We start from the raw sequence: 72,089 nt of genomic DNA on the forward strand, positions 1-72,089 counted from the left end.
GAGCTTGCGGCGTGTGAAGAAACGATGCGCCGTGGCACATTGCGACAGCATGGACAGTGGCGTCGGTGTCAAGCTACACCGCTTCCCGCTGGACTTTCACAGGTGAGCTGTTGTCAGTGTCGTCTGCTACAAGGCGTCTGCTCTAGGTATGCTCCGAATGCTTTCGTTGGGCTGTTTCTTCTGTTTCTGTTTGTTTGGGCTTCTGTTTCTGTAACCAGTTCGTGCGCACGTGGCTTCATTTTTTTCGGTGATATTTATGTAATACACTACAGGGCACACACTTTAAGTGCTGAGCTGTGCGAAGGAGGCCCCCCAGGCCCACCATTTGTCTGATTTATGGTGAGTTTCATGCAACCGGCTATCACCAGCGTTAACTTGATACCGGGCTCTCAGGAGCAACCACGCGCATGCCACTGACCGGAAGGCCAATTTAAAACCAATTGTGCTGCCTGACAAGTCTGAGCACAACACTGTATAGTTTTCCAACACCGCGAAGCCAATTTGACCCTCGCAACTGGTAGTATCAAAATTCAGCCACGTGTATATGCGCGGCCTTGAGGGTGCTTTAACTGAATTCACTCAGGAGTTACTGCCTGTCTTCTTATTGCTATCCTGCATATGCATGACCGTTAGGGTAACTTTAAACGCACTTCATTCTCGTCAATCTTAACCATAGAAAAGTATAGCTACCCGCATGCCATGAGGACGAGCGTACGTAACCGCACTCTTAGGCGCTGAGAGCTTGGGGCGAGCATTTACTACCATAGTTCAGATATAATGGAAATATAATGTACTGCAGTTAGCATTGACAGGAATAATGACGCATTGGCGTTTGGAGTATGCAGTATTCCTTACGGTGCAATTGTGAATAACGTGCACGTTGCATCACGTCCAGGTGCCGAGCGTGAGCGTGGGTGCTACCACAACGTCAGCCTGGAGAAGAAGACACCATGGCAGCTGCGAGACTTGCGGGGTTTTTTTTCAAGCACTTCGAACCGTCTGCGTATCTGTCGTCAAAAAAGCTGCGACCCGTGTTGATGCGCCTACTTATGTCATGTCATGTTTGCCTCAATTGAAGCAGCACTGTCTTCTATGCTTTTCAATTTCCTACCTGGCAACGTTCGTGGAACTGCAGGGCTTTTTTCTATCCGCACTGTGACCATTAAGATGAATAGCCAGCTTAAAGAAACTACTGCTTGAGCTGCCTGTGACGTGTATTTTTTGTTGGTGTGCTTTATCACTGTATTTGTTTGGTTGCTGTAATAAAGCATGAATATGAAAACCATACTTGCCGTACACTGTATTGCAAACTGTGCACTTGAGCCTGTGCTTTGTGCATCATACCTTGTACTCAAAAGTAGTAGCACCAGTATTTCCACAAAGGTTTCCCCTACGAATCATGCATGATTGCATTCTTAGCCAGCCAAGATAAGCCAGCGTCTGAAAGTGTTGCTGCCTTTCTATGCTGCCTTCTTTGCCAGTAACTTTCATTGGGTTCCGAATTGCACATTACCAAGGCCATAACTAGCAGGAACTCGAGCACATTTGACTGGAAAAGGTTGGTGCGCACTGAAAGGCAACCTTCATGAGATACCGGCTTGAAAAGGCGGGTTCTTTAAAAAGACCACTTTAAAATTCGCGCTAAAAACATACGTATGCGTGACGTCATTCAACGTCACTCATACGTAGTTGCCCCCCAATATGGCGGTGCCCATGAGCCGCCATTTTTTGGACCAATGGGAGCCTATGGAACCTTCGCTACCATTGTACATATACCTTGCAATGACCACCAACGCTATCATTATTTCCACACCTCGTTCGTTTCTCGCGAAGGCATGGCTAGCATGGCGAAGGGAGCAGGCGCGGTGTAAAGTGTTTTTTGTGAGGTTTGATGCACCGCGTTATTCTCAGTCACAATGGGAGACATATTTTGTCTCATTATACTGGAAAGCGGCAGCAGACGGAAGCTCAGGCTTCATACTGGCACCTACGACGAACTGCTAGGTAGCCTAGCCGGCATCGTTGAAGTCTCCAATAACACCCTGGTAGGCTCACACCATTGCACCCCTTTTATTCGCAGTTCGAGTGGTGTTGACTCTGTTACAGAGCGTATTCGCCCGGCTCGGTGTTCTCTTGTCTAGTATTCCGCAAATGTTCACAAAGTCACTGTTCAGATGCCCCCGATTTGTGGATGTTAGCGTACCGCTGTGGCGGTGGGTCCAAACATGCCTTCAGTCAAATCGTGGCACCAATGCACGCCCGACCGCGCGCGCGTGCGCATGTGTTTGCGAGCTGTTTGTGGGCAAGCTGCTGCTCCTAAGAAATAACGCGAAGTGCAACATGGCTGCAGTGGAAAGCCCATGTGTTGGCTATGGTGATCTTTTTGGAAACTGTCATGCAAAATCTTTTTTTTTTTTTTTTTTGATGGGATTGCTGAAGTTACTCTAAGTCAAGCATCTAAACTCAAATTCGAGGCGAAGACAGAACAAGCAAGACGTCTTTTTCTTGCTGTTTGAATATGATTAACAAAGACCAGCTCACCCAGCTTTCAGTTCTTCTAATTGCTAAATGCCTCAGACATTCTCTAAGCGGCAAAATAAGAAGCCTAGCATTTGGGCAGCATGTGTTCCCTGCAGCTGCAGATTTTATACAGAAAACTCCAAAGGTTACTTTTCTATAGAGAAAACTTTTACAAGTTGTGAAAGAATAACTACAGATTGCAATCATTGGTGTCTGAATATATATATATATATATATATATATATATATATATATATATATATATATATATATATATATATATATATATATATATGCACTGCAGCGTACATACTATGTACTGCGTATATTCTATGTTTATATATTTTTTTTTTCTGTTAGGTGCAGATATTTGACACTGATTTAGATGACTTTGTGGACCTCCTGCCTGGTGACATAGTGCCAAATAAGGCAAAGCTACGTGTCATTCAGAAAGCTTCCTCAGCTTGGTGTGAGCAAGTTGGTAATGCTGTTCTGTCTAGTCCACAGCCTCAGCCTATGTAAGTAGTCATCTAGCATGGATCCCTTTTATGTATGTTAGTGTTGTGAAGGGTGTCTTATGAATGGATAAGGCACATGTACTTGTGTTGAGTTTTACCCCATTTTTTTGCCTTCCCTTTTAAATTCACTTCTTGTTTACAGCCCTTCAGTCAGAGAGAAATCAGCTTTTTGGATGTGATACTCGACCCCCTCACCACTTGTGCCTTTGTTTCAAGTTCTACATTCCATTTGTTACAAAAGTTTCGAGGTCAGAGTACCTGGTTGTTTGACTGTGAGGTTGAACTGTGAATGCTAATTTGGCTGCTGAAGTGTTGGGGAGAAATTCTGTTAATGCTGTAGAAACAGAATTGAAAGAAACCATTTTTCGAACAGACCACATGTTTTTCGGATGCAAACATGGTTTTTGAGCAAAGAAAAACAGTGCATGGTGAGAAATATTGGATGCTTTATTTAGTGCAGATTAGAGGAGTTATCTTTATGTGTGACAGAAAGTTTAGATTTTAAATCATAATCGGCCAATACTTTTTTTCTTCTACTTCTGTTTTCATCAGTTAAGTGTAGGGGTGTGGGTTTAAAGCTTAGTTTATACCACAGCTAGAGCATCCTTGGTTTCCTTTTTTTTATTTTTCAAGTATAGCTGGGGGCAAAGCAATAGTTAGTGCAGCTTAGCTCTAGAGCTACTGTAGTGTGCAGGGTATAAATGTAATGATGCATTTAGGATGCTTAGACCCAATCTTTAAATTGGCTGCTGTGGGCACCATTGATTTACTATAAGAAAGGCACATCTCAAATGGTGTACATTTGTATGTACGGCCTGCTTGTACATCTATGAGGTCCTGGCCTAGTGCAGAGCCATATAGGCTCATTTTAAGTAGAGGCCACTGTTCATGTTCTAAAGATTACTGGATAGCATGGGCATATCCATGTGCAAACATTAAAAAATAGCATCATGTGCTATGCTCTGACAACCATGCCTGAATGCCATTCTTTACTTTTAAATAGGCTGCTGTCATATCAGGATTATTTTAATCATAGTGTTCAGGCATTGCCATTATGGAACTATGTGAATGATTTTTCTGGCTACTTTCCAGGCTGCAAATTGTCAGTGCATCTTCTATGGCAGTCCCCCAGCTTGTCGAGCAAAAAAGACAGGAGCCTACGGTCTTTCCATCATGGTAAGCTTTTAGTAAATATAGTAAGGTATCTAACGAGACCTGTGCACTGAAACCTGTGTATGAGTTGTTTGCTTTGCCTGTTCATCTCTGTAATTAAGCTCATTTTTCTTTTTCTCGTTTATGGAGTAACATCAGAGGGCCCCTGGAATGTTTTCTCTCTAATCAGACTGAACATTTTGGGCATAGAGGCAATATCCAATGGACATTTTGTCACAAAAAAGTTGTTGTGTCTACTGTGCTAAGATTAGTGAAGTCCTTTTATACTGTGGCATTGCCCATCTCATGCACATTGACAGTTTTATGTTATGCTGCAACATAAGTGTTGTTCTCACATACATTCATCACTCACTTCCTCCAGACACCTAGCACCACGTAGAGGGAAAGAAGCGAGCTAACAGGAATAGAACAAGGAGAGGAAGATGACAATATCATGAGTTCTCTTGTCCATGGTTCTAAGAGGAGAAGAGCCTTTGGTTTCAGTGGCTGCGAGCTAGAAGAAAACACTGCTTCGTGTATTGTAGCTGATTATTACATGATGTAGTGTAATCTAATTATGCATTAAAAGGGTAGCTGTTGTTTATGTAGAGAATCCATGGCTTACTGTGCCCATCAAATTATTATGCAAATACAAATGTTGAGCCAGTTAATTCGCAAAGTGGGTCCGGCTGGCCATGTTCTGTCCTAGCTTGCTGAGTGCGGGCACACTTTATTCTTTTGAGCCTGTCATTTGTACCTCACTCTAAGCACAGAACTGTAACCACTATACTGTGTGTGAGCTTTCAACCAAACCTTCAGCTGATTTTTGTCTCCTCTGAGTTGCTTGCTCTACTTGCTCTGCTTAGGTTTTCTACTTATTCAAAAAAGGTTGAAGTGTCAGCTGCATAAGAAACAGATTGCTTTCTGTAAGAGCAGTGGCTACAAAAACTAATCGTAAAATTTCGCAAGGCCGCTTAAAATTTCAGTACATGTACTGTTGCAGCATTAGCAGGGGATAGTTGTTGAACTTTATGAATTCAAGGCATCAGTATGTGTGCACAAAATGAACATTGTTTGATTATCAGAAATTCTTCAGTTTGCAGGTTTTAACTCTCTCAACAGTTAGCATTAATGAATCAACACTTCCTTTCCATTTCTGCAATGTAGAGGCCACTCGTGATGGACTTCGGGAAGGTCACAACCTTTATCCAACTTCTTCATAGCCTGCAAGTTGTCTTGTTTAGTCAAATAATTAGAGTCATGAATGGAAGGTTCAAATTTGTTTGTGATACTATGTCCTTCTATGGTGGCACACTTTCATGTAGTCACTCCAATGCAGAGTTGGTAGGTGGAGTGCTACTTAATTATGAATGTGTAACTCATTTTGTCACTGTCACGAACTTGCAATGACGGTTATGCACACTTCGAGTTGCGTACAAAGAGCCTGGTTGTTATGGCATCAGGTTTATTGCAAATTCCATTAATCAATCATGAGTGGAATATTGGGTCTATACTGGAGAAAGTGAGTCTAGCCTGAAGCTACTTAGCCCTGATCAGACATCAAAAAACAGAAAACAAAACATGCTCGGATGCAAAGCTTGCACGCACAACCAGTTATAAAAACTTACTGTAATTTTGCCTGCCAAACCTTTCTCTTGGGGATGCGTCGAGATGAAAAAGAGAAGCTGTTTCTTCCTTAATATATTAAGTGCTTTGTATTTTATTGCACCAAAAATAAGACGCAATACTGGAAATGTGTATGCACAGCCCTTTATCCAAGCACCTGTGTGCTGCAGTGGAATTTTAGCTATTGATATATTGAGCCGCTTGTGAGGCAGTTTATTAGGGATTTTTATTTGGTTTGTTCGAGATCAGGAAACATTCTTTCAGAAAACGTCCTGTATGGGAGTTGGGCCTCAATATCATTGCTTTGTCTTGCTCTCTGAGGTACTTAAATCACTATCCGAACTGATTAGGGGCATGGCTGTTCACTTTGGTGGTGCCGCATCAGCAGTGTAAACAAATGCACGGATTTATTCGACAAAATTTCCGACCATTCTGAAAACCTGGCAGGCTTGGCATGGCTATTCCAAAAGTCGGAGGGCAATGTCTTTGATGTGGTATTGTATGGTGGTATGGCGGTAACACCCCACAGTAACATATTGTATGGTGGTAACACCCCACAGTGACTCAGGCTATGGGAGACGCCATAGTGGGGGGCTCTGGATTAATGTCTGTAAACTTAGTTGGTTCTCTTTAACATGCAGTGACATTACACAGTGCATGGATGCCTTGTGTTTTGCCTGTATAAAAATGTGGCTGCTGTTGATGGGATCAAACAGAGGTCCTGAGGCGCGCTGCGCGACTGAAACCACACAACAGTGACTGCACAACAATTGCTTTAAAACAAACATTGGAACACTCCAACGTGATGTAGATTCGTTGATAGAAACACATTTTCTGCTACAAAGCAACATATGATCGACCATTGCCATGTGCCTTGAGTTTCTATAGTGTGTGACAGGCTGAGATTCTCCGTTTGGAAAAACATATTTTTTTATCATCTCTATCTCTGCAGCACTTCAGGGTTGGACGTTTCAATGGACACATCAGCTGGCGAAGCTTTGTTGGACGCAGCTGATGCGGGAGACGACGAAACCATAGACTTTGACGGAGACACTTTAGACTGGATGACGTAAGTTATTGTGTTTAATACTGGCTTCAATGATTTGGTTTTTAGAGCTTTAATGGCGGTATATTGAGTTAGTATTTTGCTGCCAGCTTTTTTTTTATTTGTGAGGCTACTGTGGGATATCATAAGATACTGTTAGGAGCACGTTAATGGGAATGGCCAGGGCTTCTGGTGCTTCTTAAAGCATTTCCTTTGCTTGCACCGAGTACCTAAAGCTGCCATGGAAAACCATTTGTGATTTTTTTTTATATAATTGTGAGGGAGCTGTGCAATATTGTATGGTATTTTTGTGAACATACAGATAGCAGTGGTCTACGCTTTCGATGCATAGCAAAGTTTTTCTTCTGATGTTTGTACTGTGGTCACGAGTAATTAAAGCTGCCGTTGCAAACTGATAAGCTGCAATTTTGAAAATAATTAGTGAAAAACTAAAATCCTGCTCGTCAAGGATCTGCAAATACATTGATTGTTATGGGGCATTTATACAGTGTGTGAAAAAATTACGTTTGAAAGCTCTTTCCCAGAAATGTTCTGAAATTTCTAGTCCCACTTAAAGGGGAGTTTGTGCATTTGAAAAAGCCCCCAAAAATGAAAAAACAGTATTGCAACCAGCAGCTAGCTCTCTTCACTAGCATGTTGTGATCATGTTAATACTTCCTTTTTTGTTTTGTTTTTTCAGTTAGAGCTAACGGTTAGGTTAGGGTTAAGTTGCACTGCCATGCACTTGCAGCTTATGATGACGAAGTCCACATACAGCAGAATACAGATTCCACTAGGTCATGAAAGGTGGTGTTATGATTTTTGATTCATGTGTATATAATCCAAAAACGTGCATTAATACGTTCACACTAGAATGTATTCGGCTGATGGAATTGCTTTATAACCGCGCGTCACTGCTGAGAGTCTGTGCTGCAATCAGCAGGAGTAGCGTGCTGGGGAGAGCAGTCAGGATAGTGAAAACTCTGCCTATTGTACGCAATGTGCATTGGTCATAGAATATATTGTGCAGAAATTCACACCAACCGTGATCATGTTATTCAAGATTCCACTGTGCTGCCTTCGTTGGTGTCATAAGCTTGAATTGCACGGCAGAAAACTGAATGCGTCATGTTCGGTTCTGAAATTCTCACCCCAAAAACTTCTTTTGCTTGCAAAGCGCACCTCAGCCGAGTCACAGTAGGTTGAACAACAAAATTTCTCTAAGAACAAAAGTAGGATGGAGTTGTCTTCAGTGCTCCTGACAGTGAAACGTGCCGTTAAGACTATGTAGCCATGGAACGGAGCTTACACACTGATAAATAAGTTTAACTGAAACAAACCTCTGCGATTTTTTGCTAAAGTAGGTTTAGGTCCAATTCTAGACTTCTTGCCATCTCAAATGGCAGTCCTTGCAGTTACAAGAGCAGTTAAGGGTGGGCACCCTTGGTTGCCTTCTTCTGGCTTTGCGATACATATGGCAGGAAATACAATTTCATTATTCTTACTTACTTGCACCAAATGTAGTCATTTTAGCACATTTCCTTTTTGGGGCATTTGAAAGTAGACCTTAGCTTCATTGTGCAAGTGCAGATAAACAACGTGAATGCCGTGCAGAACAGTCCATGTGCACAAATATTTTGTATCTTTTAAAAAATCTCTATACCAACAAAAATGTGGCTCTTCCCATAAGGCTGTTCTTGTCTATAAAGCTATTTTTGTGCATGCATGCAGCAACTGGTGTCTGCCTTTGTGAGACCCGTCGCTTTTTCGTACTCCCGTGTACAAACAAAGTGCAGTGTTCGCGTTACACTCGATTCGTGGAAGCGGGCCATTCAGCCGCAGTTGCCTGGTACAGACAGGAGCAACGCTGGCGGGGCTTGCTCAAAGCAGCGTGCCTGCAATGGCGTCTGCCGTAATCAGCTTGCTGAATGTGTTGCTTGGATGTCATGTGGCCAAGCGCTTGCTCTTGAGGCAGCAAGGGAACTGTTTTTTGGAAAATCATTCATGTCACCATGGAAACGCAGGACAATAAAGTTCTATAAAATGGGGTATAGTGATCGTTGGTGCAGCACTAGTTTCACTACTGTGGGAAGGGGTGGTAAGGTCACTTCGTGATCTATCTCCTACGTTGTCACATGCACTGAACAGCTACCTTTCGGCTCCTGTCTCAGGTTCTGCCATTGCTGTTCTGCTGTTTTGTAAAGTTGATTCCTCCAATAAGGTATTCCCAGGCTTGGGCTCGTTTGTTTCTTGTGGCGGTTGTACTGAATTTACTAAACGAGGCCCTGGCTTTTTCACCGTTCCTTGGCGCCAGGTCGTCTTGAACGTTACGCCGGGCACATGTGACGTTCAAGAGCTAGGTTATGCATCTGTCTGGCGAAATACGAGCAGTGAATATTGCCCAGCAATTGAAAGCCATGAATGCCAGTTGTTGCACGTTCCTCATTACGTAATAAAGTTATCAAAATGTTCGGTAAGGCTGGAAAGCAGTTGAGCCTCATTTAAAGGTGACTGCAGCTTATAACAACAAAACAAATTATTTCTTGATGGATTTACATGAAATTCCTTCAGCATGTGTCAAATAACATTATAACAACTCTCATGAACTGCCAGGGTTCTATCTGAGCAGCATTGCTTTCTGCCATTTCACCATTTATTTTTCTCCTGACCCTTGGGAAAAGCTTGGAGGCCTAACAAAGTGTGGTCGAAGACTGTTTTGTTTCAACATTTAGTGTGTTCCTACAGACACGCTACAGGTCAAGAGGTGCTTCAAATTTTCTCTTGGCGAGACACAAAGTTCCGGTTTTGGATATTTCCGATGCACGGGAAGGAAATTTTATTCAAGAAATGTAAAATTTATAAATTTGAAAAAGAATGAATGCATTTACCTGCAAAACAGTTCTAGGAGCAAAAAAGAAAAGAAACGCAGATCAAAATACGTGGAACAGTCGTGAAGACATCTGTCGCAGAAGATGAGCATCCAGTCATAAAAACAGAACTGGGAAAAGGGTCATTCTGTCGAGCGTTTCCTGATGATCAGTGCCACCCATTTGTGAAACAATTTGCTTAGAGGTTTTCCCAGTGGATTTCAGCATTGAAGTTTTATGATAGCACATAGGAAACGGAGTTTACGAGAAAACAGAGTGACTTAAAAAAATTATATATATATATTACTGGCCAATATTTTTTTTTTTTTTTTTTTTGTAATTTCAAAGCCGCGTTGCTTCATGCAGATGCCTTATATCTGGAGAGAAGCCTAGCCTTGTTTTTTATATTTGGATGAGACCATGTTTGGAATAAATGCTGAGCTTAAAGCTTCGTATACGTGCAAGCAGGCCCAGGCGTTCTGTTATCAAAACCTTTAATTTTTTTCAATTTTGTACTAAGCTTTGCTCACCAATTTTGTTCAGCAATCAGAGGCAACACTTGCTGCTCAGTAACGCTCTTGCATGTGTAATGCACACTTTGTGAAGTAAACACGGCATTGCTCTTGCTTTGTAGTTGTGTCTACATTTTCTTTTTTTTCTTTTTCAGTGGAGACGAACAGCAAGAGAATGAAAGTGCCGGCGCAGTGGTCGAAGATGGCGGATCTGGAGACAGTGGGGATGCATTCAGGTATGTGCACCACTGTCACAATATGTGAAGCTTGTATGTAGCATATAATTAGGGCTGCTCTAGCTTCAGTCTCTGGTTTCATTTGATTGTTTCTAAATTTCTGTATTGAGAATTATGCTCTATTTGTTTCTAGCTTTCATTTGGGCAAAAATTGGGTGAAAACGACTGCAATCCAGGTTTCTTTTAGGTGATGCCTTGTTTTCATCAGAAATCACGCTTTGTTAACGCTGGACCTTTTGTTGAGCACCGGGTGCCATATTTCTTGCTGCTACTTTCATTCATGATGCTGAAATGGCAGGTTGCTTACCAAACCAAATATTTTTGTATTCTGGTTCGTTACGCTGAGTATCTAATTATTCAGCTGCGTCGCCATCCCCGTGTGCAGCACTTCTGCATCTCGTTACGCCTCTCTGCTCTTGCTTGTATACTCTCGGAAACATTCAATAATACAGCAACTGTTTCATATGCTCAACTGTAGCCTTGATAACGGATGTCACCGGCTTGCGGCCCAAAATGTGACCAGAGCAATGCCAGTCAGACGTTCAGTCAGGTCCTGTATTGTCTCGCCTCTATAACATACCGTATTTACTCACGTATAACCTGCCAATGCATATAGCCTGCACTCCTTACTTCGAACTCCGCGAAAAAAAACTCATCGCGTATAACCCGCACACTCATCTGAAAAAAAAAAAAAAGAGAGAGAGAGAGAGCACTAGAAAGATACAATTGCACACTCGGTGATCATTTCATATTCAGAACATTTATTCAAACAAACGTCACTGATTGTCAGATTCTCAACCGTCGCTGCTCTCACCGCTACCATCCGAGGCTTCATCGCCACTCTCAAACATGTAGTCGTCCTCGGAGTTCTCAGGACCATCCAAGCTGCTACTGACGGAAAATTTTTGAAGCACTTACGCACCAAGTAGGCCGGTATCGCTTTCCACGCGTTTGCGATCCACTGGCAGAGCAGTGGAGTATCGGGCCTTCGCACGCGTCCCGCCATTGTGAGGGCATAAAGGCCATCAGCTGGCTGACCAAAGCTTGACCAGTGGTGTGGAGAATAAACAGACTATGCTATTGATGCGGACTTGGCTATGCCCTTTTATTGGTTTTGTCGGCTTGACAAGCGTATGACGACGGGATGGCGGACTACCCGCGCATTGCCATGTAGCCATCGCCCTCCCACCCCCCCTCGGGAAAAATTTAGCAGATAGCCCGCACCCTCACTTTTTAAATACATTTTTTCAAATTTTGGTGAGGGTTATACGCGAGTAAATACAGTACTGTATGAACTTATCCCCTAATAATTAGGCCACACTCTGGGCATGAGGCATTTAAAAAGGTTCAAAGTCACCAATGTCCCGCTTTCCTCAAAGAGATGCACAAGAAGTCTGCCAGTTTCTGCGCTTTATGTTCTGGCTAAGTACATTTTCTTGAAGATAGGATTTTGGCTGTACTATATTTGGTTTAACCCTAATTTGTGAGAATATAGTAAAACTGTTTTTTCCTGTCATGTGCATAACTTATGGTTTTATACAGGGTTCATTACGTCAGCAATATAATACTATATCGTGAGAGACTTATTGCAATGGTTAGGTGGCTAAAGTTCCCAGCTGCTCAGTGGACACGAGGTCGTGGTATCATATCTCAGTTGTGATGGAGGTGTATTGCAAAATTCGCTGTGTGCCTGCGACTCAATAGTGTGCTTCGGTTGTGAGGAGAGAATTTAATGTGAAGCTGCCACAGAACAAAAAGATGTTCTCTTGTCTTCTCTTGTCTTTTGAACAGGAAAGGTCGCAACCATGCTGGTCTCATGTTTTTGTGGCAAAACGGCCTTGCAGGGCTTGGGCTTGATATGTATGGTAACCGGTCCATAGGAAAGACATGTCTACTGGACTTCTGATGGTAGTAATGATAGTAATAATAGCAGAGGGGGGACATCTTTGCAAAGTGTTTTTGCATAGTATGATGCAGCAACCGAAAATTTGTGCTGTAATTACAGGTTTCACCATAACGGGGATCAACATTTTAATGTTTCACTCTAACGGGTCAGCGGCATCAAAATTCTTGCACCTGCAATTTTGTACTTGGTCGGGCATCTCATACTATATGTCAGACCACGGCCGGTCTCGAGGGAGAGAGCGCGCGCTCTTTCTTACGGCCTTCTCAATCGCCGCGTGAACAATGGGAACTTTTCTCCTTGAGTCACGCTGTCCGCCGCCGCAAGGGGCGCGACCTGCTCACTGTTCGCTCCGCATCTGCTTCAGTGGCGGCGGGTGGCTTTTGCCTGGTTTCGCGCTGTCGCCCGCGGGTTTCGTGGTGAGTGCAGCCCCTGAATGAAAAATTACACAAGGTAGATGCTGCAGCGGCATCTCGTCAGCGTGCTACGCACGTGAATGGAGTCTTTATATTAAAAAACACTGTAGCTCAGCAAACGCTTGACAAGCATATATATGACATGTATTGCGGCATGGTATCTACTTTTGTTCATTTTAATCTTAATTTTTTCCCAAGCTTGTACAAGAAGATGAATAAAAAAAGTGAATGAGCAGTGATCACATCGAAGCTTCTTCAAGGCAAACATAACAGCAACAATGGCAAAACCGTCTTTCAGCGCTAGATGAGAAACGTAACACCGAAGATGAAAATAATTTTATAAAAATGTAATGTAAGTTGCACAATGCTTACATGACATAAAGTATTAGTATAACGTCAGAGTAAACGCTTTTAAGTTCTGTTTTCAATTTTGCTATAATTTATAGACCAGCAAACGTTTTATGTTGTATTATAAACATTATTTGAATTTTGCAAATAAACGTTGGTTTAATGAAATGTTTACATGATATCATGATTATTTCATGAAAACAACAGGAAATCTATTTCAAGCACTAATTCCTAGCAATATTTTCATTCTTTTTCTAGTATGTTTTTGAACTAATAGTTCCGTAACTATCTGTGCAGTAATGCCTGCCTTAGAGAGCAATCGCTGCCCCATTATTTTGGTAGAATGCTTTACTTATTACACATGCGCCACTGTTACTCAAGGGACACTCCTCAATAATGGATATAAAAGTTTTTCTCTGTGCTATTTATTCAGATGTGACTATAGGAGTTGTATGTCGCGCTGTATTGCGCGCCTAGGCACCTAGTGTCGACACCGACGAAATCATTTCAGCTCTGCCGCAATCAGTAACCGAGGAACTGAAAGAAGTGATGGTATCTCCTGTCATCCCATTACCCACTGTCACGTATTCTGGTTTAGCTTACGTCGCTGGGTACATTGTGAAGTTAATCAATGACTTCGGGTGTGACGCTTGTGCTATCCTTCTTGAAACCAGCGAAAGAAGCAGCCCCATGTACACTATTCTGCGAGGACAAGATTCTAGCGGACCGCATTATCCAAAACCAGAGTTTGTAGCCTTCTTGGACAAGGTTGTGTCTCTTTTTGAAAAAGCTGTCGTGCACCTACCATACACAAATGTCCTTGAAGTCCTACAAATCTTAATCCAGCCAGCACTTGAGGACTCACCTTGGCTGAGTTGTCCGGAAGGCATTGACAATAGCCATGCTATAAGGTCCGCTTCTTTAATATGTGAGAAATTTCTCAGAATATACTTCTTGTCAATTATGCTAAGAAGGTGACAGACAGGAACGAAAGGCCAGCTCCTTATGTGCACAAACCGTCCAGAAAGTTTTTGAGACTTTAATTTTCTAGCCGCATGTACCATTTTGATTAATGAGTGCAATGTGTTAACTTTGAAGGACATTTTTTTTATTGCTTGCTGCTCTTTTCAATTATGCATATCTGCTTACGCCCATTTCCTCGATTAAATGTCGTTTTTTTTTTATCACTGTAGTATTAAACTATGACTGTCTACGTGTGTGTCATTCGCGAGACTACGTATACATCTGCTGTCTTTCAACCTACTGATTTGTTTTAAATGAAGCTAGAACAGCCCACTTCACTAGACAACTGAAATTTTAACTGTATGCGTAAATGTTTGATCCTTACTCTGAATCTGAGACGTGCTATGAATTTTCGTCAGTGCCTCTTTTGCTTTATAAACGAAAACTGCAACGGTTGACAGAATATCCACCGAACAGTTTGCCATGCACTAGCGTCAGGTCGCGTTATACCAGCTTACAGCTTTCAAAGGCACACTGCATAAAATGGTACATATAGTTTTGTGAAAAATTTAGGGGCAAAAAGTGTTGATGTAGTGCACCCGAAACTTCATTCGACCGTGCGCGACAGCACTGACGAAGGCGCGTGCGCACGCGCATTATTGACTATTTTATTGCTCATACACGATAAATCAGACGCTGATTACGGCTTCTTCCTATAAGCCATAAGGGGTGAAATATCAGTACCTGCCGGTTGCAACCGATGCGGGCGGAGCGAAGAGCGAGCGCGCGTTTCCCTTGCGCGTGAACGGCTGTAGCGGAGGAGCAGCAGTGGGGCGGTGGCGACCCCACCGAGGCGCGGCGGGCGGTGGAAACAGACCCCATCGGAGAGGCCGCAAGAGAAGAGAAACGCGCTCTCCCTCGAGACCGGCCATGGTCAGACGTATTGATGCAGGTGTCTTGAGTTTTGAGATGCTCCCGTCTGTCCCACTGGTACCTGAGAACAGGAACTGATGTGGCACGCCAATCTTGAACAGCATATCACTGAATTCCATGATTTATGTGAGTTTCCCTGCCACCCCCTCCTTTTCGCACCAAACAATACAAGCTGACTACAAACTCTTCATGGTTCCTGCAGGAGGTTGTCGCAGATGCCTGAAGTGCTGCGTGCAATGCTGCCAAGGGCCGGCGCTGGCAACAGCTTGGGAGACGTGTCCGTGATGGACATTGTACCTGCACGGGAGGAGGATCCTAATGACTATCTCAAATTCGTCCTGCCTTCGTTCGGCACTTGGTGCGACATCATCCTGCGGAGGAACGGCCCAATAACAATGAGGATAAGGCGGCACATCATCAACACCCTTTTCAAGGCCTGCTTCAAGATTACTCTGTGAGTGGCATCAGTTTTTGCTCTCCCCTCCTCGTGAGAAGTGCTTTTTGGTTACGCGATGAGAAGCGAAGGTTTCTTCAGTATGTGCCGCTCGATGCATTCCTCAAGGGTCACTGAGGACAAATTGTAGTAGGCTGCCAACTTGGGCTTTTCCTTTGAGATGGAAATTGAACCCTCGGACTTGTGCCACATGTTCCAAGTTTTGCCTCTACTGTGTTAATTCTAAAGCCTGTTTAACTCGAATATTTTTTCATGTTCCTGGGACCTTGAAATAACGAGTTTTCAGAAATGCAATAGCAGTCATTTGATATATTTTTTTTTTGCATGCCTGTATGGCTGGGCCGCACTGCTATCCACTTACAGTAGGTGGTCACAAAACCAGTGCGGTGGCCTCATGCCAGAGCATCTGCCTCACGTTCAGTAGGCGCTAGTTAAATGTTGCGGTAAAGCTCTTCATTGCCTTGTGCTTTGTTGTCTCACTGCTTGTCCCAGGAGGCCTCCTAAACCTTAAAAGATTTTGTCAACACTGCTAAGAGGTTTTATTCTTAACCCATTCACTTCTGAAGATAACAGTGCTCTGTCCTCGTTTAATATTTAGTCAAATTTTGACATAATGAACCTGGATATAGCAAAATATTGGCCATGTCAAACTCTTCTGGAAATGTTTCTGACAAGCACTTTTTTTTTGTATGTCGAAACCGGTTGTTGCTAAAATAGATAATCGAACTTCCCAACGTGAAGCAGTGAAGACGAATATTCGAGAATGTCTGAGGAGTGACCACTGCATTTTAGAAGTTTCCATTGGACTCCGCATACATGGCCGCAAAAAGAAAGGCCTCTACAGTACAAAATAGCACCAGATTTGTAGGAGACTGAAATGGATATTCGGCAGCCGGGCATGTAGCAAGCCTGGCAAAGCATACAGAATTATTAGATAAGATGGTTTTAGACGAGCACAGTCGAAAACACCACCTGTGCATCACAAAGACGCCATATTTATTCGATTTTAAGCACACCCTTTTTTTTCACAATTGCGATGCCGAATGAGAGGGGGGGGTGCTTAGATTTAAAAAATCTCAAATATGCCCCCCCCCCCCCCTGGCATTTCCACGTCAATATCTTGACGAGTCGGGCACGAGAGCGAGCATTTTATTTGGCCAAAAAGCTTGCCAAACATCTTTTGGTAAATGGGATCACATTTCACTTGAAGTTCAAACTATGCCTGCCCTCTTCAAACTCATTCTGACTTCCATTATGGCTGTCAAACATCTGACAGCAAAAAGAGCAACTTGAGCCCACGATGCCTGCAAAACCTGCTGAGCTCTTTCGAATGGCCGTCGATTCCAGGCCAACGGGGCAACATGCTGAGTGTTATCAGTGTCGCTCTCGGTTGGCTGTTGGCGTTGTGTACCGCCAGCTGACGTATAATGTCAGAATGCAGCAACAACAGAAGCTGGAGATGGTGCCGTAGACTGCGCACCATCTCGGGACTTGGAGGGCTTCGGCTCGTTGACTGCTTGAGCAAGCACACTGGCAGCCTTATGTGCATGAGGGGGTGCTTAGAATCGTGTAAATAAGGTACTAGATGTAAAATAAGGTACTAGATGTGAAATAAGGTAGATGTGAAAATAAGGTAGATATGAATGTATGCAAAGCATTCTCACTATGGTCATGACTTGGCATCATCTTAGGCACCTTGGACCCAGACACAGCCAAAGCTGAGCATCATCACCAAATGATGCATGCTCTTTCATCAAAAGAGAGGACATCGATAAACTTCCAACAAGTGAACTTCAAAATCACTAAATAGGCTCCCAGGTTCCAGACACGACACCAGTAGAATACTAGGGCAAGCCCAGTTCTGATTTGGATGCTCCAGTCCTTGAAGTCGAGCAGCCATAGCAGCCACTTTCAAACTTCGCATCGTCGCGGCTGTAGTAGTGGATGGTGCCCATAATGAGACCTTCCGCAACCTGGACGATCAGTTTGACTAAATATGTGAACAGTTGCTGAGAAAGAAGTAAAGTTCCACAGCAATAAAAGAATGCCACATTGGACTTCATAGCAAATCCTAGAGAGCCCGTGAAGCTTGAAAAACCTTCATTCCACCTTCTTGACCTCATGCATAGGCAAACTCATGCAGCAGGTGGTGTAAGTTCTCAATGTCTGTATGATGGACCGATACCTATTCCCATCCTCCATGTTAGGTTTCCGCCCACATCTTTCCGCATAGGATATTCTTCTTCAGCTTAAATATAAAGTTTTCTTTCCACCTGGGTCAGTTTTCTCCAAGTACAGCAGCATATTGGGAATTGACCTCACGAAAGCATTGGTAATCTCAACCATTGGGATGTAGGAAAGTGAAGTTTCTAGTTCAGGAACATCAATCCTCACGCATCCCTCTGGGCAGGTGAGCGATCTTTTTCCCCTTTTTATTCAGCATGGCACTTTGTTGGCTCCTCAAGTAGCTCAACAAACTTCCTGGGTTCCGCCATGGTTTGTATGTGGGCGTCATCATATTGTGAGTGTTGACTATAGAAGCATGTCCCAGCTCAACATCAAGCAAGTGGACATCAAACTGTATTTGCATATGCCCCCCTCCCCCCTTTTTATAAATAAAAAGCTAGGGAAGGGAAGAAGCCTAGAAAGAACCACTCCTCCTACGCTCTCAATCTACCCATTGATATCGAACTGATTCCTGAGGTGGACTACACCAGAATAATGGGCCTCAATTTTCCAAAACAGACGTTCTGTGACGACCAATCAGACTGCCTGCCCCATAAAGAGGATTGCAGATAGGCACAGTGGCATGAAAGAACATGATCTGTTGAGTCTGATCCAAGCTTTTGTGCTCAGCTGCTTGGTATACATCGCCCTGGGCGTCAAGAAGCAACAGCTTGCAAAATAAAAGTGACGTTGAAATGTGGTGAGACTGCCTCTCAGAGGGCCGACAGCCAGGATAAAAGAAATATGCTGCAATACCTTACGAGCATAAGGTCAAGCATAATTTGAAGAATGTCGCACAGTGGTGTGGGCTGGATGTTGTGTATCTGCTTCCATAAAGATGGCCAGCTTGCGTGTACATTTCCGAAGAAAATTGAAAGCGTGACAATTTTCACGTAGCCCTTCACGTAACCGTAGAAGTCGTGATTTTTTTCTCTGTGTGCATGCCGAGGTTAACAAATTTCCGTTTTCCTTTATGCTTGTCGCAGAGACAGGAAGGTGTGTGAACATTTCAAAAGAACATTTTAACCGTCTGTCTTCTGACGAGTATTCCTACTTCTGAAAGCGAAAGCAGAATTGCGGGCATGTGGAAAAGATAAAATGCCTTCCGCTTCTACATAAGACCAATATTTATGCTAGCATATGGATCTTTGTATCCGACAGCTGTTCAGTGCGTATAAACAACAAAAAAGCATGTATGTGTTAGTGATTCTTCTGTCACGCTTCCTGATTGTGAGGTGTGCTTTCTGGACACGAAGCAGTGACAGTGATGAATTGACAGCCTTGAGCACGTGATCTTCTTCACTTAATGTATGTTATCTTTCACTTAGTAAAATTCTGTGCTCACATCCCGTTCACTTCTGTTTCGGTTGTCTATGTTTTCTAGCCCAGCTTGCTTCTTTACTACAGTATGTTCCTATAGCTTGAGTTGTGGTGTTCGGAAATTGGACAGTTTGCAAGGAAATATTCATCAGAGTAGTGCATTTGGCTGCTTTTCATAGCTGCATATTCTGCCATAAGCGACTGAACAGGAAAAAAAAGGAAACACAATGAAATATGTCAAGAGCGCAGCAAATGCTGCTTCGCACCTGACGCGCCTCTGACTGTTTGGGGATTTTTCACAAACAAGAAATATTTTTTCTTGCTCTAGGTTTGTGAATAGTCTCAAGAGCTAGATGAAATGAATTTCTCGCCTCCAGCTTTGCCAGTTGCAGTTAAAGCTGACTCTTTCCAGCAACTAAGGTTTGTGGACAAAACAGCGAAAATGAATCGGTTAAAGACAGTTTCCTCAGCGATAAATATTACGTGCCTCGTCACGTAACAAATGTCGACAGGGCACTAAAACTAAAGCCCCGTAAAATAATTTTAATAAGACGAAAATAATTACCCATTCTTGTGGTAATGCAAACGTCTGCAACAGCTGAGACAGTGCAAATTGCCAACACCAATCTGAATGTTTGTTAACCCTGGGTCAGGGTGCCGTTTACTGAGGGTGTTGGACTACACTGGTGCAGTAAGCAGTCAAAGCATATGGAGGCAGAGAGGGGTGTATGGGGTTAGGGAGTACGCATGGAGTCACAGGTTTGAGTGTTGCCACACCTTTGACAGGAAACATGGCGTTGACGTCTGTTGTAAAAGTCTTCAGTGTCCCTCTAACAGTCGCAGTGTTTTCGCGTCTTTTTCGTATGACATAGTTTTGAAGAAAGGCTTTTTTCCTACAAGGCCTTTACATGGAAGAACAAAATGAAAAATGGAAGCATTTGTTGGGCGAACACAGGCTGTTCTCACGGACATAAATGACTCTCAAAATTCATAGTAGTGCTGTTCACCCTTATCATATGCATCAAAGGAGTGCAAAGATTCACTTGAGTGTAATTTTTCAACTTGTACATTGCTGTGCAGGTACCCTACCCGGCGACTCTACAGGAATGCGATTGACTCACTAGTTTTCAAATACCCGCACCTGATCTCTGGGCCAAATGACTGGGTGAGGTGCTGCTTGGGCTTTACATTTCCAGCCTTTTGGTGGATGCGTTACGAGCATTTTCGAACTGTGAATAACACGGCACCCCTCAGGTTTTCGAGACTACCTTATTTACTTGCTTATTGAGCAAGCAAGTACAGCAGCCCATGAATGTTTTTTCTCTCCCTCTCTCTTTTCTTTTTTTTAACGAGGTAGCATTAGCGTTCCTGTCGCATCGAAACTCTGCCACTGTCAGAAATGAAATTTCTGATTGGTCGAGATAGAGGTAAATGATAGAGGTAAAGATAGAGGTAAAGAGAAGTCACCGTATGCCGCATTGTTAGCTGATTGCCACACTGAAACAACATATTGCCGTATGCGCTTGCTTGGGGTTTGATTTTTGGTAAAGGTTTTCAGTTAGCTGGGGGACTAGGTTAGGGGTGGCATGAGCTGAAAGGCTGCAGGATAAAACGTTATGCAGCAGTTTTAGGTTCGATTCTGTGGCCAAGTTTCTCAATTAGTTTTATGGCATAACACAGTTCATAAAGAGGTACCGTAAAAACCCGTGTATAACAGTATGGACCGAAATAAAATATGAGGTGAAATTTTATAGAGGCGAAGTGGAAAAAAAAAGTTTTACCTGCGTATAATACGAGTGACGAAAGCTCAACGAAGACATTTATTCAAATCGCATCCCGTATTTCACTTCAATCATTTTCATCTTCAGCAGCGCTTTCTTCGGACATTTCTTTGTCAGACAAATCATCCCAAAGGTACTCACCTTTTGTGCCATTGAGGGCGTTCGAGATGCCGCACTTCTTAAAAGAACGATGCTAAAGATCTTCTGGGACGGTCGCCCACACGTCCACGATCCATTTGCACAGCTGCCCGGTCGGCGTCACTGCAGACTCACCTGAATGCGTCCACTCTGCATAGCACCACTTGGCTGCATCCTTAAAAAGTTTGTTTGCACAAACATCAAGGGGCTGTAGCTTTGATGTTATTCGACCCAGAATCACGAGTTCAGTGCCGCAGTCGCATAGCAGCCTCTTCACTAAGTCGGCCAAATGGCAACAAAACACATCCAGCACAAGGATGGACAGCAGAGACAACCGTGCATCAGGTAGCCTACACCACACGGACTTTCATTCATCCACCCTTTCTCACAACATCTCACGATGATATTTTTTGACAGCTCCTCACCTTTCGGCATTATTTTCCTCTTGAAGATCACGTAAGGCGGGAGCTTGCGGCCATCTGCGGTGCACAAAAACATGACTGTAACCCGCGTCTTCTCATTGCCGATGGACCGGACGCTAACTTTAGACCCCTTCTCGTGCACGGTGAGGGGCAATGGCATGTCCAGGTAAACCGGCGTCTCATCGGCATTGCCTATTTGGCCCAACAGAAAGTTCTTTGACTTGCGCAAAGAAATAACATGGTGCTGAAAACCTGCAAGCAGGTCTTCGAATGCTTCAGGCAGCTTCTATGCGATCGAGGTGCGCTGGCGTAGTGAAAAGCCAGCGCGGCACATGTAGCGATGGATCCAGTGTTTGCTCACTTTGAAGGCAGAGTGCGGTACCCATTTCTCTTTTGAAAACTCCCTAGCTTTTGCCTGCATAAGCTCCACACTCACAGGTAGATGCATGGTTTGCTGTTACCGTACGAACTTCGTCAAGCCAACTTCAACTTCTGGGAATGCGCCATTCTTCAGGCAATGAAAGCTTCGTCGCGTTTCGCTCCACGCGAAAAGGGCTTCTTTTTGTTGTTGCCATTCACAAATGCTTCCCTCGACGGCACCAAACTGCCTCCCGGCCACACTGTTGCCGATATTCTCCGCAGTTAAAATCACTTTTTGCTTGAAAGCAGCCGAGTACTGTTTCTGAGACCCTGACATCTTGCTCCCTAAAAAATATTCACTTCACGAAACATGGCTTACATGCGAGCACTTGTGTTGTCAACAGGCACATGGCACATTTAACGGATCAACAAAGAAACAACATCGTGACGTCGTTTTTGTTGAGAGTAACTAAGCTAAGCCGTAGCCACACTGCAGTAACGAAACCAAAAGTTCGAGCAATTTTAAAATTTTTGTTTGAATCCGCAAATACTATGAAGTGGAAATTTCGGACGCTAATTATGGGGAAAGAAACCTCATATTATACGCGGGTTTTTACGGTACTCCACCTAAAGTTAAGTTTGTCACTGTCGATCTTTGTATTGCACATCCTGTCGCATGTGGGTGATAGCCTTTAACACCCTTTTGCAAAGGTGCTTTTCTTTGAGGAAAACATGTTTCACATACATGAAGAGCAATATGTACAGTACACACAGCTGATGGCACAAAGGGGTCCGCCCCACTTCATTTTGTGGAAGCAAACTAAGAGTACATGAATTTCTTCTTGGTGTTTCTTTTCAATGAATGCTTGCAGCAACGCTGGTGCTTTGCCCTGAGGAGCAAGTTCAAGAACACACGGAGAAGGTTTCCAGAGACTGCAGTCAAGCGGGTTGATGCAGAGACCAGAGAGAGCCCAAAGGGAGGTCGAAAAGAGGGCCGGAAGCGGACACTTGATGACGTCAAGCATGCCCTAGCAACTAAGCGGCTTGCGGTGAGTACAGAGCTGCAAATTTACCGGTGCGGACAAAAGTAAACGGAGCATGCTATTTCCTTCAAAAATTTTTCGCGCGTTGCATAATTGAAACTTGCAGTCGTGGTATCTGTGAACCAGTAGTAGATGCCAGTGTGCTTCGACTTGGACAAATAATGTTTTCTTATCTAGAAAAACGGCAGGCGGGATTGTAATTTGAACAGAAAAGTGTGCTCTGTTTATTTATGTCTGCACCTGTACATCCTGTTTCAAAAGAGTGTCAACATCAGACTTCGGTTGCATGTTGTTTTTTTTTGTTAACAATGCATAAGGTATATTACTCTATATGGTTGAGCTAAATGACCTATAATTGAATTTTTTTTCCCGAGTTTTACAGCCAAGCGATGTCATAGCTATCGCTTGGCTGTAAAAGGATGTTATGTCCTGTCATTTCCTAGATCAGCTGAGTCTCAGACACCAGTCAGCGTATTTTGTGGGAAAGTGTATGCTCAAATGACACTCATATAAACATTCCGCAGATTCTTCGAATAAACATGTTGTCTATTTTCTGCATGAAATCCTAAAATGCATCAAGTCCCAAGCATGACAACAGGACAAGGGGTGGGGTGGGTGGGGGAGTATAGGGGCCCTCTAAATGTTTTTTGAACAGGACCCTCGTCGGTGGTAATCTGGCCTCTGTCCTACACTTGAGTTGGTTATGGTGGTAATGGTGAAGTCAGAGCTTTTTTTCCTTCTCTATGTAGCTTTCCGACATTGACGAGCGACTGAACACGGACGGCACGCCCGAATGTAGTGACGGGCCGGCCGAGCCTGGCAACTTGGAAGCCGCGCCATTCCAAGCAAAGTCTGAAAGGGTGGACGAAGAGGAGGAGCAGTACAGTTGTCCTGACATCTCTGACGCCGTCTCGGATGTTGAAGACGAAGACAATCATGCCACTGTTGCTGGCTTGCTTAGCATGTGCACTGGCGAGGCTGCAGCAAAGGCGCTCGCCGAGTCGCCACCAAGCAGACAGAAGAGTGCTGGGAAACCACATGAGGAAGCGAAAGAGAGGTAGTTCACCTCATTACACAATGGTTGAACTATTGGGCATAGAATTTTTCTTTTTCGATTTTTGCTAGTCTGTCGTGCTTATTTCATTCTGCACTAGGAGCACTGGTACTCAGTGAGTGCTTATTTTGCCCTAAAAGGAAAAATGTTGAAGAGGAGCAAGAAAAAATGAATACTATTTGTACTCAGAAAGCTATGTGGGTTTTGTGGATGTGTATCACGGTAATGTTGGGGTTCTCCTGTTGGGCTGCTTAGATAGAGTGGAGAGAACATTTTGTTCATTGGGCCGATTCTTTATGTCCCCTGAGCACCTCCATTTTTTTTCATCGAATTTTAGATTACACTGTAAGTTTGATCATGAATGTTTCAAAATAATGGCTATATTGAATGCGCAGGTTATCCCTGTGAAAAATCTTGTGTAAAAGTGCCGAAAATTCTAATAGTATATCGAGCTGAAATTTTGTTCATCTTTCGACACATCGAGCTGTATGCTGTACTCCTGCAACTATACTGCATTTCCTAATAGTTTGTGATGGGTACCACAGTTGAACCCGGATATGTCGAACTCGAAGGGGATCATGAAATAGTTTGATATAATGATAATGCAATATACAGAAATCGGCTTGAGACGCCACTTGCGATCGGGAAAATTGATACCATATTTGTTGCGTAATCGACCCACTCGCATAATGAACCAACCCTCCACTTTTGCTGGCAAGAATTTGAAAAAACAAAAACAAAAAAAAGCTAGTCAGGGCGCGTCCCTCTGTTTCGGCCATCACATCAACAGCTCAATTATTGGCAGCATTTCAAGATGCTACGCAGCGATAATGTCACGGCGTGTTTATATTTTGACTATACTTTTGATGTTAGCTCTTGTGGCGGTGAGCGAACTTGGCAGAGTGTCCGTGATGGCTTGCTTGCACAAGCCTGGTTCGATTTATTATGCCTGCTTGGGACGGGCGGAGTCCACTGCCACAAAATTGTTGGAAAGCGTGGCAGCTGTAAATGTCATTTGAAGCGAACAATGCACAATGCTAAAAGCCAGTTTCATGATTGCAGCTGACCGCGTGCTTTCGTTGATTCATAGATCCAAGGATGGATGGAAAAAATTCTGCCGCTTCTTAACATCCGCAGCCGCCATAGCTTACGCTACGCCTCACGTTCAGCACGACGACAGAAGACACGCATCGCACATCATCCGGTGTGCACAGAGGGCTCACAACACACACTACAGAAAGTGTCCAACATTCTGTCAGTGTCTACGGGCTGAGCTGGCTTGTCGGCGCATGCGTAGTGCATGCTGCTTCGAACGAAGACAAGGAAAGAAAGAGGAAGGGAGAACGAAAGCTCGGCAGAATGAGAACACCCTTGCACTTCGCTCTATTGTGTTGTTTCCCCTCTCCTGAACACCACGACTGCATTGACTGCGTCTGCTCTGTGCTGGGTCTGCCAAGGTATGGTCCTTCGGTCTGCTCCGTACCGGCCGTTGTCAAACCGGTTCCCTTTCATTCCTTCACGCACATGGCTTGCAAACGTCACGTGCTGGCGTACGGCAAACAATCACCATAGTGTGCCTCGATGGCCAGCGCCACTTTATAGGCACCCTAGATCACCGAAAATGGGCGCACTTTTAGGGAAAGGGCGTGGCATTGCTCTAGATCGCCATCACCGAACCCGTGGCTTGAAAGCGTCGCCCGACTGTGGCCGAGGGTGATGCGGTCGTCTTTGGGGAAGACACACCTTCTAGTGCGTGGTGCAGAGTTTGATGTATCAAATGACCAGTGAAATTGGAGTTCGATATACGATGCAGCTGTTCTATACTTTTGCATGACATATACTTCAATGTAACCAAAATTCGAATTATCCGGGTTCGATATATTTGGGTTCGACTTTATAGCTCGAAACAAAATTAAAAGGGCACTTTGCTCTGCCCGATATGACATGATAGTGGCCTGTTGTCCTATCTGATTACGCACACGCTAGCACTCATTAACACACAGTCGTAAAGTTTCACTTTACATGAGACTACATAACATATGCATCAATACCGCTTGTTGCCAAGGTATGCAAACGTGCCTTGTCTTACCAATGGCATGTCTGCCTCACACACTAAAGGTCGTGGGTTCAAATCCAGTTTAAAACATCAAATATTTCTTCAGGCAAAATCAATTACATTATTATTTGTCAAGTTGAATTGTGTAGGTAGCGTTTGTTTAATCACTTTCATTTCGCACGCGGTGTTGTACATTGTGTGTGTGTTGAGGGTTTGATATTCCCGTATGCGAGGTCATGTAGCCATGACGTCATGACCTTACCGGCCAGTCAGGACTTTAGCGTGACAGTGTCACCGATGATGGCTTTTCTGTGACACGTGCTCCTTAACCATATCGCGTTAAAGGAACAACACATGCTAGGAAGGCACAGTCAATTAATAGGCACTTAGTCTCCAAGCTACATTAACTAATCACGCATAGCAGTATATTATCAGTATATTCGCTTTTCATTGGAGGCAAAAAGCTGTGCGACGTCGGTGCACCGTATAGAACCCCAGGTGGTCGAAATTTGCGGAGTCCGGGGCCGCCTGAGTCGCTTTGGGGCGTTAAACCCCGCAAACCAAACCAAACCATTATCAGTATATTGAACAATTTTGCTGTACTCTTCTACTACGATATGTCAGAGTTCAACTGCAACAGTATTGCTTATAGCAGGCTGTTTCACTGAACAGTAAGTCATTGGTTGATTTTGGTCATTTTTTTGTAGGGCTTGATTCTGCAGTGCTGTCCTTTTGCATGCACAGAAGGAAGGCAATGCCCATGGTGTTCATCTGTACCTTTCAAAGCCCATTGTGGTTCCTGAAGAGGCTGATAAGAATGAGAATCCCTGGTTTAGTTGGTGCATTCCACATTGAGGGCTGATTTTCATTATCTGTATCATCACTGTCACTCCTCATCACTAGCACGCACCGGAAGGCTCCTTTTGTTGCTACAGGCAACGTCATCACGACTCTCAGAATGGACGTCCATTACTTTTCTCTAGAGCAACTGAATATGTACTTGCTCCTTGCATGCCTTTTATTTGGAGAAAGTGGCCAGATGAGATTGCGACAGATTGAAACTATAATACTATTTTGAAGAATTGGAACTACTGCTGCAATTCATCATTAGGGTAAAAAAAAAAATATATAGTGAAAATTTTCAATAGTATGGTCCTACTTCCTGCGCGCATCAGCCTTGCAGTTCTGGAAGCAGGATTAAACCTGCTTGGCATGATGCACGAGGAAGGAAATTATAAGCCGCCTGTTAAACAGGAAACTAAACATAAACGAAACAGGCCTGCCAAACAGGAAACTCGACACTGATAAATGTGAATAGCAAAGCTAGTGATTGCCAGACCAAATATGACTTTGGCTAATGATTAGCCCCTTTTGATATGGGTCTTTGACTCTCTTGTTCAAATGGTGGCTGCGTGTCAGTATAACACCATGTCCCCTTCTCTGTCTTGTCATTCTGAGGTATGTTGTCATTCTATACACCATATTTTCCGGTTTATAAGACACCTTTGTATGAGACGCACCCCTCATGTTTAGAGGCTTTCAACAAAAAATTGGTATATAAAACGCACCCTTGTGTAAGACTCACCTCAATTTATTCAGGTGAGGGCAATAGGATTTGACTACAGTAGAACCCCGCTGATTCGTTTTTCATGGTACCGTAAAAAAAAGAATGGAAGAGCCGGGAATTGTAAGAACCTGGAAGTAGGACAAATTGGAAGAGAACAGTAGTGGGCAACTGAATGCATGTTTATTAAAGTCCTAGTGTTTTAAAAAATTGTGCAGCCAGGCGAGCACAACTTGCTTTTCCAGCACTTGCAGTGCCGTGTGGCTCTCGCGATCGTCGCGAACATACCTCCCGAGAAGATCTAAGGCTGCTACAGCCGACGTAAAGGTTGGCTCCGGCAGTGGCTCACCCATTTCCTCTTCTTCGTCACTGTTGTCCGCATCGACCACCTCGGCCACGATCGGGTCAATGGTCAAAACCTCGGAGGTGGCAACGGCATCATCCAGAGAAACATAATCGCCGTACGCGATCCCGTTCGTGCCAACCTTTTCCGTGGCCGCATTAGGTTCTTCACTGTCCTCCATGGATGCGTCCTCTTTGGTTTCAGACTCTGCTACGCAGTCTGTGTCACTGAAACACTTTGCAAACCAGTTTTTAACCATTGCGGCAGTGACAGCAATCCATGCTGCGGCCAAATAGTGTGGCATGGAACGAGGCAGGTGCTAATCCACAGCGGTTCACGTTACGACGTGGAAGGGTTGGCACGGCACCAGGTGGGCGATTGAGCATGCTAGACACATGTGCACACTACCATGGCACGCGACGAATTCACTCCTTGCGTCTTCCACGATGCGCGCACAGCAAGAAAACAAACACAAAATGATTCCTAAGCGAAGTCGTGAATCGATGTGACGATACTTGCCAAGATGAAGTCAGCCGCACTAGCACCAACCACACAAAGAAATAAGGATGGGTAAAGAAAAAAATGCGCAGCCCCTGCTGCTGGTGATAGGAAGCCCCTGGTGATGACTGCGCAGCCTGCTCGAGAGCCCTTTGCTTAACGCAGCTAGAGTATACTAGAAGTTCTAGTACACTCTAACGCAGCGACACTAGACATACCAGGCCGAGCCAGTCCAAGTCAAGCTTCAAGTCAAGTAAACATGGCTGGCTTGGGTTGCCATGTTCACGACGTATCATGCGGGAACATGCCCAGGTTACGACGTATCAGCGAGATTCGAATGCGTGGAACCCTATGGGAGCCATGCCGGCACTCTCTCACAACAACGTGGCAGGCAGGAAAATGCAGCACCCAGGAATGCAACAGCGTGGTTCTACTGTATAAGCCGGATTAAACCTGCTTGGCATGATGCATGAGGAAGGAAACTATAAGCCACCTGTTTGTAAGGCATGCCTGCACCTGCTAAACAGGAAACTCGATCACTGATAAAAGTGAACAGTGAAGTTGGTGACTGCCAGACCAAATGACTCCCCTTTTGATATAAGTCGTTTGACTTGGTTGTTCAAATGGTGGCTGCATGCCAGTATAAAACACCATGTCGCTTCGAAATAGAAAAGTTGGTTTGTTGGTACCCATTCATGTTGCCACAGTAAAGAAAACAGCATAAAAACGGGCCCTATGACACCAGTGCTCACATTGCTGGTTGTCCCCCTTCTCTGTCTTGTCATTCTGAGTTGTCTTGCCATTCTATATAATATATATATATATATATATATATATATATATATATACATACATATACATTTTTTCATTTTAGATGAAGATACTATTAAGAAAGGGTGCAAGGTAAACAGCTGGCATTAGGAATTAGTGAACCGTTAGAAAATGCAAAAGGTAAAATACCTAGAAGCAAATGACTGTGAAGAGGCTATTGTAATATAAATCGATGTCTACATTTGGTAGTAAACACTGAAAATTTCGTGCTTAATCATGCTTCTTTACAAGGCTTCCTTAGGTAGTAATTTGCCATCTCTGTACATTTTTTGGAAGCATGCAATGCTGAAAGAAGGAAACACTAATATTATACTGGTCTCCATAAGAAAGCCACCCACCATACAGGGTCTTGAATATTTGGGGGCTGGGATTTAAAAAATTCCTATGCAAAATCTACTACCCCATTCGAGCTGAAATAACGTTCACAAAGTAGCAAAATATAGTCTATGTTATCTGATAAGTGATTCAACATCAGCACTTGCCTAGATTTCCCGAAATCGAGAAAAAACTGCTCTCGGTGGCGTGCACAATTTTCGCAGAAGAGAGTCGAAAAGATATTTTGACATGATACGTCATCTGTCGAGCAGTGAGACAAGCTCCATCCCGTCCGTTGGCGCTCTTGCCTCGCTGCCCGACAGATGACGCACCATGTCAAAATAGCTTTTCGACTCTCTCCTGCGAAAATTGTGCACGCCTCCGAGAGCAGTTTTTCTTGATTTCGGAAAATCTAGGCAAGTGCCGATGTTGAATCACTTATCAGATAACGTAGACTATATTTTGCTACTTTGTGAACGTTATTTCAGCTCGAATGGGGTAGTAGATTTTGCATAGGAATTTTTTAAATCCCAGCTCCCAAATATTCAAGACCCTGTAGTTTGCCACACAGTGCACAAATTGCTCTTGCATTTCCCAACATCTCGAGTTACGGGACGCTTACTGCTGAAACCACAGTCAGCAGTCTAGTTTATTCTCACCAGCTTTCTTAATAATACTGCTGACCAGAGGCTATTAAATTAGGTTCTATGGTTCCTTGGAGTACTTTCTTGGTTCCCCAAGTACCCAAATCAATGCACACCATAGCTACCATGCTCTGTTTGCTTTGGTGTAATTAAATAGTGTAATTGCTCATTGCAGACTGTTTCACTATACAGCCAGCTCATGTATTAATTCAATTTGAACATCTTTTGAGGAGTCTTGGTTCTTCCAAGAGCAGCTGTACTTAACAAGGCGTAAATTTGAACAGATTGGAGCTTTTGGGTGAGCTGATGATGCATTTCACGGAAGGAATCTGTACAGAAACGTTTTCCTCACCTTGTGTTTTTCCCGAAATCCTGTTGTCCAAGTGCATGGTGAGGTAAACAGTGGTCTGATTTTTGTTTCCGTGCCTTTTCTCAGCAGTGAGGAAGAAGCGTTTGATTCAAGCCCAGAACAACTACCCAGGTCTTCAAGAGCAACTAAGGATTACCTGAAGTTCAAACTGCCACCCTTCACTGCCCTTCAAGATGAGCTGAATGGCAAGGAACCCCTCACCGGGAGTGTGTGTCGCCGCATCATCAACAGCCTGTACGATGTGTGCAGCAGAATATCTCTGTAAGTGTGCTACTCTGAAGTTCTAGCGCAGCTTTATCCTCCGTGTTTCCGGCTGTTCAAATGAGAAGTGGCTGGGAATGTCCTGCTCATATTTAAAATGTGGTGCACATATGATGTGGTGCTGTCAAAGGAGGTCTCCGGGACATTTTGAGAGGTAGGTTAGGTGCATGAATGTCTTGTCCGCATATAGTCGGCCATTTCAGGCTACGACACACAGTGACAGGCAAGTCCAGCTTTATAGAAAGACTTAACAGGAGGCTCCCTATGATGCAAACATTTAAGGCCTTTGAATTGAAGGCACCAGTAAACTTGTCTTATCAGAAGTTCGTCTGAAAAGAAGTGCGCCTAAAAAGAATATGTGATGTGAGCGTACTAGGTATGTCCAGTACAGTCGAACCTCGCTATAACGAACACGGATATGGCGAATTATTGGATAAAATGAACTAGAAATAAAGTTTGGTTGGTCTATGGTTTATTTCTATGGGAACTCTTTCTGTATAACGGAAAAAAAAGTTCCGAATTTGACACCAGATTGGTGGTAACAAAGCAGTTTTTTGCATTAAAACGGCAAAAAATGCGTAAAGGAGCCGGAAAAAACATCAAGGAACAAAATTTTTCAGTTAACTGAATCATCCGCCGCAGAAGTGTTCTAAATTGCCCGCGCATTCACGTGCCGTGTCATTTAGCAGCGGCAACAAAAACTACCGCCAAAGGCTTATGGCCTCCGAGATCACACCCCCGCGCGCGGTGATCTCGGAGGTTATGAACGGCCTTACACGGCCGGGCTCAAGCGCCACCGCCACTGCTCGTGTCCGGCCATGCAACGGCTGGCAGGTATGTGGCTGGCATGTCATCACCAGTGCCTCACCATGGCGTGAGCCCCTGCCGTGCCTCTGCCACTGCGACTGACCCGTGCGCGCGCGCTCCACTCCCCGAGCTTGTTGGCTCCGTCGTGCAAATTGTGAGCGGAGGCAACATCTCTTCCTAGTACTCATTTTTGCTCTCCAACACGTAACGAAAAGCAAAATTTCATGCTTTTACCATGCTCTTATTTTAAAAAATGGAGTGTTTTCGCACCTTTGTGTTGTCCATATTGGTGCACATTTTGTTTCGTTTTATTAGCAGACTTATTTACAGGAATTTGGGCACGCACTTTTATAACGAATATCGGATATAACAAACAAATTTTCACACCCCGTACTACTTCGTTATAACGATGTTTGACTGTATATGCTACTTGATGGCAACCCATAAAATAGCTTTCCAGAGAGAGGATAATTTCTAATACTAGAGTATTTATTGTTTCATGCATGAAATGACTCGAAGGCTGAGACCATGAAACCAGCTTGCATTGTCCTACATGAAAATGAAGTTGGTCCACATTTTCTTTTTTGGTTGTCTCGTCTTTCTTGCTTTATACCGCAGTGAATGTTTTTAATGTTTCTTATAAAAAAAAATGGAACTGATTTTATTTCCTGGCATCTCTCTGCAGTTACCCATCGGCATGCCTCTACAGGACTGCTGTAGACAGCCTGTTGAGGAAGTACCCACACCTACGGGGCTCTGACGAAGAAACATCACGGGTAAGACTGGCACAACTCAAATGGGTTTCAATATTAGGGTTCCATCGTTGCCGATGAAGAGGAGTTTAAAAATTATCTAAAACATTGTCATAATTTTAGAGTATGTCAGCATTATTGGTGTCACGAGCAATATTCCCAGCCGGCCACACAACCCCCTACTATGCTGTTACCCTCAAACATGGCGGAAACGTACGCAATAGTTGCCAGATGGCAGCAGTTTTGCATAAGGTCTATAGGTGGCATTTTAACTTGATCATCTGCCCTATCGGTGACCCACAACACAATATGCTGGACTAGTTGGTTTTGAACTTCCATGTTTAATAACGGCATAGTAGACAGCACAAAGGAGAAGAGGGCACCACAGTACTGTTGTGTCTCCTTTGTGCGCCTGTCAGTGATAACTTGGCCCGGCATGCCTTTAGAAGCCTGGTGCAGAAGTCTTGTTAGTGGGCTTTCCCCGTGCCTCATTGTTGTCCAAAAAACAGTGGGGCAGAGTTCACGCTGGAAGAGTTGTGAAGGCAACAGGACATGCTGTACCTTCATTGGCATCAAGTAGGCTACATATTGTGCCAGGATCAAAAAAAAAAAGTTTGATATCGGCAACAACTAGTCAAGCTGAATTTTCAGCTTTTTTTTTTCCCTGCACTCCCTTACTTCATGAATGAAATAAAGTATATATTATATTATGATAAAGCCTCATTTATCCAGATCTCGTTAACTTGGAAATTCTGCTAACTCGGACTCGCTGCGCGGTTCCGGCAAGACTGCGTATAGTTCAGTAGTGGCAAACGCTCATTAACTCGGAGACATTTACCGGAATGTTGGTTAACTCGGAAAACTTTGCCGTGGGCTACTGACCTTCCCGCATTACCGTGCGATACAGCACGGACATGCATCCACGGCGAGCGGGCAACGAAGAACCTGCACTGCCTACGCGAGGCGAATCGGTCTGCACGCTGCTCGGCAAAAACGAAAAACAGCAACAATAACAAAAAAAAAAAAAAAGAAAAGACTAGAAATATGATGATGATGATAGCTGATCATGTGAGCAGTAGCTAGGTGGCGCCAGCTATCACACCACCTGAACATTCCAAGCATTCTAGGACGGCATGACGGTTCGCACTGCTGTCACGTGGTTGCACTGGCTGCACTGGCTGCACGCGTGATTTCTTTGTCCTGATTTTTTGCGGCGCTAACAGCGTGAGAATCGTGCAAATATGCACTCGTTGCTTTGTTCGACTCTGCTTGAGGCCCGTTGCCGCTTCCTTCGTGCTTCGCAGTGATGGCAGCTGCCACTCCAGTGAAGCAACCACAGCAGCCAGCAAACAGTTTAGAAACAAAGGTGAAGATACTAAAGGAACTGAATGAAGGCTTCCCTTGGCAGGAGATCATGAATAAGTATGGCATCAAGAGGGGTACATTAGGTGACTACGTGAAGAATCAGGCAAAAGTCTTCAACACGTTTGACAGTGGCAAATTCACGGGAAAAAGAAAATGCCTGAGGACAGCTGCTAACCGAAGCTGTAGGAGGCTCTGTTACGGTGGATAATAGATATGGGCAGTAGACAACTTCCTTTCAGCGGGCCGCTTATCTGTCAACAAGCGGAAAGATATGCGCGAAAAATGCAGATCGACTTGTTCATTGCATCTGAAGGATGGTTCGCTCACTTCGAGGAAAGGTACGAATTGATTTTTTGGAGCGTCTGTGGCGAAAAAGCAGTGGTGGATGAACTTCGCATTGCTTACTGGAAGGAAGCCGAGCATTCCCAGTGCCTGGCTTGTTATGAACCTGCTGACATGGTCACAATGCAGATGAGACTGCGCTTTTTTTAAAGCCTTGACGGACAAAACCATCACATTTAAGGGTGACCCGTGTGTTGGAGGCAGGAGGAGCAAGGAGCATGTGACCGTGCTTCTCGCTTCAAACATGTTGGGCACCAAGCACCTTCTACTCCTTGTCATCGGGAAGGAAAACCACCCAAGATGTTTCAAGAACATTCTCCGGTTGCCTGTAGAGTACAAAATAATCAAAAGGCCTGGATGACCTTCCGATATCTTCCAAACTTGGCTGCGGCAGCTCGACCGCTACTTTTCCGCTAAAGAGCGGAAGGTTTTGATTGCAGTTGACAACTGCAGCGCTCACACCAATGTGACGGGGTTGGAGTGCATCAAGCTGGTATTTCTGCCTCCAAACACGAAGGCGGCTCTGCAACCGCTGGATCAAGGAATAATCTAGCACATGAAAAGGAGATACCGAAAGCATGAGCTGGGGCGGATGCTGCTGTTCAAGGAGGGAAGTTGAGATTATGACCTAAACCTTCTCAGCACTATTCACATTTTTGCCACATGTCTGGAGCAGTATGCCGGCAGACGTGGTAGCGAATTCTTTCAGGCACAATGGATTTGTCCACCCCAGCGACTGTGACTGTCCTGATGAAGTAGTTTCACAGATGATTGACGAAGAGGTCAGGCAGTTGGAGTTTCTTGTTTCTAGTGGTGTTCAGCTTGATAAGTACATCGTAATAGATGATGATATTGCCGTTGCAGGCATGCTGACCGACGATGGTATATTATCGGAAGTTCTAAATGAAGACAGAAATTCTTCCGGCGATGAAAGTCATGAGCAGCAGCTGCCGCAATGTCACACTCTGCAAGAGGCCGCCGAGGCTCTCGCTGTACTGGGGGAACTTTTCGTTGGATCACGCGACAGTGAGCGTGCGCACCACCACTTGATGTTGCTGAAGAAAATTATTGTCATGGAAATTTCGATGAAGAAACAAACAAAAATAGCGCAGTTTTTTATGAAATTAAGGTATGTGTATGCCAAGTATATTTTTGTTTTTGTTTTCATGGTAAATTCGATAATCCGGAGTTTGGCTAACTTGGACAGTTTTGCCGGTTCCTTGAGATCCAGATTAACGAGGTTTTACTGTACAAGACTGCTTAGGTTGAGTAATGCGAAAGCATGAACACGACTGTTGCACTCACCGGCACTAGCACGACCACCACTCCTATGCTTATGCAAGTACTCGCATACTAGAATCCACTCACAGTGCTCTTTTGTCTGCACACTCAGGTTACGTGATGGGTCTTTCAATTAACGCGGATGATAACGGTATTGCTTTAATACTAATGGCTCCTTTTTGCCAACTCCCCTTGTGGATCTTCATTTTTATCTGCTCCCTGTGCTACTTGCTTGGTTATTCAGTAGCCTTTTGTCCGTGCCTCTGTTATCTCACACATACTCATAAGCATACAGTCGCAAGATACAGATCATATGAAAGACCACCCAATAGATATAAATCCCTGATTTAACCATGCTGCATGAACGTCTGCTTAAATGGCACTCACAACCATTGACACTCATGTCCACTCACTCTCGCAATCACTCACTCGCACTGGTGTCCACTCACACACATGGTCGCTTGCACTCACGACCACTCAAGACTACTCACACAACTCTCTCGCACTGTGTGTGTGATTGTTTGAGATGCACGAGATTGCGCATGAAGGGAAAGAGAAAAAAAGAAACGTGGAGGAACGTGACTGAGATTTTTTTTTTTTCAAGTATATGCTGATGTCTTTGCCCCAGCCATCCGGGCTACCAGACCAGGGCAGTCCGTTGCCGACGGCCTGTTGATGTAGCAGCGATTTATACCAGCTGGAGTCGGAAAGTCTGATAAGGGTAACAATTGTCAGGCTAGTCACCCTCTTACCCAGCCATGGCCTAATCAAGTAGTGGGTGGTGATTATAGACAAAGGTATCCCAGTGAACTTGTGGGTAGCAAAACCGCTGCTACCTGCCATGGGGAGGTCTTCACCTTCAAGTTGTGCTAGATCATGGGTTCTCAAAACCGTGTTCCACTGAATCCGGGGGTTCCTTCAAATACTTTCTCTTGGGGTTTGCCGATCACCTAAAGTCATGCGTGTCACAGCCACCACATTTCATTCTTCCTTGACTGTTTTGGGATTAATGACATTTTAACTGTTATTGAAGGACATTTTACTGCAGAGCCAGTCATTATTTTAGTTCTAGCATTTCTTGAGCTGCCACAAGACACGCGCAAATATCCAGCCTCTTTTAAAGCTGCTGGGGTTTCCCAAAGCTAAAATGATTGTGAGAGCTCCTCTGTTAGATTGTTACGCAGGTGGTAACAAATTTCAAGTCGTCTCTCTTGAGGCATTCCCCTTTCCGCATTAAACAAAAAGTTCAAATTGTGCACAATTCGAACGCATCTTTTGTTTCTTTTTGATTTCTAGTTGTTAAGAAGAAGAAGTGCTCATGTCTTTCTTGTGAAGTCGTGTGTGCTTGCTTCAGTTTGTCTTTTGTTATGAATGTGCAGCAATTATGGGTCACCAGACTGAGGTCGAAGTTCAAGAATTTTCGGCGCAGCCTTCCAGATGAGGTATTGCACATGCACAACTATGGGGGCAAGTGGTCCTCCGTCGCCGCCCGCCGCCTGGGGCGCAAAAATGCTGTCGATGACAAGATAGATGCAGATGCCGTTCGGCGTGCTTCTCGTGCTGTGGTGAGTGTTGAACACAAGTGGCCTGGGGCGTCAATTGTTGTAGTGGAAGAGGTGGCTAAGGCAAAGGTTCCTGTACTGTGTGGCATGCTACAGTACAGCACAGCATAAGTACAGTATGATATTTATGACATGCGGGTTTTGGCACCTTGGTGCTGCATGTGGGCTATGAAAGGTGTTGTAGACAGGAGCTCTGGATAGAATTTGGCCATCTGGGCCTCTTTAACGTACCCAACATCGTATGGTACGAATTTTGATATTGTCAAAATTTTACTACGTGTCCAAGAGTGCATGCTACTGTAAGCATCATGTTTCATTTATGGGCATAACCCATACATGTCTAGGACTCATTTAGTTGTTTATGGAAGGACTGGAACATACCCGCATAGTACTTACATCCAGCTTTGCAATTTGAGGCAGGTTTAAAAGAAATAAAGAAACTGTCTTGACTTGTGATAATTCAGATTTGGATGATTCAAACTATTGGTTCATTCTAACAAATTTCGAAATTTTGATTCATTTAAGTTCTATGTGCAATTTAAAGCCACTTACTAATTCGTTGGTTGGTTGGATTGTGGGGTTTAACGTCCCAAAGCAACTCAGGCTAAGGCTATGAGAGACGCCGTAGTGGAGAACTCCGGAAATTTTGACCACCTGGCGTTCTTTAACGTGCATTGAAATTCGTGTAATTATTTAGGACAAGGTTGGATGCGTGAGGTTCAGAGTGCCCTGTGTGAATAAAGTTCAGCCTCTCCAACTGGTTAACTCTTTTGGGGTAGCCCCATAGGTTGTTGTTCATACAGGGTGATTTTTTAACCATTTGCAAACTTTTAGTAATTATGAGAGATACATCTGTGCGGTCCGTGCAGGTCGGTTTTATCGCAAGGTGGACAACATGTACTTGATGCTTGGACAAATAATTAGTCAGGATTAACTGATCGACTTTTTATTCAGTATTATAGGGGCAATAATATATTGTGAAATTGAACCCCGTGAACATCAGAAGTGAGTTTCGTTTCTAAATTTTCCTAGCTGGCAATGTGGTCCGAAGTAATGATGGTTTTGGTTTGTTGTGTTTAACGTCCCGAAGCGACTGAGGCTATTAGAGACGTCCTAGTTGAGGACTCTGGAAATTTCGACCACCTGGGGTTCTTTAACGTGCACTGACATTGCACAGCACATGGGCGCCTTGCTTTTCGCCTCCATCGAAAAGCAGCCGCAGAGGCCGGGATTCGATCCCGCGTCCTTGGGCACAGTAGTCGAGCGCCGTAACCACTGCGCCACCCCGCGCGGGGGTCGAAGTTATGAGCATCAAGAAAACGCAATGGAAATCTCATTGAGTTGGCTTTTTGGCATTGCACATTAAAAAAAATTGTGCCTATCACACACAGTTCTTATGCATTAGACATAGATGCCATTTGTATATTTGTTGTTGTAGAAGACTATAGCAACGTTTTTACGATGTCAACATGCTTAACGATGTCAGTATGTATAATTATGCAGTGTAGGAAAGCCAACTTTCAAATGCGCACTTTTTGACATTCGACATTTTGAATCCCATTGCCACTTGGGAAAATTTAAAAACAAAGCTCGCATTTGATGCTGATGACCTTCAATTTCACAATGTAGTAGTATTGCTCCTCAATATCAGGGATTAAAAAGTTGATTAGGTAATTTTAGTTAATCATTTGTTCACCAAGCTGTATCACATAAGTAATCTTCACTCTTGCTCTGAAGCACGCCTGCATAGATTGCACTGACGTATGTCCTGTAGCTTGTCAAATACAAGTTTGTAAATGGCTAAAAAGTTTGAATATATGGGCGATAATTTTCAACGCACTGCCGAATGCAGATTTCCATCTGTTGGAACTGAAATAAGTTGGGGCAAAAATGGCATCGCACTCACATCAGGAAATTTCGGTGCAGTTGAAGGGATCCCGCTGCCTCTACTTCGTTTTATTTTTTATACCTGCGCAAAGACTCCAAAGGTAACTTCGTAAGCTCTCACTCCAGCTTGAAGGCCTCTCCCATATTACTGCAACTAAACTGGTCTTTTGCTAGCAGCATGCACTTAACCTCTGCGAGTTTCTTAATTTCATCCACTCACCGAATTTTCTCGGAAATGAATTTGTCAAACACCAGCTTGGAGGAGCTTCAACTAGTGGGTTCAAGGAAAGCATGCTTTCAACTTCAGCTTGCTGTTAAGCAATTGCATGCGCTCAAGTGCAAATGTGTGCTCCCTACAATTTGGAAATGCACACTTATCGAACACTTATGTGGACACTTCCTTACAGTGTAGTTGGTCTCGTGTTACAAAGTTGCAGGATTTCCCGAAGCTTCCTTGGACCGCTGTCACACTCAAGTGTTCAGTTGTCAAAGGATTCTGCCTTGCCATACCATCATCTTGCCATTCAACCTGCTTCCCCAAGATTGTACAGTTCCTGTCTAAAGTGAAATTTCTGCTTAAATGGATGCAATCCTGGATTGCTGCTCTTGGATGGTGCCAATGAAATAGATTGTTTCATTTGCTCTTTCAGCACTTCGACCAGAAGCTTCTAGCAGCCAAGCTCAAGACCTCGCAGCGTGCCGCCAGCTCGGAGTCTTCTGCCGCGACTGTGGACAATGCAAATTCGGAAATCGGCCAGCTTCTAGAGTCGAAGAAGAGACACGACCTTGTCAAGGAGATGTCCGTCGAACAGGCCATTACCATCTTTCCCTGCTACCGGCAGGAGTCCTCTGTAAGTCCACTGCATTTGGTGCTGCTCATATTGCCCATACAAATGGCTAGCTACAACATAGATAGCTAGCAAGAGAAGTCACTTCACGCACAGCAATAAACTCTTACTTTGCTTCTACACCCGAGTTGTAACTAAGAAATTGTAAGATGTAAGGTTTAACATATTGAAGCGAAACATGGGCTATGAGAGCTGCAGCCGAGGAGGGCGTCAGATTAATTTTGACCACCTGGCAGTCCCTTGCATAGCGGATGGGTGTTCTTGTATTTTCATCCCCATTGAAATGTGGCTGCCGCAGCCAGGATTCAATTCTGTGACCTTGAGGTTGGCAGCCAGACGTCAAAACCATTGAGTTACCTTGGCTTGTATTTAAAGTTGTTTCGAGGCGTCATTCTTCTGGAAGGAACTCTTTATGTAGAACAATGAAAGGACTTTCTTTGTCCTTTGCGCTTAACCGTTGATCATTGTTTGAATGGCGTCTACGCTCTCCCATTAATATTGGAGCAACCCGTCACGGTGGTGCAGTGGTCAGGGCTCTAAATTCTGTGCCCAAGGATGCGGAATCGAATGCCGGCACGCAGGCTGCTTTTTGATGGAGGCGGAAAGCAAGGTGCTTGTGTACTGTGCGATGTGAGTGCACTTTGGAGGTGTTCGAAATTTCCGGAGCCCTCCACTACAGCGTCTCTCATAGCCTGAGTTGCTTTGGAACATGAACACTATAAACCAAACCAATCCAAACTATTAATATCAGAGATACCTCCAAAGGTGGCAGTAGTATGAAAGAATTTATTATTTTTTTTTTCATGGCACTTTACGCAGCAAAATAATAATCAGGGGGAAAAAAATAGAGACCAGTGCTGTTTTCACGTGGGATGTTATCAGCATGTTTCATGCTCTTGCTTTATGTATACAGCAAATAAGCATTCTTTCTTTGCAGTTTTCTCACTGTAAGGCAACTTGTTCATTGTTTTTCATGTAACATGCACCTGGACACCCACGGATGATCCTCTATGGGCATGCTTGTGAGATGGTGAATGAACTTTCGTAGCCTATTCAAGTCCTTTGTTGTGTATCATATTACATTCATTGTAGGAAGCAGTGCACAGCAGACACGGGCACAACACTGTTCATTCATGTGCAGTGGGGAGCAGAAGCGTATTCACTGTGCATGTTCCTCTGTCTGATCAAAAAAGAGGGCACAGGTTAACCACCATGTGTGGATGTGGTGACAGAAAGAAAAATAAGCTCCTTAAGCCTATGCGTTCTTGCTGTTTATTACTGAAAGGGTTTGACATGTGCAACTTAGCACATTCATCGATTCCTGTGCCCAAATAAAATTTCTGTGTGTTTAAACTTTGGCACCCACCTGCCAGTACAGTACGGTACTGCAGCAGCAAAAGAATGTTTCGGGCTCACAGCGATGCATATTGTAGCTCTGTCTATTTACGCTTTACCGTAACTCATTGCATCAGTACAGACTGCATATACGATGCAAGGGATATTGCAGGTACGGTAAAACCCTAATCATTCAAACTTCAAATCATTGGAAATGCCGAATGATTAAAAGATTTTCTGCGATCCTCTGTTTTCTAACGTAAACTGCATGCAGAAAGGACCTATTTACGGGGTTAGAAGGCAAGGGGCTCCATGCGTCAAAAAAACAATATATATATATTTTACTTCGGGTGCAGGTAGATTTCAGGGAAAAAAGTTTGAATTGCATACTATTTACCTGGTTTGTTCACACCAGTGGTCATTGCTTCTGACGAGTGTTAGCTAGCGCTGGAGAAAACTGTAATGATCTCGCTTCTGATCTCCATTGGCTTCCAACTGCTTTCCTTGTGATCACATCATTGCGCATTTATTGCTTTTTGGTTGCGCGGTTGCAGTGCCTTTTGATCAGGAACAGTTCTTTCTGGAGCTATCGGCTCCATGTACATGGCTACATGTACTTTCAAGTAATGGTAACACTTTAAAAAGTGCCACCATCACAGCCTTGTAGCATCACAAGTGTGTTGTACGACGACACAAACACATACTAATAGCGTGTCACGTAGTCGAAAAGGAGGAAGCAAGCAAACTTCAATGGCTGTGGTGAAAGTGTGCGGGAATTCAATCATTAGGTCAGTTACCTATACACTGCGCCACTTTTTTTTGTCAGCTCCTTGCTGAGTTCAAGGCACTGTGGAAGGTCGACATCGCCGAATGCTTTGAGAAAGGCATCACGCGACTCTTCCGCGTGCTCATGGACACCGGGACACCACAGGAAATCATGGTCATCTCGGAAGCTGACGGGGGTGAGTGTGGGAGTGCTGTTTAATGCTCAGAAATGTCTGGGCGTTGAGATTCCTGCGTATTTTGAAGCCCTTCGGGGCTTAGGGGCGTCTCTATCAGCTAAGCTTTTCTCGCTCTAATATTTTGGCTTTGGTTAGCTGTAGGTCATAACACCACATGTGACATAATATGCTTGGGCCATCCAGCCAGTGAACCTTGCCTCTTTGTCACTATTCCACTTTCTTTACGCTAAAAGTGTCTCTCTCTCTGCGCCTGCATGCATAATCGCAAAAATGTTACATTGCACCATCTTGCAGGTTGTCTTACTCCAGTGCTGCACTGGGGTTCTAGCACTGGTCTTGATTTTTGTGTCAGTGCCCTTCACTTCTTTCACACTTTCGTGGAAATGTGCCTTGCATAGTTCCTTTGTGTTACATTTGATATAGGCACGTTTGTCCCTTAAAGATAGAAAGTGGATGCTCTATCCCCTGCTGTCGCTCGTAATATCTGGAACAACTTATTCTGCACAGCAAGGTGGACAGTGTCTCCACTTGCATTTTGCGACATTCGAATGATTTCTGGGGTTTTCTATTTCTCACTGATTAGATTAGCTTAGGCTTGAATAGATTTTGCACCATGGCCTATGTCAAAGCGTAGCGATCTATTAGTCAACCTTTGGCAAGCTTCTAAGCTTCTTTTCAAGGTCCTTTGTTGCAGTCACTTTGGTTTTCCTGGCAGTTTTAATGCTGTTCTTTGCAGCTCTCATTTTATGGTCAGAGTGATTACTGGGAGTAGTTGTGTGTAACTGAAGCCATTTGTAGTTGTAGGAACCCACACGTCTGGAGCCTAGACAAGAGAGAGAACAAAAGGAAAAGAAGGATGAAAAGAAATGGCAAAAAAACAACAAAAAAACAGGCACATCAAGGCTTTAACTAAATGTTATAACTAAGCTAGTTTAGCTAGTAACTCACTTAGTCAGTAATCCTAGTTTAGTAATTTTTTAATGAGAGTTTTTGGGATATGAGTGTGATGTAAAAGATACAGCAGACATTTTGATTTTCCCCTCTGTGAAAATATCTAATTGGTTGCATTTCAAGTTAGAGGCTGTAGCGCTAACGACCTGAAGCATCTAGTACAGCCTTTTCTGCAGCATTTTCCCACCTAGCGAAGCTAAAGCCTGATGCCAATATTGGCCTATATCAGCAAAAAGTTCTATGCTGCTTGCATATGCATACTAACAAAACGTCCGCAGCATTCCCGGTAGCCAAGATATTATAAATCATATTCTTTTTGTAACTTAAAGCAGAAAATTTATGGAAGTTTACCATGCAATACAAAACAACTGCAAATACTAATTTTTCGATAGAACGAAATATCTCTGAGGGCTTTGGCCAGCGTCCATACAGTTCAATGCATTTGGTTTCTCTCAATTGAAAATGCTGTCAGACTTTAATCCTACAACAACAAAGTTTTCTGAAGTACCAGCAGTTTGTGAATTTCCTTCATGCATGAGCCTAGTTCCTAAATAATAAAGCACTGGCATGTGTCTTGTATCTTCAACAGGTAAGGCGCTTCCATGCTGCCAAGAGGCAACGTTTATGGGCATAGCCATCCTTGTTTACGGGTTGTTTTCAAACATGTTGTTTGAAAAGATATGTATATTTTTTGGTGAATTTTGATTTCTTGGCAGCCAATGCAAATGGGTACAGCCTTAGCGCCATTAATCCTTTAACCGCCAACCCCGAGCTGTACTCGTCATGGCAGATCGTACCAAAATTGCCAATGATGAGTTACACTCGTCCGGCCCGATATTGCGGTGCTGCCATCTTGAAAGACGAGTTACAGTCAATTGCGTTGGTTGCGATTTTTAACACTAGAGGTAGTTAGTCGACTATGAAAAATGCATTTTGCGCCTTTTGCGCCTAATTGAAGGCTCTAAAGAGTCATTTTACAATGCGCATGCACTGTGGGAAAGCCACCCTTGGGAAAAGTTTAACCACAAACCATCAAAGTAATATATTTTCAGAACCATAATTACATGGAGAAAATTATAGTCACTTAAAAAAAATTATGAAATAAATACGCCGTAGTTCAGTGTGTTCTACTCATTACTGTGGCATGCACTGTGGGAAAGCCACCCTTGTGAACAGTTTTTTAAAACTTTTAGTGTTAACTTTAACCACAAACCATCGAAGTAATATATATTCAGAACCATAATTACATGGAGAAAATTACGGTCACTGAAAAAAAATTTACGAATTTGGTACGTTTTTTAGAAAATAAATCGGTGGTTAAAAGGTTAAACCTGCCTATGTTGCTGCCAGGGGTGGCAGGCAACGCATGCATTGTTTGGCAAGCTGGCCTGTTGAATTTGGATGACTTTCTGTTTGTTAATAAACATTTACAATTGTCGTGAGAGATGAATGCCGCCATAGTCTGGAATCTGGGCAACATGACGGAAGAGAGTGATGATGAGGATGGTGACGAGCATCCTGAAAAGATGTGCTTAGTGCACTTGACACCATCGTCATCCCTTGGCTCTGACAGTTACATTATGGTCATAAAAAACCTGCTTAGCTATGAGAGCAGAACATTGAAGCTGCTGTAAAGAAGATAAGGGTACAGCAATGGCAGACGTTTTCAAATAGATTTTTGTTTCAGCAGAGTCAGGTTCATACCTAATGTACAGTACTGGTCTTGAAAAAGCAAAAAAAGAAAAAAGGTTTCTCGCGATTTCATTATAGCGGGAGTCGATTGTAATGTGTAAGCAGTCAGTGCAATGCCTTTGTTGTGACTAAGAACATTTATTTGCTTTAGCTTTCTGAGGCCATTATATATGTTTGTACCGAGACCTTTGGCACTGGTGGCTCTGACAGAAGAGGTTGATCATGCCTTTTTTCTTCTCTGTTTTTGTTTAATGTCCTTTTTTTGTCTTTCTGCCTGTGAGCAGCTCGTTATTTCATGAATTTTTCTCCATTCCCACTTTTTTCTCCCTCACAGACATTTTGCTGGTGGTGCTGGAAACCATTGCAAAAAGATGCAGAGAGAAAATCACCGCTCTCCTGGCAGAGGTGAGTAGTTTTAATACAACCCCATGGTTCACCCATTAGTAGCAAGTGTGAAAAAGTGAAGATGTAAAAAACGAAAGCACGATCTCAAGATAATGACTTGGTAGCTCTTATATCTAGGGTTAATTTAACTATCTATAGGAGGTATTCACTGAGGCCGTACTACGAGATGGTGGGAGCGTCGTCATGCCTCGTCAGCCTTGTCTGAGGTCACTGGTGGCATTGGCGAGCGTCGACTCATGCAGTATCAGGTTCGTTGTCAGGTGCCCGCTTTACATTGGAAGTGATTCGTAAAGATTTATTAATTTGTAAATACAGTCTAGTCTGTTTATAACGAAGTCGGTGGGAGTTGGAAACCACTTCTATATCCGCTATTTTGTTGTGACCGGACTATGAAAAAGGAGACAAATTTGAGTAAATTGTTTTATCGTCACTGGACGAAGTGGTTCAGCATTCCCTGAATACACTTTTCAGGCGTAGTCATCAGGATCGCGGCCTCCATACCGTCCAAATGCGAACCGAAGTTCTGCTCTGAACTCCCGAGGTACATCCTTATCGTGTCAACAACTGCAATGGCCACTGCAGAGGTCACCGGTTTTGGGGCACAACCAGTGTCGTCGCAGTCACTCTCGGAGGCACTATACATTCCTTCCATGACGTTCCCGGCAACTTCGTCAGTCGTGAAGTCCTCCGTGGCAACAAGTTCGTGGTCGGTGAAAATGAAGTCCATGTGGGACAGACCTGGAGGCACAAGGTTCAGCTCGTTAGCAGACTTCCATCTGGTGCAGCAATGTCAACCGCGGCAGCTTCGTCCTCGGCAGGTGCCGTGTCCGCACTGCTGCTCCGGGAGAAGCCAGCTTTCTTAAAGCAGTGAGTTATAGTCAGGTGCTTCACGTCCTTTCAGGCTCTGCATGCAAAATAGATGGCCTTCATCAAAAGGACCTTCACCTAGGCCACGTTGTCGGCAGAGTTAACATCGATTAGAAGGCGCTCGATCACTCGGCACCGGTAGTGGACCTTGAAGTTCGCGATAACCCCTTGGTTCATAGCTTGGCAACTTGGCTAAGCCCAAGTCCTTAGTGTTCCCTAGCACGACGGGTCCACTGAGCGGGCTGTTCTTTGATCGGGCATCCAAGAACCACCTGTAAAGTGCGGCTTCTAGGTCGGCGTATGTGGCGCACCGGATCCTCTTTCGGTCCCTGCTGCCAATGGCGCCGATCTTGCTTCGTTCTTGATTTTCATTGATAGTGTGGACTGTGCAATTTCGTACTTCCGTGCAATATCACTATTCACGTTTCGGCACACTTCGTCTAGAACAGTGTACTTCGTCTTCGATGACAACACTTTTCTCGTGCCCGCTGAGGTGCTGGGGCTCGCGAGACTTGACATTGTGGAGAAATCGAAGGGTCGGGTATGAGAAAGGAGGTAACTGAGTAGGTTCATTGTCTAAAAATTGTCCAGGCGAGGTCAGGGATCACAAGATGTCAAAGATAAGAAGCAAAACAAGGCAGGAAGGCATAATGGCATCAGCGAGAGCAGCACATACAAAGATCCACGAAAGCGGAGGAAACGCTCTCGCTTCTGTCGCCCTCTCACTCATACGATAATTTTTCCCTGACTCTCTCTCCCGCGCCCAGAACCGAGTGGAGAGAAATTTAAGAACTGCAATTCGCCAAGTCGACCGTTGCTCTGTGATGTCATCGAAAATTGCCTTTTATTTTCTTATTCTTTTTTACCTCCCGCTCAACCTGCTTGATGGAAAACCACATCACAAAGATGACATGCCAAGCGATGCAGTGAAGCAACCTTTCGCTTCGCGCGTGTGCAGAAGACTGCGAATGCGGCCGTCTGCCAAATTTTTTCCTTATTTTCGCACAAAAGATTGCCTGAAGGCGTAAAAATCTCCTGATTGATACATTATTTTTCATTTGGTACAAAATCACTTCGCTATATCCCCTGACTTGCGCTTATTTACTTCATTAAAGCTGGGCCCAAATTGTATTGAAAATGCAAGAATAGGAAATTGAACTTCCTTTGTTCTGCTATTTCACTATAAATGGCTTCGCTATAACCGGTCTAAAATGTACTTCCACATCCACTTTTTGTTGTGGAGCCCTTTATGCACATGGAGTCTGCAGCGGCTTTCATGGATTTGTACATTTTAATTTCTTCACCTGTCGCAAAACTTAAGAGCGCACTTCACAAGCAGGCCCCGATGACAAGGAATTCAACGCAAAGCAGTCATCTTGTAGTACGGCACACACCACGACGAAGTTACCACATTCATATGACGCGATGTTTTCACAAGTCGAACCGACGGTTTTCTTGTTCCGTAGGTCTACGAGTGTAAGTACTTATCCTCTCACTCGCACGGTTTTCGCTGGCGCACAGAGAAATTTTGACAAGATGCGAAATGTGCACCCCGAATCACGATTTGAGTATTGTGGCTGGTTGTGGCACCCGCACACACAAACATGCCTATGGCGAATGGCGCACCGGCTGCTTGTGCCTTGCGGATGATGTCACGTGCATACCCTCTATAGCATCTTTCAAGCAGCGCCGAAATTTCGCACCATTAGACCACATCTCAAAAAGAAAAATTTTAAGCAAAAATGAATTTGCTATATTCAGTATACAGTGGAAGTTTGTTATTCAGTAATACAAATTTTCAGATAATTCAAGAGGTACTACTTGTTCTAGCCGAGCTCTTAGATGTCAATGTATAAAAAACCCATTGATTCAAACTCAAGTCGCTTTTATTATGGAAATTTGAACTACGCACTGCCGCGTCTGGCTGCCCTGGCGCCTGATATAAAGTCAGAGATCAGGAGGCCGTGTTTCCTTCAAAATGGACAGACAAGATAAAACCAAATAAAACGGCACCAGCGCTTTTGTCTGAGGCACCGAGGGGTTCTGTAGAAGGTGTCGGTGGTTACCTTCCTTCTTCTCGACATGATCTTTGAGGCTTGCAAAGGAAAGAAAAAGCGCGTTAATTTTACCCCCGTTAATATGGAAAAGCGGATAACTTAACTGTCGGCATGTTCCTGGCCGGTGCATGAGTATGACATTGTCACTGGGGTGGTGCTTTCACAGTAAGCGACAGACAGCAACAATGGTCATCCTTGTCAAGTTGTATCGCTGCGACGCTGCTGTATGCTACTTGAAGCAGTGTTGCTAAGCGCGCGAAAAGTCTGTGCTTGAAGCCCTCATTGACCCCTTTGTGCAGCAAGCGCAAAGGCAATGAAACCAGGTCTTATGTGGGAAACTTTCTCCATTGCAGTGTAATTTGACCACATATTTATCAGCTGGTGGAAGCAGTCTTCTCTTTTTTTTGCTATAAGTGTGTAACAAGGCTGGAAATTCAGCTGATTGAATGATTGCAGTTTTGTGAGGCTTTCCTCCGCTCGTTCACTTATTTCACACCACATGAATAAAGGAAACTGCATTGCGGTAACCAATACCGTTTCATATCTCACAGTTTGCATATCACTGTATAAACTGAACTCCCATTGAAATAAAGCATAGCAGTACCAAATCTGAGTCTTTGTTTTTGGCCGGTACTTAGCGAAGTTAAACCGTAGTCTCAGCATTTGAGATGCACGCAACTGATGGTAACACGATCAGGCCATTTACATAAACTCACCAGACTAGGTTCGAGTCAGTTATCTGAAGTAAAGGGCTGGTCTTGAGAAAGGGAAGGTATAACCGTATTCGGCTCTCTTCCTTTTATGGTTTCACATTTTTCTTCGAAAAGGTGACTTAACTCGCAATAGTCTATGTGAACTCTCATCATCCCTCCAGGAAACAGCTTGAGCGACGCAATTGTACACACCCTAATTTCACAAAACTGCAACTATAACGCGAGAGAGAGTGTGAGGGCTGCGCTTTTGAGATACACCTGCTCAGTATGGCTGTAATGCTGTTATTTCAGGCTCACGGCTACTCGCCACTCAGCATTTGAAACTGGGTTTTACATGGCTATTATGCGAGGGTTAGAAAAACTAAACCAAAACTATGCAGCTGTCAGACTTGTTTTCAGAGGAAGGACCACCGGATCACTGTCACATCTCCCATTGTGTGCACGGTGGGGTTTAGCAAGTGACAGACCGTGCTGGTCAAGGATGATCACTATGAGCATTTGCTTGCTCAGATTGTCGTACCTCAATACAGTCGCCCTTCGGAAGTCCTCATATTACCGATGCGAGACCTACATAGTCCGAATTAACGAGTATTTGATCCCATAGTTTTAAACGCATGGGCATTGGCCTGGAGCCACATGAGCAACAGAATTATCGAAACATTTGACGTTCATTTTACTGTATTGGAATTCAGAAAAGTGATAATTGTGTTTTCTTCTGCTTCTGTTCCCGTTTTGCAGGGTACCGCACTGCCAGCACCGTGTCTATTGAAACGCCCTGACGGCAGCTATGAGGTGTTTGTCGATGGCTTCTTTTTGTTCACCGCATCATCCCTGCTGGGAGGCATCTGCGCGCTGTTTGCGTCCTTCTGGGTCTTCCACATAGAGTATCCCAAGGATGCGCGGAGCATCCTGACCTTCCTTGAGCATGCCTTCCTCGACTTGAACTTCACAAAGCCGCACCTTAAGGCATGGGAGCTCATCAACCTGTACAGAAGCTCAAGCCCACGGCCACAGGAGAGAGAAAAATAGATGCACCTGATGACATGGAAGCGCATCAGCCTATGCAGAAGCTTAAGCCCATTGCTAAATCGAGAAAATCATGCTTGTTAGAGCCCTGCCGCGATGATACAATGGTAAGGGCGCTTGATTGCTGTGCCCAAGGATGTAGGATCAAATTCCAGCCTCGGCGACCGCTTTTCTATGGAGACGAAAAGCAAGGCACCCATGTGCTGGGCTATATCAGTGCACATCAGAGAACCCCAGGTAGTTGAAATTTCTAGAGCTCTCTGCTACGGCGTCTTTTATAGCCTGAGTCAGTTTGGGGCGTCAAACCCCATAAACCAAACCAAACCACACTTGCTTGACTTCCTGCTGAAAAGTAAGTTATTGCCAGCAGGAAGAACATTTCTTGTACAGAAGCACAATATTTGTTGTTGAGTGTTTGTCATTGCATTTTTTTACAAGTCACATGCACATTCTATGAAGAGTCGATAAATTGTTCCAAAAATAGATTTTTGTTTCAACTGGCCTTGTTCTACATGTGATGGCATTGCTTATAACTGAGCTGCATGGGAATTTCCAATGGGGATAGAACATGCCCTGCCGTAATGGACTCCTTTGCAATGTGAGCAGGGACATTCATGATACCCTTGCAGGGGGGGTGCAAAGGAGGCAGCACTGTGCATTGTAGTGCGAAACTGCTCATACGCTCACCACCACCTTATTTAATCTTTGTTTTTACCATCGTTCTGATTGGCTAAGCTTTTACGTAAAGCCATAATCTCGTGGCCTCGCTCGGATAATTCAGACAAGCCCAATAAAGTGGAAATTTGACCTTGTCTGATTTTACACCAAAATCTATGTCCAGCCCAATTAGACTATGGCAAAAACGATGGTAACAGGCCACCCCTGAATTGTGACCTTGGCCAGTTTGGACCAAAATCGTTCTCCAACCTAATTGACTACGGCCATCATAATGGTAACTTCCAAATTTGGCCCACCCGCCATCGAAAATTGACCTAGGCCGATTTGGACCAAAATCATTCTCTAATCATAATTGACTGCCACCGAAGTGACGGTCAGCTCCAAATTTAATCTTGGTCATCTTCAAAATTTCATCTTGGTAGTTTCCAAAAAAAAGCCTGTGCTTTCGCACTATAATCAGTTTAACAGAAATAACCCCTGCCAATTTTGGTTTAATTTTTTTCAGTTTTTCTTCTACAGCAGTGAATTCCTCGGTTGATAGCAATGCCATTACCTTATGACGGTATAAGAAGGTAGCCTTCCACTCCGCGGATACAGCGAGCGCGGGAACAAAGGGACGAAGACATGGCATTTAAACTGCACTTGCAAATGATTAAAGCCTATAAAACGAGGTTTTTGGAAGGAGGAGGCTACGTAATGGCTTCCGACTAGATGTATACATCAGATGCAGCAGTTCTGCAGCGTGCGCTCATCTGGCGTGATGTCGCCTTGTAACACGGCCGTGTGCTATGGGATGTCAGTGCACAGTAAAGATCCCCAGGTGGTTGAAATTACGGGGCTCTCCACTACATCTCTTTCTACTTTCACACCCACCTTTCTCCAATTCCTTACAGCGCACTGCAGGTGTCCCCAGAAATAAGTACTATGACATACTCCGCCTTTGCCTTCCTGTGAACCAAATAAAAAATTAAAATTCAAACAACATAGCAAACATATTCAAGCGCGAGTGCCTGCATACTTGAACTTTTATTTTTATTCATCATGTATTTAAATAAAGCTTTGCAAATAAATTTTTGAGGATGCCTGCCAATGAATGCACGCATAACCCTATTATTTTCTTATGAAGCTTTGCTTCAAAACTTTGCAACCAAATTTTGTAGCGAGAGCTACATGGATCCCCTCAAAGTCGCAATTTCGCTGTGGCGGTGGCCGCGCAATGGTCGTACTGCTCCTTGCGCCGTTGCCTAGCAACCGCGACCTCGCCATCTGGCATGTCAGGGAGAGGCCGCGCCATTTGGCGTTCACGCCCCGCCAGGGTGGTGCAGTGGTAAGACGCCCAACTGCTGTGCCGGAATAGCCGGGTTCGAACCAGACCTCGGCGGCTGCTTTTCGATGGAGGCGAAACGAAGAGGCGTCCGTGTGCTGTGCGATGTCAGCGCACGTTAAAGATCCCCAGGTGGTCGAAATTACTGTTGCCCTCCACTACTGCTCCGCTTTCTCTCTCCGCACTTTCACTCGCACCTTCCTCTCTTACTGCGCGGTTGAGGTGTCCACAGAAAACAAGTGAAATACCGCGCCTTTCCCTTCCTATAAATCAATCCATCTGGCATTCACGGGGTAGTGCGATGTCACCTTAAACAAACTTGAAGGTCAGAGATACTGCGCCTTATAAACCAATTAGAATATACAAGAAAAATATGAAAGCATGATATTGACCTGGTTAGGTGTAGGTGCCCAGAGTTCCGTGGTGTCCACTCAAAAGGAAAAGCGCATAATGAAGAAATAGCACTGCAGAATCTGCTTTGGAGTAATGCGAAAGCACGGATGCTGCTGTTGGTTGCTTCTAGTTGCTTAAATCACTTCTTGTTTACCCATTTTAGTCTGGTACTTTCAAACTGCGCGCCAATCTCTTCCTATGCCCTTTTTCCGGCTCTACGTCCGGTGCGTGACGTCGTATCCCCTACGTCACGTTCATTCACTTATTTACCCATTTTAGTCTTTGGTACTCTCAAATTCCGCGCCAATCGCTTCCTATGCCTTTTTTTCGGCTCTACCTCCGGTTTCTTGACGTCACATTAATTCACTTGTGTTTACCCATTTTAACCTTTGGTACTTTCAAATTGCGCACCAATCCTTTCCTATACCCTTTTTCGGCTCTACCTCCGGCTTTATGACTTCACATCCTTGACGTCACCCAATTGACTGACAAGTATACGTCTGGTACCTTCAAATTGCGCGCCAATTCCTTCCTGTGCCCCTCTTTTGGCTCGACTTCAGGTTGCGTGACGTCAGCTTAATTGATTGATTTAATTAACTGTTTAGTATTTGATACATTTTACGTCACCCTAATTGACTTAATTATTTTAGTATTTGATACATTCAAATATGGCGCCAAGCATTGGCTAATGAGTCCATTTTTTGCCTCTAATTAACTGATTGGGCTTATTTTTTCTGACACATTACGTCACCCTCTATCGATTGACACAACTCAACCCTGTACAACTTCTCAATTACAACTGCTGCGGACACGATTTCACGGACCGTTTCTGCGGACGCGGTGTGCGGATACGGTCTGCGGACAGAAATCTGCGAATATAGTGAAGTAACGCCCTCGCATTAATAAAATTACGAGTCACTTTGGTGACTAAAGTGGTGAAAGGCGAAAGCATGAGTGCCACATTCTGCCACGCATTTGTTGCGAATGTAGCGGTGAATGCTGCTTCGAGTAAGGAGATTGACTACTGTTTTACATTCCTCCCTTCCTTTATGGCATGGTACACGTGTACGCGGAGAATTGTGAGCCCCGCCGGGGTGGTGCAGTGGTAAGACGCCCGACTACTGTGCCGGAGCACCCGGGTTCGAACCCTACCTCGGCGGCTGCGTTTTGATGGAGGCGAAACGAGAGAGGCGTTGTGTGCTGTGCGATGGCAGCACACGTTAAAGATCCCCAGGTGGTCGAAATTACCGTAGCCCTCCACTACGGCCCCTCTTTCCATTTTCGCTCCCACCTTCCTCCTTTCCCTTGCGGCATGGTTGAGGTGTCTACAGAAAACAAGTGAGACAGTTACCGCGCTTTTCCCTTCCTAAAATTAATCAATCAGAATTGTGACAGATACTGCGCCTTTCCTATCCTGTAAATCAATTTCAAACGCCGCTGATGCCTCCTGTGCTAACGCCTCCTATCAGTGTTAAGCACATCCTTTAAGGGTTTGACACGAGAGCGTAAGCTACCAGCCCACATATAAAGTCACGCTTCAACCACGCCGTATGAACGTGCCTGCGTGTCGTAGGGCGGATAACGAGAATGCAAATGGTTCTGGCAGGCTGATTCTGATATCACCCTCCCATATGAAAAGAGCGAGCCGAGTTGGCAGCTCCTACCCGTGGCATAGGGATAACGTGAATTCAAATGTCATGGCAGGCAGATTCAATGGCAAAAGCGTGACACTTTTGCTGACGACACCAATGGACCATTAAAGGCTTACACCTTAAAATGGGTTCACAGAAAAGGAAGGCTCCTGGCCCTACCGGGTTGGGACAGCTAGGTCACTGCCGATTGCGGCGGGGGCTAGCCTGCCACCATAATTTTATCTGTTGTAGGCCGTCATTTCACCCGCTACCGTTTCGGTGGTGTACGCCGGTGCGTCTTTCTCTCGCTGTTGTTTTATTGCGAAAGCAATACTACTCGCATTTCAAGCCTTCGCGTGGCCTGGCCGCAGTTACGTCTTACCCACGTGACGCTGTGACGTCACATCCCACGTGACACACGGGCTGGCAGGAGCTGCCAACTTGGGTCTCGTTTCACATGGGAGGGTTATGCCAGAATCAGCCTACTAGGACCCTGGCATTCACGTTACCCCTATAGGCCACTTAGGCACGCTCATATGGGTTGGTTAAAGCGGGGCTTTATATGTGGGCTGAGGAAGAAGAGAAGAATGCTCGGTCACCCGCAGCTAATGCTTTCGCTCAATATATAGTTCAGCAGCGTTGAACCCTTGTAATTTTTTCTTTATTTTCTCCTGTCCACACGAGGCAGCGGAGGTGGCTCAGCTACAGAGCCAGTAGCAGGCCCGTGCATTTTCTTTTCCTTCAGTCCTAACCACCGTGGTTCTAACTCACGCAGAGGAAGTCGCCATTGCGCTAGCAGCTAGCCACATTGATTCCGAAATAATCTCCGACTCGCGAGGGGCCTGTCGGAACGTCGAGTAAGGTTGGGCTCCATACTTAGCCTACCGACTACTTCAAAATTGCACCTCTACCGGGGACGTCGCTCACCAGAAAATATGGGCTCCTGCTCATATGGGCCTCGAGGGGAATGTGGCAGCCGACGCCGCCGCCCGCGCGGGCTTTCCATCTCGGCCCCCTAGATCAGGATCTCGAATTCAAACCCGCGTATTCTTTTAAAAACATTGTTCTTTATTTTCAATCTTGCCATAGCCTTCACCCTCGATCGAGTAAAGGTCTAAAATGGAGGAGTGGCTTCTACTCTGTCTCTATAGCAACACTGCTGTGCCCGGCAGCACTCATTTTAATCCTTCCTTCACAGGCAGTTGTTCGCACTGGTCGGATAAGTCTTCGGACATTTACCCCATGGTGTGGGCTTGGCAGCAACACTGCTGTGCCCGGCAGCACTCATTTTAATCCTTCCTTCACAGGCAGTTGTTCGCACTGGTCGGATAAGTCTTCGGACATTTACCCCATGGTGTGGGCTTGGCCATCTAAGCCAGCTATTCCTCCTCTCCTCAACCCCAGTCGGGAGGACTGGGAGGCGACCCTGCTCGGCTGCTATGACCGCCCAAAAGGCCTTGGTCGAGTGCGCCCGGGCAGTGGCCGACGCCACGGGGGTCCTGTACTAGGGACCCCACCTAGTATTTGTAAGGGCCGGAACTTCAACGTTCCGGCTCATGCATACCTCCACTCCTTTTGAATCAAACGATTTTCACCACCACCAACAACAACAAGCCCCGCCGGGGTGGTGCAGTGGTAAGACGCCCGACTACTGTGCCGGAGTTCCCGGGTTCGAACCCGACCACGGCGGCTGCGTTTCGATGGAGGCGAAACGAAGTGGCGTCGTGTGCTGTGCGATGTCAGCGCACGTTAAAGATCCCCAGGTGGTCGAAATTACTCCGTAGCCCTCCACTACGGCTCCCCTTTCTCTCTATCCACTTTCACTCCCACCTTCATCCCTTCCCTTACGGCGCGGTTCAGGTGTCCACAGAGCAAGTGTGACAGATACTGCGCCTTTCCCTTCCTATGAACCAACCAACCAACCAACAACAACAACACAGAAAAGGAAAGGCGCGGTATGTGTCTCGCACTTGCTCTGAACTTCTAGCCACCTAGAACTTTACTACATTTTTGAGATGCCTGCCAGAGTCCATGCATAGCCCTATTATCTTATGAAGCTTTGCTTCAAAACTTCTTTGCAACTATAAATTTTGTAGCGAGAGCTACATTTGCTGCAAAATCGCATTTTTGCTGTGGCGGTGATCCAGCGCTCCTTGCGCCGTCGCCCAGCAACCGCAACCTCACCATCTGGCACGCACGCCGCACCATGTGGCATTCACAGGGTTGTGGGATGTCCCCTTGAACAACATTGAAGGTCAAAGAGATACTGTACCTTCCCTTATAAACCAATGTGCAACTTATACAAGAAACAAATGTGGAAACTATCTTGACCTGATGGACTCCAAACACGCGTGTCGAAACTACACAAGGGGCAGAATTGACAGAATAATTGTATCCTACGAACGACGGCAAGACATATAACGAACACGAGGAGGATGGCTGATCCTGGTCCTGATGGGGCTGGGACAGGTAGGTCACCGCCGCTTGCTGCGGGGGCTAACGGAGGTGTTGGGCTAGCCTGCCATCGAATTTTTGTCTGTTGTGGGCTGTCATTGCACCCGCCACCGCTTCGGTGGTAGACGGCTGTTTCGGCGCGTGCCTTTATCTCCATTTTTTTCTTCTCTATTTTCTCTTCTGTCCGCACGAGGCAGCGGATGTGGCTCAGCTACAGAACCAGTAGCAGGCTCGTGCATTTTGTTTTCCTTCTTCCTACAGCCACAACAACACAACAACGTCGGAGAACACGGCGGTGGACACGCGCCGCGTTTGGCCATGCCATCGACTAGTAAGCAAAAGGAGAAGACTGCTCGTCATTGCGAGGCCAGGAAGAAGGGACGAAGAGCTGCGGAAACTGCTGAAGAACAGGAACTACGGCTTTCTAAACGCCGGGCACAAGATGCAGCTCGTCGAACGCGTTCTAGCTCTAGGGAGTCTGAAATCAGTTTAATGAGTGCACTCAACATTACTGAGGACTCAAGTCTTTCCGGTGCTGAACGTTGGAATGAAACTAAGCGATTGCGACGCGCTCAAGAAACACCAGAAGAACGAGAGAAACGTCTCGAAAAGGAGCGCGTACACTGGACCAAGTTTGCTGTGGCTCATCCTGGCTACGCTTGGCTCAACTAGGCAGCTTGAATGTTTAGCTGTAATGGTCGGTCTATGTATAAGCAGGACCAATTGCTTTCGCAATTCTCCGGGCTTAACCAAGTTGAGCCACAACATTTTTTTTTTCGTCCTGTTTGAGAAGTAGTGCCTCCCAGGACTCATCTGTTCTGTCAGGTTCTCCAAATCTAGGACACTTCCATATCATGCGGATCATGTCCGCTATGCCATCGCTACGTTTGCACCGGGTGCCATTTGCTCTAAAGCTGGGGGTTCGGGAATACTCCAGTTTGTAGCTTAGGCCACATAACCTGCCCGCCTTTAGTGAGTTGCTTACACCCTGTTGGAAATATTGATCTGCCTAATTTGTAATGACTCAGGATATCTTGGTAGGTATTAAGGCCATCATCGAACTGTAGGGGCTCCTCATCACGCAAAGGGTACGGGATTGCATATAAGATGTCACTGGGATCCCGGAAAGTAGCTAATCCCCGGGCCAGTACATGCGCTTTCTCATTCCTCTTCAACCCTTGGTACGACGGCGTCCAAATGAGCGCGACCTGCTCTGCCGGTGGTGGACCACTGGTCAACACTCTTGCTGCTATGGCCGAAAATGCGGCCCGCGTCAAAGTTTGTAATCGCTGGTTTTGAGTCTGTAACTATAATTTTGACCTGTTGTTGGGTTAGGGTAACGCAATGGCCACCTCCTCCGCTTCCGTTGCGGTCGAGTGTCGGGTGCTGCAGCAAACTACCGAGCCCCCGTTTTCTCTAGTTGTAAGTGGCGTCCGTGTGCTGTTGTTGTTGTTGTGGCTGTAGGAAGAAGGAAAAGAAAATGCACGGGCCTGCTACTGGCTCTGTAGCTGAGCCACTTCCGCAGCCTCGTGCAGACAGAAGAAAAAACAGAGAGGAAAAAAGGAAGAGGGAGAGAAAGACGCGCGCCGCAACAACAGCCGTCGTCCACCAACGAAGTGGTGGCGGGTACAGTGGCGGCCTACAACAGATAAAAATTCGGTGGCAAGCTAGCCCCCGCCGCAAGCGGCGGTGACCAACCTGTCCCAGCCCTGTCAGGGGAGTACAATGAGCTCAGCATTGCTGTGCGATGTCAGCGCACGTTAATGATCCCCAGGTGGTCGAAATTACTCCGTAGCCCTCAACTACGGCTCCTATTTCTCTCTTTCCACTTTCACTCCCACCTTCCTCCACTCCCTTACGGTGCGGTTGAGGTGTCCACAGAAAACATGTGATACATTTACCGCGCCTTTCTCTTCCTATAAATAAATCAGTTTTTTTCCTTGGTTTACAGGAAAGGAAAGACGCAGTATCTGTCAAACGTGTTCTGAGGTGAACGGAAGGTGGGAAGAAAGAGGTGCCATAGTGGAGGACTACGGAGAAATTTCGACCACCTGGGGATCTTAAACGTGCGCTGACCTATCGTCCCAGCCCTGCTTTACAGGGCTGGGACGATAGGTCACCGCTGCTTGCGGCGGGGGTTAGCCAGCTGCCACCGAATTTTTTGTAGGCCGTCATTGCACCCGCAACCGCTTAGGTGGTGGACGACGGCTGTTGCGGCGCGCGTCTTTCTCTCCCTCGTCTTTTGAAGCGAAAAGCTTCACTAGGCTGGTCAACACCGGGGTGAGCGTGGCATCGTCGTCAGAAAAAGCCACAGCTGCGCATGCGCGAAACTGCGTGACATCAGAGGAGAGGAGGTGGTCGAGCCGCCGCTGCCGCTGCCGCCATCGTTTGCTGCCGCAGCTCTGCGAGAACCGCGTGATGTCAGATGAGAGGCGCATGCTGACTCTGCCCGTTGACCGTTAACTGCTGCCGCGCGCTGCTGCAGATAGCGGCTGTGGTCGGAGCGGTCGGTATATATTGTTACGAGTGGAAATCACGCACCGATGGGTAACACCACTCTGAAATCGATGGGCACCGCTTAGCCGCACAACTCAACACTGAGCGTCGTCTTCGTCCACACACCCAGACACTTCTTTCTTCACTTGCTGAATGCCAGCATGGTACACTACCTCCGCCGCAGCACAGTCCCGGTGCGTTCTAGGTAAACGAAGCAGGGCGTGAATAATACGGCTTGAGTCGTGTCGCATGCACAATGTCGGAAGCTTGTGATGCAGAAGACTTCGTGCTCAATGGTTCGATTTCGTATGTGACGTCGGTGATTCGGCGCAAGATACGATAGAGTCCTGTGTAGCGTGGTAGAAGGTTTTTGCACAAGCCCACCCTGCGTGAAGGGAGCCAGAGCAGAACGAGAGAGCCTGGGGCGTAGTGCACATCGCGATGGCGGCTGTTATAACGGGATTGCTGGGAGCTTTGGAAGGCAAAGAGCCTGTTGCGAGCAATGTGGCGAGCATATTTAGCGCGAGATATGGCATCACGAACGTAAGTACTTGTGGCGGCATCAGTGGGTAACGATGCATTAAAGGGGAGTAATGGGGGTCGGCCAAAAAGCAGATAAAAGGGAGAGTAGCCAGCGGTATCATGACGAAAAGACTTATAGGCAAATTTTACAAAGGGTAGATTAATGTCCCAATCCAGATGGTCGCCGGAGACATAATTGATAACATATCTGTGAGCGTATACGGTTGAGGCGTTCTGTCGGGCCGTTGGTCTGAGGATGATAGGCGGTGGTAAATTTGTGCCGGACGGTGCACAAACGAAGTAGCTCGTCAACCACTCTGGAGAGGAAGCAGCGACCACGATCCGTGAGTAGTTCACAAGGGGCACCGTGTTGTAGTATCACGTCGTGGAGGAGGAAATCAGCGACGTCTGTAGCGCAGCTAGTCGGGATCGCGCGGGTAAGGGCGTAATGCGTAGCATAGTCGGTCGCTACGGCGATCTATTTGTTGCCCGACGTAGATACCAGGAAGGGTCCAAGAAAATCAACACCAACACGGAAGAACGGGTCAGTCGGGATGGATATTGGCTGCAGGTGTCCTGACGGCAATGCGAATGGTTTTTTTCGACGCTGGCTTAGTTTGCATGCGGCCACATAATGCTGAACTGAGCGATAGAGGCCCGGCCAGTAAAAACGTCGGCGCACGCTGTCATACGTGCGGGACACGCCAAGATGTCCAGCGGTGGGAACATCATGAAATTGTTCCAGGATGGTGGAGCGCAGATGTTTCGGAACGACGAGCAAGATCTCAGCGCCATCAGGTCGCATATATTGCGCGGTATAGTGTGTCCCCTGGAGTACGAACATAGCTAGGGCAGGATGAGACTGCCGGTAGTCAGACGGTAGATGTTAGACCGGAGCGTGAAGTCCACGCGCTCTTCGTCGGCTATGTGGGGAAAGGCCGATAAAGACAGGACGCATGCGTCAATGTCACACGCCGTAGAGCTGGGAGGATCGACAGGGTGGCGGGACAAGCAGTCTGCATCTTGGTGAAGCCGACCAGACTTATAGACGACGGAAAAAGTGTATTCTTGCAACCTTAACGCCCAGCGTCCCAAACGTCCAGTAGGGTATTTGAGTGAAGATAGCCAGCACAAGGCATAGTGGTCCGTGATAACAATAAAGGGTCGTCCAAACAAATAAGGGCGGAATTTCGCAATAGCCCAAACAAGAGCTAGGCACTCCCTTTCTGTGATAAAGTAATTTTGTTCTGCCCTAGATAGTAGGCGGCTGGCATACGCAATCACTCTGGTGCAGCCGTGGTGTCGCTGAGCGAGGATAGCTCCAATGCCGTGACCACTGGCGTCAGTGCGGAGTTCGGTAGGGGCCGAAGGATTGAAATGGGCCAAGACGGGTGGATTGGTGAGAGCAGCGATAAGTTCGGAGAAAGCTGCAGCTTGGTCAGGGCCCCGAGAGAAAGGTGCATCTTTTTTTCAGTAGGGCGGTGAGAGGGTGAGCAAGGGCGGCGAAGTTCTGGACGAAACGACGAAAATAAGAACACAAGCCAAGAAAACTTCGAACATCACTAGATGAACGTGGTGTGGGAAAAGTACGAACGGCACGAATCGTGTCGATGTCAGGCAGGACACCAGCAGCATTCACTAAGTGGCCAAGATCTTTGATTTCCCGATGGCCGAAACTGCATTTCTTGGAGTTGAGTTGAAGGCCTGCGCGGCGGAATAGCTCGAGAATGGTAGAAAGGCGAGAGAGGTGGCTGTCAAAAGTGGACGAGAAAACAATGACGTCGTCTAAGTAACAAATTCAAGTCGCCCTCTTGAAGCCGCACAGCAACGAGTCCATCCGTTAGAAAGTTAGGCCAAAAATCATGACTTTAAATTGGTAGAGGCCGTCAGGAGTGATAAATGCTGTTTTTTCGCGGTCTCGTTCATCGACGGAGATTTGCCAGTAGCCAGGTCGATGGAGGAAAAGTAGCTGGCTCCATGTAAGCAATCAAGGCATCGTCGATGCGCGGAAGAGGGTAGACGTCTTTTCTGGTCAACTTGTTAAGGTGGTGATGGTCGACGCAGAATCTCCAGCTGCCATCTTTTTTCTGGGCTAGCACAACAGGTGACGCCCAGGGACTGTTTGAAGGCTCAGTGATGTCGTCGGCCAGCATCTTAACTTCAGGTTGAATCACCTGGCGATCGGAAAGAGAGACACGGTACGGCCGCATCGCCGGTGTCGATGCGGTGGGCTACAACAGACGTTTGGAAAAGAGCTCGGGCCCCAAAATAAAAAATGTCGCTATATGAAAGCAACAGTTTGTAGAGGATGTCAACAGAATCAGGTTGCAGGTCGGCCGCAATCATGCTGGAAACAGGATACGGTGTAAAGGAGACGATATAGGAGCGGTAGGGGCTGTGCAAGGTGCAGAGGGACGGTCGGTAGTTAGGACTGAAACTTCACAGTCGGTTAGCGGGGACAGTTCAGCTAATGATATTCCGTCGGGGAGGACTTGGGTCGACAAACTGAAGTTTAGGAGTGGGAGAGTGGTGCGATTCTGAGATACGTGTACGATGAGGTGCGGGAGGATGACGTGACGCTGCAGGACGACGTCTGTAATTGGGCACGCCAGGTAGTCTCCATCGGGGACGGGCGGGAAAGGGCACATAGCAATATATAAACAACAGCTTCCGGAGGGAGGCGGGAATAATTTGCTGAGCGGAGGCGAGGTGGCGTGTAGAGGTCTTCAGAGCAGAGGGGAAGCTCCAGGCATAGAATGCCGGTTGAGCAGTCAGTAAGGGCTGAGTGGGTAGTCAAGAAGTCAAGGCCAAGGATCAGGTCATGGGGACATTTCTGGAGCATGGTGAATAAGACTAGTGTGTGACGACCAGCAATGGTTACACAGGCGGTAGCACGGCAACAGGGCTACCATTGGTGACACGAACGGTGGGCGAAACTGCTGGCGTCACGACGAAACGACGACGAAACGAACGTCAGTCGACGACGAAACGAGGAACTGAGTACAGCGAGTTGGGCACCAGTCTCAACAAGGGCAGAGACAGGAACACCATCAACAAGGACTTCGATGAGGTTAGATTGTGGAGCAAAGGTCAATAGAGGTTTTTAGTCCGGGTCGCGAATGCAGCATCACCCCCGGAAGCTGCATCGTCTACTTTTCCGAGAAGCGGCCGACATAGGACAGTGAAGAATTACGACGAGGAAGAGGAGAGCGGGAAATTCGGGTTTGCGGGGAAGGCGACCGGCTGGAGACACGCACAGATGGAATAGGACCTGCCGGGACGGGTCAGGTTGAGGCGAGGAACGGCGCGGTGCAGATACTCCACTGCGATTGACGTAGTAGAATGGGCGTGACGGCATGTACCATCGGTTGCGGCAGTGACGGGAGATATGACCAACACGGGAACAGTTGAAGCAAATGGGGCGACTGTCACCGGTACGCCAGTCATTAGGATTGCGGTAGCGGTATCGAGGCATAAAGCTGGGCTTAGAGGCAGCAGCGATCACAGGAGGGGCTGAGTTGGAGTCGATGGTGTTCGGAACGTGGCCAGTAGAGATGCCCATGTTAGCAACCTCCTGGCGAACAACTGCCTGGACGAAAGATACCATAGGCAGGGTATTGTTTGTCAGCTGAGGTGAAGCAGCGGAAGCCATGGCCTCGAGTTCGCGGCGGACGATTCGTGTCAAGTTAGTCGGGTTGGAAGGCTGACTCTCCTTCAGCCTACGGTGCCGGTGCCGGAGAAGCCGGTGCCGGAGAAGCCGGATTCAAAACCGACAGCCTGCGGCTGCGTTTCGATGCAGGCGAAACGGAGTTCCGTCCGTGTGCAATGCGATGTTGTTGCGACTGAAGGAAGAGGGAAAATAAAATGCACGGGCCTGCTACTGGCTGTGTAGCTGAGCCACCTCCGCTGCCTCGTGCGGACAGAAGAGAAAATAGAGAAGAAAAAGAAGAGAAAGGCGAGCGTCGCAACAGCTTTCGTCCCCAACTGAAACGGTAGAGGAAGCAATGACGGCCTACAACAGATAAAAATGTGGTGGCAGGCTAGCCCCCGCCGCAAGCGGCAGTGACCTGCCAGTCCCAGCTCCGTAGGGCCAGGAGCAGCCACTCATCGCAATGCGATGTCAGTGTTGTTGTTGTGGCTGTAGGAAGAAGGAAAAGAAAATGCACGGGCCTGCTACTGGCTCTGTAGCTGAGCGACCTGATTGATTTATTTATAGGAAGGGAAAGGCGCGGTAACTGTCTCACTTGTTTTTCTGTGGACACCGCAACCGCGCCATAAGGGAAGGGAGGACGATGGGAGTGAAAGTGTAAAGAGAGAAAGAGGAGCCGTAGTGGAGGGCCCTGGGGATCTTTAACGTGCGCTGACATCGCACAGCACACGAGCTGAGCGACCTCCGCTGCCTCGTGCGGACAGAAGTAGGGAAGAAAAAAAATTGGCTGGGGCTTAGCTCGGTTAAGCTCAGATATCAGAAGCGAAAGCTTCGGCGATGCCATAGCTTAGCTTATGGTTTCCTAGGCATAGTTGTTTGGTTTGGTTTTGTGGGGTTTAACGTCCCAAAGCGACTCTATTTCTTCTTTTACTCCCATCTTCCTCTCTTCCCTTACAGCGCTGTTCAGGTGTCCGCAGTGTGACATATACTGCGCCTTTTCTTTCCTGTAAACCAATTTGAAACACCGCTGATGCCTGATACTGCGCCTGCATCTAATGGTGTGTGGTGCGGCGTTCGAGGAAGCGCCGAATAAAAGACGCAGCACGAACGCGTACCAATGGAGGCGAAGGTGGTGCAGTGGTAAAACGCCCGACTACGGTGCCGGAGAAGCCGGATTCAAAACCGACAGCTTGCCTGGTTGAGGTGTCCACATAAAAACAAGTGAGCCAGTTACCGCGCCGTTCCCTTCCTATAAATGAAGTCAATCAATCAACAACAGCGTCACGGAGGTTTTCGCCTTCAAGTGACCTTGACAGATACTGCGCTTTTAAACAAATTTACGATGGAAGCGAAAGCTTCATACTCTAGGTTATATAGTACGCTTCGTGTGACACAGTGACCTTGACCTATTAAAATAGGGTGTCCACGATTTCGCGGTGTTCACCTAAATATATACTGCAAAAGGATAACACTGAAAGCGAAAGCCTTCTCTAGTTTCTGTTTTTTTTTGTTTGATTTGTGGAGTTTATTATTATTAATTATTATTAATTAATAATTATGAAATGTTACTGCAATATAGCCCGGAGGTTAAAAGGTAATTTCTCTCAATAACGTTTACAGTTCTGGAATAAGTCTAACTTTATGCACCTCAAATTTACCAAGAATGTGGCTTCAGTGCCTTTATTTGCCCATATTTTGGTAATATCCTTCTGCGGGAATTTAAAGCTGCCAATAAAAATGTACATGCTGAGTGGATGTATGCTGTCATGGTCTTCTATATGGAGCATATTTTATCAAAACCTGCTTGGTGTATCACAGAAAGAAGTTCTGCTTGGTTTCCATGTATACAGATAACAGACAGCGATTAACGTAAAGCTTCCTCTTACTGTGTTATCAATACTGGCACCGATGTTTATTTTCTTGATAACTTTAGTCCGCCAAGTACGAAGGTTGCTTTAGCAGCCACAATAAACAAGCCTTATGCGCTAAAGCAAGCGACTTGGTGGTACCCATGACATAAGCATGGCGTAGTGGGCTAGGTAACCTGTCCACTCTCCTGAATCGAAATGAACTTGTACACTATTTTAATGCTAAAGCATTACTTGTTTCATTTTGAGGAAAGCTGGCGGCGTGCACTGTGTGCGCGTATGTGTGCTCGCGAGATGGTCCTAAAAATTATAGGACTCGTTTAATAAGTCATCTGACGACTGAAAGGGGGGAAGTCACTTTACAGGATCCAATCCAATCCTCACTCTAGAAGAGAAGAATTAACCTCCGGGCTATATTGCAGTAACATTTTATAGCTGTACTAGTACAAATTTACTCAAGTGGCAGAGTTACTATTTCCATCACAACGTGATTAATATCGAAAATAAAGGTTCTTTGAACACCTAAACCAGTGTTTCTCAAATGGGGGTCAGTGAACCCTAGGTGGTCCGGGAAGACATTTTCGGAGTCCTCGATACCAATGACAACGCAAAAACAAGAGCTGGCGCAATAGTTCTGGCCTGGGGTTAAAAATACAGAAGCTCAAAGCCGAGGTTAGTTCATCAAAGCGAAAGAAACGCGACAGTATTCTGAAACGTTGAGCGCGCGAAAGAGAGAGAGAGGGTGTCGACGGTGTTTGTTGATGCCGGTTGATTGAAAACATCTTTATGTAGACCACGTCGGTGGGCCGCCTAGTCCGGTAGTCCATTTAATATTGCAGCAGCGCTGGCCTTCCCCACCAGCCAATGCTGACGGTCAGGATAATCGCTGAGCAGAATAGCCTCCCACTGCTCTTCTGATGGGTTGGGAATGGGGTAGTCTATGGGATTGAATTGGCACGTACACACCTCTCCACAGTGTGGGAATTGTGGAAAGCATAGTGTAGGTTACCACTGGTGAAATCTAGCTGGCGTTGTGTATGTATTTGTAGTCTCTTACGGTTGTTTTGTTCTAATTTGTTAAGAGATTTATGTGTTATTGGGTACACTAGCTTGGCTATTCTTTATGACGTGAGATTGTAAGCATACACTGCTGAAGCTATTAGGCTACATCACTCTCCATAGTCATCAGGGGAAAACACCGGGTATAGAAGAGCTCAGGCATGCTAGTGGGCGGGTTCGTTTCCTCCTGGTGTTTCCAGGTGACCAGGAAACCAGATCATTGAGGCATGGCTGGGAGGATGCTTAGTCAGCAATGACATCCCTAACCTGTGAATCAGTCTGTTGTTGAAGTTGCGACAGGCGTTCTGGGAATCCGTGAGCACAAATGCGTTGGAGGTAGATGCTACAGTTGATGCAATAGCTGCCTCCTCTGCGTAAGGGGGGTTGGATGTTTTCATCGAGGCTGTTATGACCGTGCATCATCCGCACTTGCGCTCTATTGTTCGCCTGTGGGCATGGATAAGTGCTGTGGATATGTGCTGTTGGTACAATGGCGCTAAGTGAGCCTGTTTCCATGAATCCTTTTGTGTAAGCCTGTTTTGCTTTGTGGAGGCCCTGCAAATGCCAAATTGGCCCTGTCAAGGGAACGTCTAGAAAAATACTAAGAAATGTCCCCCTGCGGGAAATAGCCGGAAGTGCTTTCGTTCAATTGTTCACCCTTCCTGTCGAGAAGCGCTATCGTCCAGTGAGGAATGCCTACTGTCCAAAGGAGACGACAGAGTGACACGTCCGCTGACGTACAGGACAAGAAAGGAGCAAGGTGATTACGGCCATTAGAGGATTTCCCGGGAATGCCGGAAAGATTTGCAATTGCTGGAAAGGGACAATGCTGGGAGCAGTATGCGGCGCGCACGGGCACTTGGGTTTCTGAGAAGGAAATCCACTTACCGGAACCAGCATATCGAATCTTTGCTGAAGAATAGAAATGTACCTCCTCGCCGTTCCCAAGCTCTTCCCGCCAACAAGTGACCACGCCCAACGAAACAATGCCGGATCAGTCAGTGCATCAGACCATCAGTGCAGTGATGTGTTCGATTGGATGCCGATATCTGAGGGGCGTGCCCTGGAACTGGTTGGTCAGCATCTTCAGAGAGGGGCTGGACATAGGGGGTTTTAAGGACGCTGCAGAGCACGAAATGAGGCTCTGAGCCCTGGGTAAACGGCTCATCCAGTCGCTTCTCGCTATGAACTCTTAACGCTTGCCATTTTGCTGATGTACCCTTCTTTTTCATGTAAATAATCATGTAAATAAGTTTTCTCAAAGTGCCATTAAACCTGCTTGTATATATTTTACCAACTTCGAAGACTCAATCCTTCATCAACCCCGAGTCTCTGCACGCTACCAAGTAAAGGCCGGGTCGACTTAGCCCCAGCGTCACGACAAGGCCCAGTTCACTAGCGATCCTGAAGGTGTTGAGACTACAATAGTCATTATATTCTTTGGTACTGCTCCGTCCACTTAAAGGGTGTTGGGTTGCTCCTCTCATTTCTTCTGCAGGGCCTTCGCTCTTGATTTTATCCTTTCGGTGTTATATATATATGCGGGATGATTATATTTCGCGGAATCGGGTACACGTTGATGCGTCTCCTCAAATCGCGTGATACCTTTTCCCTTTGGTCGATCGGGAAACTCGAGCTCTGGCTGCATTGCGGGACGGTGCTGTCTTTTCGGATGTCCTACGAACTAGCGGCGCAGAGTTAAGAGGAGTAGAATCCCTTCTAGTGGCATTCATTCCGGCGCCGACGCGTCGCCTTTTCCCCACGTTCGCTGCAGGTCGTGTTGAGCGTGAGCTGGCTTAAGGACTCATCTTCTAGGGGTCAGCCTTAACTCAATCCCAATCCGCGATCTGTTCCCAGACCGCATACCTCCCTCCCTCCCTCCCCCCTCCCCCCCCCCCCACACACACTCGGTATCAAGGGGTCGGCTACACATCCATGGCTGAGAACTATGCTGACCTCCACATGCCCACCAATTTTAGGTGTGATATTTCGAAAGCTTTTGCAAAAATCGAACGTCATACACCAAATTTCTGCTTATAACTGCCGGATACTCGGATTCCTTCTTCAGGCTGTAAACATCCCAATGTAAACAATTATTCATTATACGTGGTTGGCTAATACAGACACGTTATGCGTTTCTTCAATCAGTATAAAGCTTTCCGCAGAACAACGAGAATGCGGAGAGTGCATTAGTTTCTAATTATGGAAGCCCCTGCTTCCAACAACAAAGTGTGCAGGCTTCACGGCATGACGTACGTGATTTTTTTGCATGGAGATCAAATACTGACTGGAATTTGCCTAAAAATCCTGATATATATATATATATATATATATATATATATATATGTATATATATATATATGTATATATATATATATATATATATATATATATATATATATATATATATATATATATATATATATGTGTATATATATATATATATATATATATATATATATATATCCTTCCATAACAACTGAGGAAATGAGGAACTTATGAGGAAGGACCACGTGAGGTCAGATATAAACCCACTCGGTTCCCACATTCATTATGACTTAAGTTCTCTTGGACAGCGTTGCCGAAGACGATAATTTTTTGCTACGACGTATCGCCCATCCCAAAAGTCCCTCACATAGCTATCGGTACAAAAAATCCATACAGCAGAAACCGAGTCCTGTAGCGCGAAGAGGCTTGTTCGGCTAATTTGAAAAGAGTGCTGGAAGACGCGGAGAGAAAGATGAACGTACTACAGTGCATGCACGTGTCTCATCTTTCTGTTCGTGTCTTCCATCGATGCTTTACTTTACACCGTAGAGCCTTTGCGTTATCTGCCAGCTATGTCCGAAGAATGCCCTCACGCGCTTCATTCGTCACCCACATTCGTCCACGTGACAGTTTCCCGAAAACAACTCAAGCAGCACACATCGTCAGCCCAATATTGAGATTTATTCGGGCCAACACAGGACTAGTGCATTACCAACACATTCCAATATCGGGCAAAATATTGGACCAGTAGCCTGTGCTTCCTGGGAACGAGCAGCGGTACAGCCTTCGGGGTTAGCCGCATCGCGGTGCAACTGGCGTGACACGTGACAGTAGGATAAAGCAACGACCGCTCGCCAGTCTCTCAGTAGCGAGCATCGCCGTGCACTCGTCTCAAGGCTCTGCACACAAAGAGAATTGTGAAGAGTGCTGGTGAGGGTGAGAAGGACAAGCACTGCACGAATCCAAATTTCCGTGCAGCGCTGGGAAGGCCGCATTTACGGAGATATGGGAGATAAGCGATTAAACGTGCCTACGACCTCTGTACAAGCCACTCTACCATCTCATAAGCTATCTTTGTACCAATAAGCGGGAATCTTTTGCGTTCTTGAGAGGTTCTTGAGTAAAACCAGTGAAACGGAGATAGATTTCGGTTCTCGGTGAAGACGTCAGCTTCAGTGGTGAGGGCAATCCAGTGTGTGCCTGGTGTTTCTTCGCACGCGAACATGGCCACCTTGAACTGTTCTAAGGGTTCTGCAGACCCTCACAAGCCACGAAGCCGATTTCAGACTGCCCTCAGGCACGCTGTGATTCCTGTGCCGACATTGTGGCCATGTGACGACGAGTCAACAAACATATGTAAGGGAAAATTAAAGGGCTGGTTATGTGATTCTCACGAAGAGAGCCAATAACCATTGATACCAAGTTAAGCATACGGAATCTTTTTTTGCCTTTATTAATGGGAAATAAAGATGTATTGGTAAATACAATCAGCTTAGAACGTAGAATATAAAAGAACCACATGCCGCCGGCAGGATTTGACGAAGGTGGTTTGAACTAAAAGAAAATACCTTGGTGGCGACGAAACAGATAAAATTAGTTATGAGAACTGTAAATGCATAGTTAAAAAGCCGTCATGCAGGCGTAGTGAAATCAGGATGTTGATCTCAATGAGAACTGTCCATCAGGTGAGAAGTCCTTGAATGAAAAGAAAAAGAATTATTAAGAACAGACGCTTTCTGATAAAGGTGTGCTTCTGCATAAGAGGTGCACATCAGACAAAATCTTCGTAGCTCTAAGCGTGTTATTCTGGTTGTCAATGGCTTCAACATGTCACGCAGTTACTGCCACCCAGCTGTCCACAGGGGATGGGTCATACGTCAACGAACTGAGATATATCTATAGTGGCTGCACAGCAAGTCATAGTCCTCCACAAAGAGAACAGTAAGACTCTCATAAGTAAGGGTGTTAGGCAAAAGGAACTCCATCTCTCTAGTACCTTTCATAGCTTGCCTTGAAGAAATATTCGGAGATATGAACTGGGAACAGTTAGTGAGGAGGTTTGATGGAGAATACCTGAGTAGCCTGCGATTTTCTGATGTCATTGCCTTGCAAACTAACTCAGTGGACAAACTGCAAGGGGTGATTATTGGCCTAGAAAGGTAAAGAAGAACATTATTCCTACAAATAAATATAATAAGGGAGTAATTACTCATTGCATCCACCCAAGCGCTTGGCTGGATGCAATGAGTAATTACTCCCTTATTACAAATCTACTCCACCTTGGGGGATTCTTTTAAATATTTGACCTACAAATAAATATGTAGATGAGTAGAGTAGTTTTCGACCGCCTAGGAAAGAAGAGAAGTTTACGATGGGCAGCGGATCATTGCTAGTGGTAAGGAAATAGGACCACGAAAGGGAAATAACTAGGAGAATCAGATCGCTATGGAACGCAACTGACAGGTAGGGTCAGATACACCAGGGAACAAATTGGCAGAGAATTAAATCATCTTGTAAAGAACATATCTGGGTTTCAGGAACCATTGCCGGCATAAGGACATGGCTAGGGGTAGTTTATTTAGGAACAGGACATCAATGCAGGCAAGAAAACAGGGATCTTGTTGAATGTCTCAGTGACGATATAAGCCAGTTTGGAAACGGGGTCAATATTATTCTGCTGGGGGACATGAACGGCCACATCGACGATCTGGATGGATACACGGATTGTAACGGGAAACTAATGCTAGATTTCTTCGAGCGACACAATCTAGTTATAGTAAATAGAGAAACAAAATGTGAAGGCCAAATCACGTGGGAATTCCGCAACAGGCAGACGACCATTGACTATTGTCTAATGTCGCAGGAAATTTATAGCAAGGTCACAAAAATGGAAATAGACGAAGAAGGGGAGTGTAGTCTGGGAAGTGATCATAAACGTATTAGTCTGCAGATGGGGCCCTTGATGAAAAGAGAAATGGAACTTAGACAAAACGTAAACGCAAAATTAAACGACGATCAAATAGCGCAGATAGCAGCAGACATAGAGGAAGCAATAGAGAAAAGCCCCATAGAAGACTGGGATTATGAACAGGTAGAACTACTCGTTAGGAGGAAAATTCAGGAGGTTAAAGTAGCAAACCGCTGGAATGGAAAGAGGAAGCCACGGAGCTGGTGGAATAAGGAAATCAGGGAAGCTATTGAACAACGACGGGCTGCCTCAAGGGAACACCGAATGGCAAAGAAAGCACAGGCTTCTCAGGAGGAAATAGACCAAAAATGGGAATCATATCGACAAAAGAAACTTCAAGTGCAGGCCCTCGTCCAAAGTAAAATAAGACAGTCCACCGATCGCTGGATGGCTGATATACACGATGCCTCTAGAGGCGGAGCAAGAAAATTCTGGAACCATATAAGCTGGCTAGGGAAGAAGAATCAAAGAAAGCAAGATCGGATTCAAGATAACGGGGGAAATTGTTTAAAGGGAGACAACGCAGTGAACTACATTACATCAGTTATAGCCGAGTCATTTAAGAACGACGATAGGGTAATCTCCGCAAATCAGGAAGCAACACAAGGTAGCAGAATACAAAACACCTTAGAACTGAACAATCTAAACTGGAAAAAGGCAGAAAAAAATATTCCTAAAAACACATCTACAGGAATAGATGGAATTCCGATCAAGCTGATTAATGAACTCGGTCCAAAAAGTAAGGAAACGTTGTTAAAAGCTTTGGAAACAGTCATAGCGAATAAGCAAATTCCGGACAGCTGGCGGCAGAGTAAAATGAATTTGATTTATAAAGGGAAAGGAGAAAGGATGCACATAAAATCCTACAGGCCGATTACCATAACATCTGTAATGTACAGGTTAGCCATGCAGGCGGTGAAATTAAAGGTGCAAGCATGGGTTGAAAGTAACAAGATACTCGGAAAACTTCAGAACGGCTTTAGAAATGGTAGGCGCTTAGATTATTGCCTGTTCGTGCTTACTCAATGCATCGAAATATCTAGAGTGGAAAATAGACCTTTGTATTTGGCCTTCCTGGACATAAACGGGGCGTACGACAACGCAAGCAGGGAACTCCTGTGGAACATATTAAAAGAAGAAGGTAGCGGTTATGAGATAATAGAGTTCCTACAGGAAATATACCAGGATAACAAAGTAGAAATTACGTG

At 45.4% G+C, this 72,089-nt stretch overlaps 1 protein-coding gene across 2 annotated transcripts; it reads left to right on the forward strand.

Moving 5' to 3' along the window:
* Nucleotides 1–1,786: 1,786 nt before the first annotated feature.
* Nucleotides 1,787–51,343, forward strand: LOC146189193 (uncharacterized). 2 transcript variants are annotated; one of them, XM_084604077.1, is made up of 16 exons: nucleotides 1,787–2,045; nucleotides 2,881–3,038; nucleotides 4,131–4,214; nucleotides 6,769–6,885; nucleotides 10,396–10,476; nucleotides 15,242–15,493; nucleotides 20,120–20,204; nucleotides 22,613–22,789; nucleotides 23,533–23,840; nucleotides 30,525–30,719; nucleotides 32,212–32,302; nucleotides 36,646–36,831; nucleotides 39,366–39,566; nucleotides 41,725–41,860; nucleotides 44,838–44,908; nucleotides 49,284–51,343. In XM_084604077.1, exons 1-16 carry the CDS (start codon nucleotides 1,917–1,919, stop codon nucleotides 49,572–49,574), a joined length of 2,562 nt encoding a protein of 853 aa, XP_084460203.1. In that variant the 5' UTR covers nucleotides 1,787–1,916; the 3' UTR covers nucleotides 49,575–51,343. The 2 variants fall into 2 exon arrangements, with proteins under 2 accessions (XP_084460203.1, XP_084460204.1); XM_084604078.1 differs by having other exon boundaries at nucleotides 30,528–30,719.
* Nucleotides 51,344–72,089: the final 20,746 nt, after the last annotated feature.

Source organism: Amblyomma maculatum, chromosome 5 (genome assembly GCF_055883805.1).
Source record: "Amblyomma maculatum isolate TAMU_Amacu chromosome 5, ASM5588380v1, whole genome shotgun sequence".
Taxonomy (NCBI): Eukaryota; Metazoa; Arthropoda; class Arachnida; order Ixodida; family Ixodidae; genus Amblyomma; species Amblyomma maculatum.

Bases quoted from the DNA above. Each gene is read 5' to 3' on its own strand.
- LOC146189193 (XM_084604077.1), top strand. From the start codon at position 1,917: ATGGGAGACATATTTTGTCTCATTATACTGGAAAGCGGCAGCAGACGG. The intron at 32,303-36,645 runs GTAAGACTGGCA...ATGAATGTGCAG, and splicing joins CTGACGAAGAAACATCACGG to CAATTATGGGTCACCAGACT. The intron at 41,861-44,837 runs GTGAGTGTGGGA...TCTCCCTCACAG, and splicing joins CATCTCGGAAGCTGACGGGG to ACATTTTGCTGGTGGTGCTG.